The sequence below is a fragment of the Cucumis melo genome, chromosome 7 (genome assembly GCF_025177605.1).
Source record: "Cucumis melo cultivar AY chromosome 7, USDA_Cmelo_AY_1.0, whole genome shotgun sequence".
In the NCBI taxonomy this organism is placed as follows: Eukaryota; Viridiplantae; Streptophyta; class Magnoliopsida; order Cucurbitales; family Cucurbitaceae; genus Cucumis; species Cucumis melo.
In genome coordinates this window covers 5,245,324-5,316,686 of record NC_066863.1, presented here as the reverse complement: position 1 = coordinate 5,316,686, position 71,363 = coordinate 5,245,324, and the positions used below count along the sequence as shown (strand labels likewise).

General features: G+C 31.3%; 4 protein-coding genes across 6 annotated transcripts; 2 read left to right on the top strand and 2 right to left on the bottom strand.

Moving 5' to 3' along the window:
- The first annotated feature begins 14,370 nt into the window (after positions 1-14,370).
- On the top strand, positions 14,371-19,714 carry LOC103502488 (uncharacterized). The gene is made up of 8 exons (XM_008466430.3): positions 14,371-14,537; positions 14,714-14,923; positions 15,363-15,510; positions 16,027-16,218; positions 16,610-16,738; positions 17,278-17,447; positions 18,465-18,595; positions 19,294-19,714. Exons 2-8 carry the CDS (start codon positions 14,716-14,718, stop codon positions 19,366-19,368), a joined length of 1,053 nt encoding a protein of 350 aa, XP_008464652.1. The 5' UTR covers positions 14,371-14,537; positions 14,714-14,715; the 3' UTR covers positions 19,369-19,714.
- Positions 19,715-20,528: 814 nt separating this feature from the next.
- On the bottom strand, positions 20,529-25,316 carry LOC103502487 (pentatricopeptide repeat-containing protein At3g59040). Of its 2 annotated transcripts, XM_008466428.3 has the most exons (7): positions 25,148-25,316; positions 24,216-24,528; positions 23,313-23,603; positions 22,671-22,919; positions 22,035-22,159; positions 21,442-21,540; positions 20,529-21,315 (listed from the first exon to the last, which is right to left on the bottom strand). In XM_008466428.3, exons 1-7 carry the CDS (start codon positions 25,201-25,203, stop codon positions 20,706-20,708), a joined length of 1,743 nt encoding a protein of 580 aa, XP_008464650.2. In that variant the 5' UTR covers positions 25,204-25,316; the 3' UTR covers positions 20,529-20,705. The 2 variants fall into 2 exon arrangements, with proteins under 2 accessions (XP_008464650.2, XP_008464651.2); XM_008466429.3 differs by lacking the exon at positions 24,216-24,528 and having other exon boundaries at positions 25,148-25,298.
- Positions 25,317-32,350: 7,034 nt separating this feature from the next.
- On the top strand, positions 32,351-38,888 carry LOC103502486 (protein NPG1). 2 transcript variants are annotated; one of them, XM_017047748.2, is made up of 7 exons: positions 32,351-32,599; positions 33,243-33,482; positions 34,629-34,881; positions 34,981-36,191; positions 36,812-36,959; positions 38,075-38,393; positions 38,546-38,888. In XM_017047748.2, coding segments are annotated over exons 2-7 (2,127 nt in total). In that variant the 5' UTR covers positions 32,351-32,599; positions 33,243-33,287; the 3' UTR covers positions 38,547-38,888. The 2 variants fall into 2 exon arrangements, with proteins under 2 accessions (XP_016903237.1, XP_008464649.1); XM_008466427.3 differs by lacking the exon at positions 38,546-38,888 and having other exon boundaries at positions 38,075-38,415.
- Positions 38,889-41,471: 2,583 nt separating this feature from the next.
- On the bottom strand, positions 41,472-46,776 carry LOC103502485 (polyamine oxidase 2). Its single transcript, XM_008466426.3, has 10 exons — positions 46,184-46,776; positions 45,409-45,524; positions 44,711-44,799; positions 44,504-44,617; positions 44,258-44,345; positions 44,040-44,125; positions 43,858-43,960; positions 42,717-42,814; positions 42,188-42,617; positions 41,472-42,077 (listed from the first exon to the last, which is right to left on the bottom strand). The coding sequence occupies exons 1-10, from the start codon at positions 46,221-46,223 to the stop codon at positions 41,772-41,774; spliced, it is 1,470 nt and encodes a 489-aa protein (XP_008464648.2). The 5' UTR covers positions 46,224-46,776; the 3' UTR covers positions 41,472-41,771.
- Between the last annotated feature and the right edge of the window lie 24,587 nt (positions 46,777-71,363).

The window sequence follows — 71,363 nt, the reverse complement described above, 5'->3', positions numbered from 1 at the left end:
ATAGTCCCCAATATTGTACTAAACAAGTATTATATCAAGTAAAATTCTTTAATACAACCAATGGGAAAATTAATACATATTCATTATCACACTCAACCCTCGTGTAGATATAATAATTTAACTAATTTAAACTTTTAAACTTTTAGGGACGTTTGGGGAGGGGTTGATTTATAGTAAAGATTAGTATTATGATAATCCTAGTAGTATAATAGTCTCAGTGCATTTGAAGAAGGATTATGATATATAGTGTTATGATATTACGAAGGATTATGGTAGTAGTGCTATAATTTTTTTTTCTTCTAAAATATATATTGTAGATCTAATAAACAAATTTCATAAATTTGTTTTATTAAACAATCTTACTTATGGTATTCATCCAATAAATTTAGCATCCATCGTGATGTTTCATGTTTTTTTCAAGCATATATATTGCACATCGGATTAAAAAAACTTCCTAAATTGAACGTTCATATCAATAATTTAAGTTAAGATCTTGTGTTTGCACTGATCTATTTTTCATGTATATATACTTGTCATTAGATGCAATACTTTTTTTAAAATCATTTTCCTTAATTACGACTTTCATTCCATAAATTTGTTATTAAATCATTACTTTCACCACTTTTTTTTTTTTGTCGTTGCATACACATGTAAAGGAAAATATGTAAACACAAATCGTTATTATTAAAATTACTTACAAACAATTCGTATTCCATCAAATCTTGACATATCGACGTAATGTTTACATCAACACACTAGTTTAAGCATACATCGCTTCTATTCGTAACTTTGATAATAAACAATGCAAAAAACATTTCAAATATGCATTTTCGCTCTTCTTTAATTTGTGGCTAAGATATTTTCCTAAAAATGACTAAAAAGTGTCTAGGTCTAATTGCCTCTGTTTTAGTGGCAAGTATTTTTAACATTTAAAAAAGATTAATGAGTAATAGTGTAACTTAAAAAATATTTTTAAAACAAAATACAATAAGTACTAACTTCTATATAAAAAAAATAATAAAATCCAATATAATTTTCTTAATTTAGTTAGAAAACAAAACATTTATTAGCTACAATTAAAATATTTGGATAAAATTGATAGGAAATAAAAGATTGGTATGTTCGTTTTAGGGGTAAACTGAATTGAATAATTTGATGAACAAAAAAAAGAAGATTATTTAGTTAAACATAATTCAATATGGAATTTTATCAAACGGTTTTTTTCATATCCCATAATCATAGAAGTTGAACTAAAAGAAAAATATTTTTAAACATTATGCATTTTTAATTTATTCCTTTTTGCAAAAAAAAAAAAAAAAAAACTCTCTTATTATAGATTAATTTAATTGAAAAAGAAAAAAAGAGTGCTAAATTAATGGCTTTTTCAAAATTTTACTTTTTATGGAAAAGAGTTTGGAAAATTATTGGAAGGAGTTTGTATGGGTAAACGGGGTGTTAGGGGGATTATGAGTAAATGGAGAGACTCTAACAACTAAACTGATTTACCATAACGTGGACTCAATCAAGGAGCAAGTTACATAACCCACTCCAATCCCCCTTAATACCCACCTCATACAGTCCCTTATCTCTATCTCTACTATATCAAAAGGTTATATGTTGGGAGAATCCTTGCATTCCCTTTTATCCGCTACATTTTCATAATTTCTCATTTTATCCTTGTTGAGTTGTTTTGACCTTTTTACTAAAATCTTAGATGACTTAACACATTTTAATGTCCGATTCTTTCAATATCTAACGTGTAAAATAAAAACAAAATAAATACTTACATTTATATTCGTAAAAAAATAATGAAATAAAAAAATTTTAAAAAGTACCCACACAAGATTGAAAGCAATAAATGAAGCAATTATCACTTCAAATTTAAAAACATTAGAACTATACATTGTAGTAGTGTAATATTAATATATTAATTTAATAATTTAATCAATAGAGTAATGTTTTTCTCTTTAAACTAGATATAAGATTCTTTGTTTTTAAAAGATGATAATATTAAAAACAACAAAATAGAAATTATTACATTATCTAACTTTCATTTTTATTGTTCCGAAATCAATATTGAAAATAAGCTGAATAGAACGGTAAGATTTCCCGTGTTTCTTTTTTCTTTTTTTGGCTAGTTTTTATAAATGATTTGGTATAATCTATAATGTTCTTTAAAAATTGGTAATGCATAACTATCTTATTCTTTATAAGACTATTTCAAACCTAGACGATTTAAATATAAGTATTTTTCAAATATAACAAAATCAAATCAATCAAAATATAGCAAACTTTTAGATTATATCAATGATATGAAACTCTATTGATGTATATTATTGGTATAATCTAAAATTTTGCTACTTTTAAAAAATATTTCCAGTAGTTTTTCCATTTACAATAATTTTTCTTTAAAAACATACTAGTAGATTTTCATTAAATCTAGGAGAATTTTCATCTTCTTGTGTGTATATATACACAATTTTATTTAAATATGTATAATTATCTCATTACTTTTAAGTAATAATAATGCTTTAGAAAAAAAACATTATATCTCAACGGTCATTTGTATGACTTTCCTTTCTAACGAGAGCGAAAGTTCTCCAAATCCATACTAAAAAATAGTATGAAACCTCATTTGTACTAAACCCACCATTTTACCAAAGAAAAAAACTAGCTTGAATGTCTAAAATAAAAGTCAAACATTAGAAGTTTCATTCTTAAATTAAAAGAAAACGCTTATATGTCTTTTGAGTCATGTTCAGTTTGGTACAGACATTGAAACTCAATTGTAGATAGATGGTTGAATTTCGGTGAAGAATATCTTTATTACATGAGATCAACCATATTGATTAGTTTTTTTTTTTTTTTCTTTTTCTAATTCATTAGTAATTTATTTTTGTTTTTAGTACAATAAATATGAGAAGTAAAAATTTGAAAGAAGGGAGGACATGTTAATTATCTGTTCTTATATATATTTGTACCTTGGTTTAATAAACAATTTTCAACCCAGATTTATTGTTAATAAAAATGACATTTCACTCAACTATGATACATATATACATACATATTCTCAATTAATTAATGGTAAACTAATCTCCACCTTCGTATGTATTATTGAATTCACACCCAAAGTAAATGGATACGAAAAAAAACTCAAAATGGTCTTAAACATATTTGGAATAACCGAAAAAAGATCCTTAGATGAAAACAAATTTTCTATAAAAATATCATGTGATCAAAAAGTGGTTTTTAAATATCAATAAATACAAATAATTGAAAAGACCTAATTAATTTTAAAAAAGTTAATATGAGAATATAACAATCTATCTCTTCACCATTATTACTACTTTTTTATTGTTAAAAGCAGCTTTTAAAGTTAGCTTAAACATTTGATTAATAAATTTAGGTTAAAAATCTCATTTTGTTATAGGGTTGTGTCTTTAAATATGTAACAGTTTGCTCCATTTACCTTTAAATTAGTGATTTGATATCCATATCTGTAAAAATTTGGTCCTTGTATCAATGCACATGTACATCTTCTTGCCTTGGTTCAATGAACAATTCAAATAGTAATAATAAAATAAAAAACGAAACTGCAAAATAGGATGAACGAGGATATAAGTTTTGGAGGGTACGTAATTAAAGGGCTTGTTTTTCTTAGGATGACTTTCAAAGTTTTTGAGCTATGTTTTAATGGTTATTTAAAGAATGATTCATAAAAAATTAATAGATGAATAATGTAAAACTTATATTATATTAATATACTTTTTGTTTCTTATTATTAAACACAATTGACCTCTCCCTATTTTTATGTGTTGTCATTCACGAGTAGCTAAATCTATATCTATTAATACAAGTTTGGGGATGACACATGATCACAAACATGTTTTTTTTTTTTTTTTTTTTCTAATTTCATTCATGCTAAGATTAGGTTAGGATTGAAATAAAAAGAACATTAGTAAGAACAAATGTCATTGCTAGAAAAATATAAAGGAATATAGAGAAATCTCCTATAATCTTTTATGCCGACTTGAAATAAATCTACTTTAGAAAATATTAAATTGCAAGAAGAGCAATGAAATAAATAAATTTGAAACCTAAAAGTACAATTTTTAACACGTTATGTGAACTCGCTCAATCTGAACCGAACCAGAAAAATAATGCTTATTAATTTGTACACGTGGAGCCTAGATGACAACCATTTCAAATTCTCATTAAACCTTAACTGTAAGTTAGCGGTAGGACAAAATCGTAACTTAATTTAAAATACAAAGATCAAATGATTTCTTTATTTTAAAATTACATTGACTAAACTGTTACTTTTAAAACGGAGTTATATTTAAATTACCAAATGGTTAATTTTGTCTACAATTATTCCAATACACCGTTGGTTGGCAGTTGGGACTCTGAAAAAACAATTATAATTAGCAGTTTCAAAAGTTTTGTGTATATAATATTAAAAATAAAAAAATAAAACATTTCAATAACTTGGATGTAAAATATGATCTTGATGTTTCTTTTTCTAATATAAATGTATGATTATGTCACCACCCTTTTAATAAATGTCCAAAAAATAGGACAATATATGACACATCACCTTAGTTAAACAATAAATAAGATTACGTTTAATTAAATAAATCTAGTCATTTATTCATGGTGACTAAATATATTTACAAATATTATTCAAGGTTCGATTTTTAATTCCACGTATTGTTTAAAAAATGTTTTGAGTATACAAATGAAGATGTACAATGGTTGAATTTATTTCAATTTTGTATTTTTAAAACTGTATGATTGCAAACTTACAGTATAGAAAAAGCCAATACGAACATAACGCAATGAATAAAAATAATACAGTCATAAGTCCAAATACGTGAATATCATCAAATTAGAAAATGATATTAAGAAAAATATAGAGAAACGAAAATATTTGGATTTTGACCTCAATCAAAATCTATTAAATATGATTATTTAAAAACACATAATTGTTTTAATTATTTTCATTTGTAAAACTCAAGGCATTTTATTTAGGTCAATTGATTTGATTTTTATAGCTTAACCACATGTAAAGCACAAAGTAAAGTATTTGAATTTTGACCTTCTAATAAAAAAAAATGGCTTAATCAATTAGAATTGTACTTAAACACTACTTTAACCTTTCATTACTTTTTAATTAATTTTTTTAAACTATATAATTAAAAATAGTACCCAATAATATACTTGCACATTACATAAATAATATATATAAATCTCCACATACGGATGCACACGCACACATGCAATACTCGTAAAACAAATTATAATTATTTGGGTGCGAACATCTAATTCAGATTACTAACAACGTGCTTAGTTCAGAATTCGAGTTCTGTTAAGTTCACCAAGTTCAGTGAATATGTGTTTGACATAAAACTTAAATTGGTTTTTAAAAGTTGTTTTCGGATGCTGGTATCGTAATGCAAATTATGAAAAAAAAAATTATGTTTTCATTTATATATAAATTAAAATTTAAAATTTATAATACCAAATTATATCAACTATGGATAAAAATATTTAGAAACACGGTATGTCGTGTTATAAATTTAATTCATTATTTTTTAAAATAAAAATATGTATTATATACAAATTACATTAAACTCAAAGTTTAGTTATTACGATGTTTTAAATAAAGTTAAAAGTTAATTTCATATGTAGTCCTTATCACGGGGACTGTTTACTATAAAACTTTTTATCAAACCATTGGAGTAAATTACAATTAGAGATTATAGTATAAAATTTAACTTATTCAAAACAATAGGAACCAAAATTCCGAAATTCCCTACAAATTATATAATATCACAAGACATAAATTATACAACTTTCTTAACAATAATTTGTTATCAACTAATATTAACTACGACTAAGAGAAACTCTGCTAAATGTAACAAAACACCAAACTATTTACGGGTCGTACAAAACCCGTAAAGTTAGTCATTTTTTAAATATTCTAGGTATGTCCTTCTTTTTTTTTTTTTTTTTTTATCGCGATTCGTCTTCTCTTGTTATTTATTTCATCGTCTTCCTCGTGCAATTTCGTTGTCTTCTTTCCTCTCTTTTTTTCTTCTGCAGTTTCTTTCTATTATGTTTCTTATTTTTCAATTCTTTATTTACGTCGTTTAATCTTTCCATCGTTTTTCTTCTTTTTTCTTTTTTTTTTCGCTTTTCCATCGTCTTTCTACTTTTCCTCTTTTTTTTTTTTTTTTTGCTGCGATTTCTTTCCATCGTTTTTATTCTTTCATTTCTATGCGTTGTGTACAAAAAAAATAGCAAAATCTAAAAGATCGTGTGTATAAAGAATCTTGAAAAAAAAATCATTTAGATTGGAGTAGCCAATATAAACGATCGTTTTAAAAAAAGTAAACGATTGTGTAAAAAAAATAAAAGATCGTGTATAAAGAATATTAAAAAAAATCATTTGGACGGAGTAGCTAAATGTAAACGATCGTGTAAAAAAAGTAAATGATCGTGTAAAAAAAGTAAACGATCGTATAAAGAAATCTAAATGATCGTGTACCAAAAGAATTAAAAAAATAGTGTACCAAATTTTGAAAAAAAAAATCATATATAAACGATCGCGTATAAATTGGAATCATGTCTAAACGATCACGTACAAATTGTAGGCATATCCAAACGATCGCGTATAAATTGTAGTCATATCTAAACGATCGCGTATAAATTGTAGTCATATCTAAATGATCGCATATTAAACAATAACCAAATCTAAACGATCGCAAATATATTACGTGTTCGTTGTTGACGGTATGGTTGATGGATCATTTTTGGTATTTTACACGGAGGGCCTTTAGATTTTTTTCGTTTTTTGAATTGTTTTATAAAGTGTAAATATTTTACGGTTTTTTTATATCTTTTAAGTAAATATTTTACGGTTTTTTTATATCTTTTAAAAGACCCCTGCAACTAATTTACAACTCTTTAAAGTATAACCCAATTGATGTGTTGTGTCATTAAACTCTAATTTCAAAACATGAAATAGAACTTTATTTTTATTTAGTTTTTTATTTTCAAATTTATATTTTTAGATTTTATACCAAACATATAAAAGATCTTATATTTGTATGTTTATTGATTATAATTGATTTAATCAATTATATCAATTTAACCTCAAGCATTCAATTCAATAGGATCGTACATTTAAATGAGTAAATTAGATTACTACAAACGTACATGTTAGTATTCTTCTAGAAGAGTTATCGTAAATAATAAAATTATTGAAAATATTTACAAAATATAACAAAATTTCAAATTCTATCAATGATAGACATCGATAATTACAACCGTATTTATCAATATCATCGATAGACATTGATAGAAGTCTATCAATGATAGCTGCAAAATTTGCAATATTTTGTAAATAATTTGATTTACTTTTTCTATATTTTAAAATCTAATTTATGTGTGTTATATAGTTTAATTTCTTTACTTGAATAGTCTAAGTTTTGAACGGAAACCGAACTATCAACATTTAAAATTATGATAATTGATACATTCTTAGATTGAAGTTATGTTGAAATTTGTATTATATTGTTGAGTTTGAGTGCCTACTTTTATATGCTCTACCTTATTCTTTTGATGTGAATTTTTAGTTTAATATTATAGAATTTATCTGTCGGTTAATATTATTTCTGTAAATTCAAACATTCAAACCTCTCCACACTCTCTCTCTATATATAGTTGAACTAAGAAAGATTAAACAATGTTTTAATTGAGTTTGCATGATATACTAAATTGATTAAGTTGCCATTTTTATATGTATTTTTCTGAATGATATATGTTAATATGTGATCAACTCAATTAGTCAAAAATTAAAATATGTGTGTGATTTTATTCGCAAAGGTGCACTATTATCAACTAGATATCTACATGATAGACGATGCACTAATTATTGTTCCAAAATATATCACATGGAAAATTAATCTGCCCTTTTAATTTACATAAATTATGTAGCGCATGGATAATCAATTTTTACAAATCAAACTGCCAACAATGATGTAGTACTAAATGAAACCACATATGCATTTGAAGTTTGTTAATCAGCTCCCACATCAATCTCTATCTTATTTTGATGAAAAATAACCCTCAATGACAATTTTTTTTAACATAATGTAAAAACATATAAAAGGTGAAAAAGTCGAACATTTGTTGTCAATATATATCAATTATACAAGTATTATGTCAATGAAGCCAATTTTGGTAGGCAATAGCACAATGAATACTTAACTAATAAAATAGAGAGTTTTTTAATGCAAAAATATTTATTTGATATAAAACAATTTCAAATAAGAAAAAAAACCACAAGCTATAACGTGAAATAATGAAAACACCTGCGATTAATTGGTCATACACGTGCGCGAAAATGCTTCTAATTTATAGGAGTGTATATATCTATAGTATTTATAAAAGGATGAAAGTGGAAAATTTTTTAACCTTAATTTACCCTTCATCATAGCTTTTTTTTTAGTATTATATTGGCGACAATTTTGTCATTCACACAGATTTAATGTTTGTTGTCCTTTTCACATTCAACGAGATAGAATTAACTTTTCATTTCCTTATTATAATTTTTTTCAAAATTTTAAACATTTTTCTCCAATTAATTATGTCATTTAAATTTATTCAAATTCATTCATATTTCCCCCTCTCTTAATCTTCAATCTCCTAACTATTTACATTCCTTTATCTCATATTTAACTCTTTTGTATGCACCTTTCAAAATCTTCATTTTCAAATCTTTGGGTATGATACCCCATTTTTTTCATTCATGTTCACAAGTCACAACAAAATGCTAAGGGTGAAGAAGAAATCAAATCATGCTTCTCTATTCTCTTCTAATTCTTTTTTTTTTGCCTATTATTTTTGCATATAGAAGTCTGTGTATATATTCTTTCATTTATAAATTTTTTTTTAATACACAACAGGAGTTGGTGGTAGGCGTGTACATATGTCTAATATGTTGTTTATGTTTAAGTCATGTAATATTGAGAATATTTTTTTTAATATAACCAAGGGAATCTTGCTCATGTTTTTTTTTTTCATTTAATTTTTTTTATCAAAACTATTTTATTAATGAAATGGTTGAATGACTTATACTTTGATTTTGTTAAAATAATGTAAATATTGCTGGAATTTATAAAGCATATACATAAAAGTAATAAAGTGTGTAAAACAAGAAATATTAAAGTATTTCCTTTAATTTTTTACCTAAAAAATCATTAAAAAAATGATTTCGCATTTATAATTTCATAATTTCAAAATAAATATGATTTTGGCGGATGTTTTTACCCTTTCACTATAACTTTTTTTTAGTCTTATTTTAGTTGCAATTTTCGCATTTACATAGATTTAATGTTTGTAGTCATTTTCACATTCAACAGGATATAAATTAGACTTCGTTAACTTTTCATCTCCTTATTAAAAAAAAAAAAAAGTTTTGATTCCATAACCGATATTAATTAATGTTTTATGTTATTAGGGTCATAATGTACTTTTCCATCTTCCACAACTGATATTATATAATGATATATGTTATTACACAACCTATCAACCTTTCTATCTTCCACCTTATTTGGATATACATAGATTGAATCGTGGAAACAAATTAAATTCAACATTTGATCACTGAAAAACAAAGAGACATAGAAGAAGATGATGATTTTGGAGAACATTGGAATGACTATTTTAATTTTATAAGGTTAAGTTAAAATTATAATTTTTTTGTATGTGATTTTCACATGCATAGCATTGTTGTTTACTAGTTATTATATATAAAATGATGGAAGGTGGAGAAACATTTTAGCCCAATTTTACCCTTTCATCATTACTTTTTTTAATCTTGCTTTAGTGACAACTTTGTTATTCACATAAATTTAACGTTTATGGTCATTTTCACATTCAACAAGATACAAGTTACACTTGGTTAACTTTTCATCTCCTTATTATAGCTTTTCTTAAAATTTTATCTCAAATTAATTATGTCATTAAATTTATCAAAATTCATTCACATTCATCTCTCTCCCTTAATCTATTTTAATTTATCAAAATCCATTCACATTCATTTCTTTCCCTTAATCTTCTATATCCAAACTATTCACATTTCCTTCTCTCATGTTAATTCTTTTATATATCTTTCAACCTTTTTCAAATTCTTCCTTTTCAAATCTTTTAGTATAAATATCTCATTTTTTTTTCATTTATGTTCACAAGTTACAACAAAATGCTAAGGGTGAAGAAGAAATTAAATCACGTTTTTCTATTATCTTCTAATTTTTTAAAATTTTGTTGTCTATTTTTTTATATAAAGTATGTTTGTGTATATTCCTTCATTTATATATTCATTTTTAGTACACAACAGAAGTTGGAGGAAATTTGAACCATCAATTTCATGGTTGACATGTACATATGTTTATGCCCTTTACGTTTAAATCATGTAATATTGAGAATCTTTTTTAATGTAATAATGGGTATTTTATTGATGTTTTTTTTCTTCATTTAATTTTTTTATTAAAGTTATTTTATTAATGAAATTATAATTTGACTTATACTCTGGTTTTGTTAAAACAATGTAAATATTGTTGGAATTTATTAAGTATACCTAAAGATAATAAAATGTGTAAAGCAAGGGATATTCAAGTCTTTCCTTTAACTTTTTACCTACAAAATCATTAAAAAAAAATTATGATTTCACATATAGTTTAAAAAAAAAAAAATTATTTTGGTGGTTGTTTACCTTTTATTATAGCTTTTTTTAGTCTTGCTTTAGTAACAATTTTGTCATTTACATAGATTTTATGTAAATACTATATAAACGGGGAAAACATAAGAAATCTAAAAAAGGATAACAATTCATGATGAAGATAGAAAATGCGTGAACAAATCAATGTGAAATCTAGGGGCTTTGATGTTTATAAACACGTATATAACATTGTTCTTTTATGACCCATTAATATTATTTATAAAATACTATTGATAGTGTGTAGGGGTGTAAGATTAACCCGACAACCCGAATAACCCGGACTACCCAACCCATATTATGTGAGTTGGGTTGGGTTGGTTTAAATTTTTTCGGGTTGGGTTGGGTCTCGGGTTGGAAGATTGAAAATTCGGTTCAACCCAACCCAACCCGAATTAATATATATATATATATTAATATTATATTTTTTTAATAAAATATAAAGTTAAAAGAGAGTTAGAAACCTTAGACTAAAAAAGAAAACATGTGACGCGCCTCTCTTCCTCGTCTCTCGACCTCTCTGTTCGTCTCTCACCCTACAAATTTAAATGCTTGGGATGTTTATTAATTGGATATTTATAAATTTATATTTAGCTTCTCAACTAATGTTTAAGAACTTCTAATTATTATTAAAGTTGTATTTCATGAACATTTATGGGTATGTTTGGATTTATGTATGTTTAAGAACTTTGAATTTTGGACAAACGTTTAGATTTATGTATGTTTAAGAATTTTGAATTTATGTATGTTTAAGAATTTTGAATTTATGTATGTTTACAACTCTTGAAACTTTGAATTTATGTATGTATGGAACTTTGAATTTATGTATATTTGATATTTGAATGTATAACGATTTTGAATTTTCTTTTTTAAAAAACAATATTAAAACCTTACAAAAATTAAAATTTAGAAATGCAAAAAAAAAAAAAAAAAGACAAACCGACAACCCAACCCAACCCAACCCATATTTTATGGGTTGGGTTGAAAACTAAATTTGGGTTATTTGGGTTGCCAACCCAACCAACTCGAAAACATGGGTTGGGTTGAGAATGTCTCCCAACCCAATTACACCCCTGATAGTGTGTGATTAACACCCAAATAAATAATCACCAAATAAAATATTTGAGAGAAAATAAAAACTTATTGAATGATTTTTTGTGTGTATTCTACTCACACTTGATGATTTAGATTACAACATTTCAATCATATTTATAGGATTATCACAAGTATATAACTCATACCACAATTAAACACAACAATATAAATCCTACATTTAATTAATGTGAAACTATTACAAAATTAACTATAACATTTAACTCACATTATTTTCAACTCTCATCAAATCAATTCACATATAACTTATCTATATTGTATCTATATTGTATATAGAAGTGACTATAGAGAGAAACTTATTTTTCTCCCCTTTTGTCCTTTTAGAAAGTTATTTACTTCGTTACAACTTTAGTTTTATTGTAATTGACCTTTTTATTTTATTTTATTTAATTGTATTTATAATTAATTAGTACAATTTCTCTTTGGTTTTAATAAAAGAAGTAGAAAGGTTAGAAGATATAAATATTATTTAAATTTCTAAAATTAATTAAATAATTAATGATTTTATATTTAATTATATCTAATAACATAATTTCAAGAGTTATGCCCGTTTAAATTAATAAAAATAATATTTTAAACAAGTAGTATATTCACTGAAAATGAAAAAAAGAAGTAGAAAACAAGTTCTTTCATTTCAATTTACAAATATTAATTATTAATTAATCACTTTACATTTAATTATATTTAATGACGAAATTTCAAAAGTTATAACCCTCTACAACCCCAACTGGGCTATCATCTACTATTTTTTAAAAATTTTAATTCATTTTTCTTAATTTGTTTATTGTTTATGTTAATTTGTTTGCTGTGTTTTTTTCCTCTCAATTTATTATCTCAATTTTTTAAAAATTTTAATTTACTTTTCTTAATTTGATTGATTATGTTAATTTGTTGTGTTTTTTTTTCTCAATTCATTATTTCAATTTTTTTAAAATTTTAATTCATTTTTCTTAATTTGCTTGATGTTTATGTTAATTTGTTTGTTGTGTTTTTTTTTTCTCAATTCATTCTCTCAATTTTTTTTCAAAAATGCATAATAATATTTTTGCATCAATAAAAGAAGTATATATCTTTGACGAATGTTGTTAAACTAAGGTATCAATCATTTTGGCTTCCACATATATTTCAAAGGTATTTTATAGAACGGTCCTACACCAATAATATAATGTTTTGTAATCTTTTGAGTCTCCACTATAACATTTTTTAATACAACTTCTAACTATAATAGGTAAAATCAATATTTTTTCTATATAAAAACACTTTTTTTTTTGTAATTTGTTTCTTTTTCTTTCTCAACTCACCCTTTAAAATTTTATTTGTTTGTATGTAGAGTAGTAAATGAGGGTTTAGGGTCAAAGAGTGATCGATTATGACAAATTACGAATAGTTTAGTAGTGCCAAATTTGAAAAAAAATGTCTTACGAGGTTGTAAAAAACGATGAGTCTTGAAGAATTATTAAAATATAAAAAATAAAATTTTAACGTTAATTAAGCTTTGAAATGAGTTTTAATTTTCATATCAAAGTTTCAATTTAGTTGTTCCTGAAAGCTTGTTATGATGAAATTATTTCTCATTAAGATAGTGAAATATATTGCATGATTTTAATTTACACATTTCCAAATTAACCATATTATATTAGTTTAGTTTTTATATATGTTTTTTGAATTATTTAAATAATAGAGTCATCAAATAGTTAGTTATAGAATGTACATGGGAAAAATTTAGTGTCTAATATTATATTGTGTATGCTTGTAAATGTTGAAATAATATGAGATCACACAACTATCTTAATTATACAATACGAGATTCTATTATATTTGAATACAAATTCATATTATGCTATTTATACAAACCTCACTATTTTTATATACTAAAACAAAATGACAAATTTCACGTGCAATGTAGGTGTTACCAACTAGTATAGTCTAAAAGATCGCCTAAATATTAGTACCATTTAAATATTGGTACATGATCGTTCATATTTTGGTAAAGGATCGTTTATATATATCACTTATCTAATTGGGATAAATAGCGAGCTATGTTTGTCTATCTGGGATAAACAACTGATTGTTTAAATTTTGGTATAGAAACATGCAGTAAAAAATTAATAAGAAAAAAAAGGAGACGATAGATGACGAAAAAGGAATAAAGAGAAAATGAAAAAATCGTGAACAAGAACAAGTGAGAACATGAAGAATTTAATACTCGTTCCGATAAATTCAAAATCAACAAGAACAAATATGGAATTTATGAAAAAATAACCGTAGCTTCGTGGGTATTTTTTTTTATACAAATTAAATAACAACTAATATTTTAACTTTTTAAATTTTAAAAAGAAACCATTAAAGATAAAAAAATTGCAAAAAAGGGCCAAGTTTAATGCAAAATTGGGAAAATGCCAACACGAATGTTACAAAAATTCCCCTCAAAATCGGTTTATTATTTATTACTACTCGAACCAAATGTCTGTCCTAAAAAAACTTTAGTCGATGGCTCATTTGCCGCCCGAATCACAGTCTTACAAAATTTTGTCTTCAATCATCAACCAATTTCTTTGGCAAACAAATTCAAGAAGAAAAAAAATTATGAACAGTTTCAATTCTACTTCGAATTTCTGTCTTCTTCTCTTTGTCGCTTCGTGTTCGTCCCCATCCCTTGCTCTCGCTATCTATTTTCTGTAATTTATTGTAAATTTTCTGTATATATGATCATGAAGTTTTGGTGTTTTGGTTGCGAGAGCCAATATTTCTTGTATTTTTTTTTATTTTTAACTTTTGATTCAATTTGTCACTGTTTTGCTCTTGATCGAGGCGCAGAGATGAAGAGGTGCAGAAATGGCGAACTGTGGGATTTTGAGCATGAGATTCTTGGTGGAGATGATATTATACTTGGAATCGATGGCGGTACCACTTCAACTGTTTGTGTTTGTATCGCTCTTTCTGATCCTAGAGTTGTTTCTCCTTCAATATCTTGTCCTATGCTCGCTCGTGTTGTTGGTGGCTGCTCAAATCATAATAGTGTTGGCGGTATGTTACTATCTTTGTCATTTCTCTCGGTTCTAGCTATGTTTTCCGCTTTTGTAGCGTCGGTTTGGTGCATGATTTGACTTTACTGCTTCAAAACGAGTAAACATTTAAGATGTTTGAAGAGTTCATTTGAAATCCCGATCCGGTTTTGTTAGTTAACTGGACATTTGTTTTTCGCCAATTCTTTGCCCCGAGGGCATCTGCTAAAATATTGACGGTTCTCTGCAAGAGTTTGTAATTTTTTTCCCATCAAATTTCAGATTTTATTACTTTCTTTACAGCACCTTCATTGTATTGTATTTCCTCGTTCTTTTGTTGCATGGAAGTAGCAAATTTAGGTGTTTGGTGTCCGTGTTGGACTCTACTGTAAGCATGCCTGATTGCATCCTTGATCATGAATTTGAATGGTAAAAGTATGATAACCCGCTGTCATCTCTAGAAACTGCTGCGAGGGAAACACTGGAGCAAGTTATGGCGGAGGCACTTTCAAAGTCTGGTTCAATTCGATCTTCAGTTCGAGCGGTCTGTCTAGCTGTTTCTGGGGTCAACCACCCAACGGATCAACAAAGAATTTCGGATTGGCTTAGGTACAACTTCTAGTAAATCCGTGGAGTTTTAAAATTCTTTGTGCCGTTGGTTTGTTACTTTCTAATTATACCTCAACAGTAGAAGAGTGAGTGCATATTACTCTTAGTAGCTTCTTCAATGGGATTAGATAACACGTTGGAATGGACATAAGCTCTACAAGACTTACCATGAACTGCAATTGACATCTAAGCTCTACAAGACTTATCATGAACCGCAATTGACATCTTGCTTTCCAAGGAAGCTAATTGACCTCCTGCCATCATAATGCTTCCTTGATGATGGTATCATGACCTGGACGCGTTCAGACCTGGAAAATGGCATTAGATGCTTGCTTAGAATTTTCTTGGTCTGCTAAAGATTTTCTTTTACTAATTAGTGAAACCTTGGTTCAGAATGAATAGTCTGCTCATGATTTGTTTTAGCAGAGAGGGTTTTGAGGTGCACAAGACTATGACTTGCAAATTCCTCGGTTTACCAAGATTGATAATCTATTTGTTCTGATTTATGATGAACAGGGATATCTTTCCCTGCCATGTAAACCTATATGTTCAAAATGATGCTGTGGCGGCTCTTGCAAGTGGCACTATGGGAAAGCTTCATGGATGCGTTTTAATTGCTGGAACTGGAACAATTGCTTATGGATTCACTGAGGATGGCCGTGAAGCTAGAGCTGCTGGTGCAGGACCAATCTTAGGTGATTGGGGAAGGTGGATTTTTCATTTTGTTCTCTAATATTGTCTCTCTCACACACACACAGATTGTTGAAAGTCTGGGTTAGGTTCACGTAAACATCACTTGGGCATAATTGTTGAGTGTGATATAGGAGAACCTGGTGTGTTTTCTAGATTTTCTGACGAGCCTTTGATACGAAGCGTATGAGGAGTTTAAACACACCCCATTGCCTCTTACCCCTTAGTACTAGCATCTTGGCTAAAGGTTGATACTGGGAACAATTTGTTTCTGTTATTTATTATTTTTGTTTTTTATAAAGAAGAGCAGAAGTGGAATGAACAGACCCAATTTATTCTAACTTTTAATTCTTGAACTTTTGCACCTCTGTTTGATTGTTATTTTAAACTACTGTTTATGTTCTTCCAGTGGATATGGGATAGCTGCACAAGCGTTAACTGCAATAATTAGGGCTCATGATGGACGAGGTCCTCATACAAAGCTCACTTATAGCATTTTGAAGACACTCGATCTTTCTTCCCCAGATGAACTAATAGGGTATTTATTTAAAATACTAAGATTGCAATTTGTAGTATAAGTCTCATGCTTATCTGGTCATTGTTTTGTACAGTGAAAAAATAAATGGACTTTGTTACAAATTCCCTTCATGTGCAAATAAGCACGTTTTGTTTCCATACCCATTAGAGGTGGGGACTTTGAATGAGATTCATTCAATAATTATGTTGTATATGCGATCCCCAGAAGGATTTTAATTCAGCAAGGAAACAAGTGTACAATTTTAAATGTATAACATTTTGCATACGGTTCTTCCCTCATTTGCACCCATTTAGCTAGGCATGCAAATGACAAGGAAGTATGCTTCGAGAAAGTGGATTTTTCCTAATATCACGTTTTTCTTAATAAAATAAAAAACATATATATTTTAGGCCGTTAGCTGTGATGTTTTTTTTGAACTCTAACTATAGAGCTTTCTTGTTATAAAATAAGTATTCGAGGATTAGTTAGTTCTTACTTCACGAGTCATATCATTGTAATATGATTTTACACATGCAAATATTTAACAATATTAATATCAGGTGGACATATGCGGATCCATCCTGGGCTCGAATTGCTGCTCTTGTTCCAGTTGTTGTAGCATGTGCTGAGGCAGGTGATGAGGTTGCTAACAACATCCTCCTCGATTCAGTTGAAGAGCTGGCTTTGAGTGTGAAAGCTGTAATTCAAAGACTCGGCCTAGCTGGTGAAGGTATGGAATCAAACAGTCATTCGTTATTATTAAGATCCATTTTCCCTTTCATGCACTGCATTTATATCAGAATTAACTATTTATTACGCTTTATTTTGTGTCCATTTGATCCACTTATTATAGTTTATGTGCATTATAATGTGACTGCATGTATGAGAGGAAGTTACTTTTCGATTCACTTATGATGGGGTTGTATTTGTGATCAACAGACAATAAACCCTGTACTTTTCTACAAGTACTCCAAGCTTCTTCTGGCGAAATGTCATAAAGTCTAAAATTTGATAAAGCCCAACGTGTGACCTTTGTTGATGAACACGTCTTGCTCTAGATTAACTTCCGCGTTCTACCACAATTGTGAAATTCGTCCCTCTATTTCTGAAAAGTGAGCTCCCAGAAAAGCCCCACTAGGCCTCTCTCTTCTAATGAAGCACCTAGGGCTAGTGGTGTGTCTTGTTTCCTAAGCCACTGAAATTTTTAAACCTTTTTAGTCTATCTAGTTTTGTTATTTTTTTTAGGGAATATCATTATCTTATTATTCTACACATGCATTTATTTTTTGTATGTAAAAATTTTAGTACACCTTACCCAAGAAAAAGAAAAAGAAAAAGAAAAAGGAAAAGAAAAAAGCCGTTGGCCTTTCTTTCCCACTCACACTTCAAAGCTCCAGAAGATTACGCTTTGGTGTGTCTTACACGTTTAAAAACACCGTTGATGCTTATTATTTTTGAGCTAGGCCAAACTGTCATAGTATATTGTTGATACTTGATAGGGTCTTCTTATGTTGGATCAATTGTCCAATGCTTGACAAATCCTCAGTCTTTACTCTTTACTGGTCGAGAGTCAAGTTTGTTTCTCATTCAGCATCTTGAATATGGTGAATCAAAATTCTGTGTGGCAGGCATACTAATCCGTACTAATTTTTCCCCTTAAGATCTGTGCCTATCATTGCTTTCAATAATTTAATTACACTTGATTTGCGATCTTCTTCATCTGTTTGAGTTACAATCCCTTGTACAGATGGACAAGAGGCATTTCCTCTCGTTATGGTTGGTGGTGTCCTCGAAGCAAAACGGAGGTGGGATATAGCAAAAAAAGTCATAAATTCCATATCCAAAGAATATCCTGGGATTCTTCCTGTTTGGCCTAAGGTAAGCCTATTTTACACTCTTTACTGCATGTTCTTGCAATTATGGTTTCTGTTTTATTTTACTTTTTTAAGTTATGTGAATTCATTTACTAATTAATAGTGGACTACTAGTAATAACAAATTAAGAAAATGAGAACACTTTTCCAGATACCCTAGTTTTCTTTAACTAACTCACAATGGAAGAGAAGCAACTGGTGCCTAAGAGCCTGTTTATTTTAATTCTTTTAATAAAAACTGTAAAAAAATAAACTTTGAGAGGGTATTGGGGGCGATGAGTGGAGTTGCGAGGTCCATGGAGTTACCAAGTCTAGAAAATTGTGAACTTTTGAGGTTGACAGTTTATGAAATTAATAAAATTTAAAATTGATATTTTTATTAGTGGGACCCACAAACTCCTCGGACCAAACATGGAGTGGAGTTCACTACTCCATTTCCTGCCACCTCCTGCTTCCAAAATCTTTGGGTCAAACATTCTCTGAAAGTGTTTCGAAAACTATTTTGAGTAGTTGTCAAACACTTTCACTTCTTTTCAAAATTAAACATTTGTAAAGTTAAATTAAACATATCCTAAATTCAAGTTAAATTATGAATTATGGAAAATGGTACACTTATCCCTCATCGGTTGTTTAGCATGAGAATCAGAAAGCGAAAGCAATCCCTAGGTTTCTTACAGTTCAAAATTTTCATTTTTCTTAACAGGTGGAACCTGCGCTTGGGGCAGCGTTGCTGGCCTGGAATTTTTTGAGTAAGGATTATCAACAGGAAGGAATATAGAAGGTGTTCATTAGCTTGATGAGAAAGAACTGATGAACATGAACTGTACAGTTTCATTGTCAGACCAAACTTAATTAGCAATGTTGGAAAGATAAGGTAGAAACTTGAAGCAGTCTTAGCTATGTGTTAATGTCTTAAGGTCTTTATTGTTATAGTTTAGCGCCTTCATGTTAAGGTAATATATTCTTTTGGTTTAAAGTCCGAAGGTAGCACACATTGTGCTTTTATAGTGCCATGTACTTCTAGTTGTGGATCCTTGTGATCCAATTAAATGGTTGTGTTGTGAACTTTATATGGAGGCAAAATCTAATTGAATGCAAGCATTTTTGGTCTTTCAAAGTCAAAACATCGGGATAAAGTTGGAATGATTTCTATATGAACTAACTATCATGAATTTACCTAATAGTAAAAAAGTATAGATCATGGATTCAATCAATAGTGGCCATTTATCTAGTAATTAATTTACTACTACAAGTTTTCTTTTGACATCCAAATATTGTAGGATTAAGTGGATCGTTTCGTGAGATTAATCGAGATGCGCGTAAGCTGGTTGACACTCTCAAATGTTAAAAGAGAATATATATATGTGTGTGTGTCTATATATATATATATATATATACACACACACACACACACGTATATATGTATATATGTATAGATATGTATATATGTATGTAGAAATATAGCTATGTATGTATATATGTGAATTGTATTGTTAATTAGATTCTCTCGTGGAATATGTTAAATTACGTAATGGCGAAGGTAAATTTAATATTAGATTAACACTCTAACAAAATTTTATGTTTTTTAAAAATGAAGGGACAAGAGGATTAAACCTTAGATCTCAAGGTTGATAGCGCATTAATATTAGTTGAATTATGTTCATTTTGACTTTAGGTAATATATTCTCTACGTTTACATATGGATACTCTTGTGCATACATGGATACCATTGAATGTCACAACATTATTAAAGAATGTTGATGTGATAGTTGATCGAACTAGTATCATTTCTATCCTATTATTGGAAGATTTTCTAGTACAACCACGTTGGAGTATTTTATTCTTTAATATTTAATATTATAGAGTCAAATAACAACAGTTCTAATAAAATGAGATTTGGACTAACCAAACAAGAACTACTAGAGAGACTCAAGAGTATGAGAAAAATGAATAGATATATTACAACAAAAATGCCCATCAATGTTCCACAGTTGTGTACCAAAATAGATGGTAAGTGCTTTTCTGCAGCTCAAATTTCTCCACCTAAGTGATTTTTGCATTACAATATACCAAAATAGAGAGTAAAGAAACTGAAGACTGAAGTAATATATAACATTAGCAAATCTTAGCACATAACCCCTCCAAATTTTGCTCCAAGTTTCGTTGATGAATGCTATTTAAAATAATTTTCTCATCTCTTTGGTTAGTGTGATGAATTACATCATCTCCATAATCTAATTCATCGTCTTCTTCTTCCTCATCATCCGCAATAGACCTGGAAAACTTACCACCTCTTTGAGGATTGCTACTCTGACTTGAATACCCGACTAGTTGATTCGCTTCTTCGAGCTCTTCTGCTGTTTTTGCCAAAGATAACAGGATATTTTTCGCTTTTTGATCAGGCCGAAGGCCACAAGATTCAATTTCCTTGAACCAAATAACAGCACTATCAAAATCTTTGTTCTTTCCATATGCATCCATGATTGTCGTCAAAATCGTTTGATTCACACGTATACCATTGACCTTCATTTCTTCATATCTTTTAATCATCTTTTCAAGATTATTTATTTTGGCGTATCCTTTGATCAATGTACCATAAGTAACAACATTGGGTCTAAAACCATCTTGTTTCAGTCGTCTAAAAAAAGTTTCAGCTCCCTCCATGTCAGATGCATTAACATAAGCTGATAACATGGTTGTATAAGAGCAAATGTCTGGATTGCATCTGCAACAAAGAAACGATGATGGCAATCCGTTACTGGAAATACATGCAAAAAGAATGAAATGTGCAGCCAAAAAGGAATGGTGAAATAACATCTTTTGTGCAGGAACCTTTGAAGCAGTTTATTACCTGTCTCTTTTCATACTCTTGAATACGGTCTTAGCTTGCTCGACCAGTCCAGAGATTGCAAATGCATCGAGCAAAATATTATAAGCTTTGTGAGTAGGTCTGAAAAATAGCAGGCGTAAAAGTTATCAGTGCATGAGTATTTTGGCTTACTATTCATCACTTCGTTCAGCCATGCTTGGTGTTGTGTAAAGTGAATATGAACCAAAATAGCAACACGAAACTAATATATATACACTCTAACGGAAGATACCAATACAAATACTCATAGGTTGGAGTACACTAAACTTGAATAAAACTTTATACTTTGCTAAATATGATAAAACCATCAACCATCGTGAATTGACCTAGTGGTAAAAAGGGCAATATGTAACTAAAAGGTCATAGGTTTGATCCATAGTGGCTACCTACCTAGGAATTAATTTCCTAGGTGCGCGTGAGCTAGCCCGAACACTCACAGATATAAAAAAAATCTTAGCGTTTTTATTTATATATATATATATATATATATATATATATATATATATATATATATATATATATATTTCCAATCAGATACTGTATGTGCTGAAAGAAAGAAGTGTGAGGGGAAGTACCTGATACCAGCATCAAGCATTTCCTCAAAAACCGCTAGTGCTTCTTCCTCTCTTCTAGCTTTACCATAAGCACTTATGAGTAAAGCATAGCTGACAACATCTGGCTTAAGTCCAGCTCTTTGCATCTACAGTTTTGGAATTTGAATTAAAAAATCCGAGCGTCTCGTTGGCATTGAAAACATCGCAGAAACAAAAACAGTCTCACAAAACTCAAACTACAAAACAGCTGCTAATATGCTTGTGATGCAATGAAAGCGAGCAAATATTTGATATTTCAGATCCTTATAATCTGGACTTTACCAATATTTACTACATCATTTGATCAATTATCAATTCACACAATCCAGAAAATGTCACAGTTATACACTTGCCTACTGAACCACTTGGCTATTGCCTCAAAAGATTAAAAATAAAAAGAAACGACTCCTAATAAGACTTTTGTAGCAATAGCACTAAATTCTCATAAATTAGCAAGAATGCAGCGTATACTCCTAAAGTCAGTGGCTCAGAAAGAATACTGCTCAAACCTACAGGACAACTTTCTCATACAATTTCTTACACCAGAAACTCTTAATACATACACTCACATAAAAATAATATGAGCAAGTAGCACAATGTCCAACCATACTGGCTTACCTGATCATAAATCTTTGAGACCTCTTTGTAGTTAGTTTCAAAAGACATCAAACTATTATAAGTAACTGTAGTCTGTGGAACTCCACGTGCTGCCATTTCCGCAAATACTTTGCGAGCCTTTTCATAATTCCCAGCCTTCTTGAACATGTAAATTATCATGTGGAACATCTTTTGGTCTGGCTTCAACACTGGCTTTTCCTTGTTCAAGAGGGAGTCAAAGAGTTCCTCAGCTTCCTTGAATTTAGATCCCTGCAGTAATGCCTCATCATTTTGTGAACAACAACAAACAAACCAAGAACAGCATACGTTTGAAGATCAAGTAAGCTTGGAAGAAGGAAACCAGTTAGAAAACAACATAATAAAATCTCCAGGTTGGGATCAGTTTTGTTTTGGGTCAATATCTTTATATGTAGAGTTTCTATTTCAAGTTCCATTCCAGTATAATTACTCTGCATTGGAACATAATATCCAAAAGCACATACAGTTACAATTTACAAAAGCCAAAAATTTGGCATCAAAAGTTCACAGTGATTAAGAACATTATTGATTTTCAAGAGGGTAGTCAAACTGAAGGATTAACCTGATAAAAAAAAAGGAATATTTTGGAAAGGCTTTAAATAAGTATATGTTTGAGATTAGTACCTCAACAAAAGTTTTTAGCATTATTTGATAGGTCAGTGCAGAAGGTTCAGGACCACCAGATTGCATCCTTCTAAAGATTGCTTCAGCATTATTATACCTGCCACCTCTTCCATATGCTTCCATGAGAGCAGTATGAGAGACAACATTTGGGGCATAACCCTTCTTATTCATCAAGTTTAGAACTTTTTCTGCACGATTGAAGTCCCCTAGCTTGCCATAAGCTGTAATAAGCATCACGAAATCCATTTCACTAAAGTTCCACCAGCTTTGGGTCCGGAGCCATTCAAGAATCTATAAGACAGTTAAAAAACATGAATTTGAATAATCAGCACATCTGCATATTGGAAATTGTAACACAAAGGACTTAAGAATAGGAAGAGACTTGGGCCATTCACTCACTAAAATAAAGTAATTCAATCGACAAACTGAGGAGCTAGATAATTCTTACCAACACACCTAGAGTTCAATTTCACACAGGCAACTACAAATTACCAATGCATCGCCCTTATGTAGAAGATACTTTTTTGACGTTATGATGGCCATGCAAGACAGAGAAACACGTCCTGTAACTGAAAATATTTGGTATTCTTGTTGAAGTTGTTCGAACACACATTGTGATGAACAATTTTTACATGAACATAGGTGTTTAAGTAGGCTTTCTAATTCCAACAAGAAGACATTAATGATTTAGGGATAGCATTTGAATTGTTTCACAAACATTAAGGCAAAAAATAGATTAAATGCTGAATTGCATTTTCTTAAATTGGACTGCATTTTTATACCCCTTCAAGTCTAATTTCAGGCAACCGACCCTAATAAATTCTTTTATTTTCCTCCTATAAAGAACAAAAATTGCTAGAACACAAGAAAATATCAAATCATGCAAATGTCTATGCTCTGTACCTCACTGACTAGGTTCCATTTTTTTAGTTGTTTAAACCTAACCAAAGTGCCCAGCACCAAGTCCTTCGGAATAGCCTCATTTTTAATCCTTTCGCTTCTAAGTACAGAAACAGCAGACCCTGTCTCCTCTATTTCATTCATCAATCTCCTCCATTTCTTCTGCTCTGCCTCGTCGGCTGCATCCTTAAATACTTCCAACTTCTTCCTTTTCTGTAAGAACTTTCTTGGTGTCAACATACCCATACAGGTAACCACCAATCTTCGACGTACATTAACATTGGAACTAATAGAATGTGTTTGTGCTTGCAATTTACTGAAATAAGAACAACAGAGCACGCCCAATAATCATTACAGTAGATCAAAATTAGTCTAGACATCTGCACAGATGCAAAAACAACAACAAAGAAAAAGAGAACAGTGCATAGTTGTCCTTTTCCCCCCATTTTTGTATTTAGGTGATGAATTAGAACTCTGCACATATACCCAATAGAAATTTCTATATGCTAGCTATGATTGAACCCTAAAGAACCTTGAAAACCAACATTTCCCCAGAAGTACTAAAACCCATCAGAATCAAGCAGAACTTGAACAATCCATAAATACATCACTTCCGAATTCCGTAAGTGAAACAATCTGATAACAACAAAGAGTTCTCCAACGAGATAGAACGAGACAACAGATCATTAAGGAGTCATAAAAACAACAAAAAAGTGCCAGGAATTTTCGAGTTAGCTACTTGAATTATGATAGAAACCCATTAAACATATTGTATAAATGCAGTACAGCAAAGAATGAAAATACAAAAACTCGACATCCAAGCGTTCGAACTCCATAGAATAGCAAGTAATTTCCGACAAAAACAAATGGGAAGAAATACGAAAAGTGAATGGGGATTGAAGGGGTTTAAGGGAATAGGAAAAATTAAGCAAAACCTCCAATTGGGTAAAGGCGCTGAAACAACAGGCTTCAGAATTAGAGTTTGAGGCATCTGAGAAAGCTCTAGTTTGAACAAAAATGGCTGTCCTCGTCCTTTCGGCGTTTGATGATATTTTTGAGTTCATGCAGATAATCGGTTTTGAATCTTATCCATTTATATTATTACTGTTTATCGGTCCTTCGTTTCAACGTATGACGAATGGTCGGTTAAATTATAGAAAGAAAAAAAAAACCCCTTCGAACTATGGTGACATTTGAAGTTGGTAGTTTACTTCAAAATCATTTTAGAGGTTTTTTTAATTATAAATTCACAATCTTTTTTCCTATGTGGACAACTTCTAAACAACCATATGGATGAAAATAATGCCTATGAATCATACACGTTGGCATCTTGTGCACGTCATTCGTAATCGACACTACGTCTGTATCGGTGTGGTGTTGAACCAAGTCTATTATTTGATGTCTAAGTTAGCATAAAATGTGGAGCTATTTATATAATTTGTTATCTAACTCTCACTTAGGATATGTATAAAGTGATGTTAGAGTAAGTGTAATGTCGAGGTTTTAGACTTTCAGCGTCAAGTTGAATTCAATTGTTTCTCTATTAGTGAAATGAATGACCAGATGCTTGAAAATCATTTGACTTTCCCTTTGTGACATTCAAACCCTATGCAAGTTTCAAGACGTTCTTTGGCCCTTGGTTGTGGGTTTTACCTCGTGCAACCCTTGATAGTACATATCATCTTTTTTTTTCTCCTTTCAATCTCATATCACTTGTTATTGGTGATTTTGGGCATAAGAAGAAAACCACAAAAAAAAAAAAAACATATCGACATTGAAGATTAAAATCATAAAAAGTAGTCATAATCTTTCAAAGCTCAAGACACAAGAAATGACTCGAAGAGGCTAAAGTAAGACCATTGAACAAAAAATTTTGGCAAATTAAATCGCGTCACGTCACCACAGCAAAATTGTGGATGATTATAATTTAATTGAATTTGGGTAGTCAAGTTTTCTCATATTCAACCCAGTTTAAGCCCCTGATGAAAAATTAGGTCAAAGAAATAATGAGCCCAAACTCGCCAAACAAGTGGGCCTAAGCTCGAGCCCACCAAGCAAATGGACCCAAACCCAAGCTGCTATGCAAATGGGTCCAAGCCCAAGCCTAACAAGCAAATGGGCCTAAGCCCACCTAAAACCTATGGAAGTTCTCTATAAATAGAGACATTCCCATTCATTTTAGGGATCTTTGGTTGATAGCATACTCCATCAAAACTCAATACGGTGGACCTGCTTAAACTTTCTCTTTGTACTCCAAGTCATATACGAAGAGGATCGACAATCTCAGAATGCCGACTGGATACCAGCCTCCCAAGTTCCAACAGTTTGATGGAAAAGGCAACCCAAAACAACCTGTTGCTCACTTCATCGAAACATGTGAAACTGCTGGTATGCGAGGAGATTTATTGGTCAAACAGTTCGTCCGAACCCTAAAAGGAAACGCCTTCGACTGGTGCACCGATCTTGAACTCGAATCCATTGATAGTTGGGAGCAACTTGAGAGAGACTTTCTCAATCGCTTCTATAGTACTCGGTATATCGTCAGCATGATGAAACTTACAAACACAAGACGATGAAAGGGAGAGCCAGTCATCGACTACAACAACCGATGAAGAGTTCTGATTCTTGACTGTAAGAATTGGCTCACTGAATTGTCTGCAGTGGAGATGTGCACCCAAGACATGCATTGGGAACTTCTTTATATTTTACAGGAAATAAGACTTCGCATGTTTGAAGAGTTGACGACTAATGCCCATGATATGGAACTGAGTATTGGTAACAGGGAAGCAAAAGATTTCTTGGTTTAAAAAATAAGGAGTCACAACAATGAAATTGATGACACTAAAAAGATCACAAATATCATAAACGAGTCTATGGTTGTTCATGCAACTCCTTCGAAATCTTTCTCTAAGAGAAAAGAAACAAAAAATTAAAAGAAAACACGATGACGATGAAAAGCGACGCCCAACTCTTAAAGAAAGGCAGTAAAAAGTTTATCCATTTCCTAACTCTGATGTTGCAGACATGTTAGAGCCGCTGCTAGGAAACAACCTTATTCAGTTGCCAGAATGCTAACGACTAAAACAAGTAGGAAAAGCAGATGATCGTAACTAATGCAAGTATCATCAGGTCATTGGTCACCCTGTTGAAAAGTGTTTTGTGTTGAAGGAGTTGATTCTAAAGTTGGCTCGTGAAAACAATAGATCGAGTTGTATATTAATAAAGTAGCTTAGATAAATTATGTTGTGGTCGAGATGACTTTAAGTGCTCCAGCATCAACACCGTTTTATGATCAAAGGAAAAATCTAGATGAGTTTGAGACTTTTGAACCTATAGTTATCCAATTTCAACAAAGGATCGTGACGATAGACTCCCAAAACATAGAAAAGCATGTTAAAGATGATGGCGAAGGATGGATGCTCGTGACTCGTCGAAAAGGAAACAAACAAATTCTATTCAAACGAAGTCACACTTCCATCAAAATCATGCAAAATAAAGGATCTCCCATAAAAAGAAGGGAAAAAGGAATAAGAAGGTGTGGAAGCCTAAGCCTATCAAAGGAAAAGACGAGGACTTCTTTCGACCTCGGTGGTCGATAACTTTGACAAAATTTCTCTCAAGGAGCTTCCTTGATGATCATCCAGAACAAGTATTAGAAGTCACTGTATATCATGCTGTCAGCATAGTAGAAGTCGACAACCATTATGCATCTTCTGAAGAAGTCGACAATTCAAATGAAATTAAGCAAAGGACTTTTGTCTTTGATCGTATTAAGCCTTCAACTACTCGATCTTCAATCTTTCAAAGATTGAGTATGGTCACGAAAGAAGAAAATCAATGTCCAACATCTACTTCCTTTCGAACTTCAGCTTTTAAAAGGCTAAGTATCTCCACATTGAAGAAAGACCGACCTTTAGCATCTGCTTTTGATTGTCTAAAGATGACAAACGATCAACATCAAAGAGAGATGAAAACTTTGAAGGCAAAACCATTTCATGAAGAAAATGATGACGATAAAATTCACAGTCGTGTCCCATCACGCATGAAGAGGAAGTTTTTTTTTTTGACATAAATACATAAAGTTCTTTGACCGTGAAGCCAAAACTTATTATATTCACCAATTTTACAAACGAACAAGGTGAACAAATTCGTGATGAGAATATGAGTTGATAAATATACAAAGCTTCTTATCGCAAGAGCCTAAACTACATAGTGCTTTTAGCCCACAAGAAATTAAAACGTGAATGGGAAAAAAAAAAAAGTTGAACTACGTTATGACTTGATTCCTATATTATAAAAAAGGTACATAAGCAGCTTAAAATTTACTTTACGTTTAGTCCACGTAAAAAAAATTATGTTTCATTGTGATCTCATAGTAAAAGATATGTAAACAACACAAAATGAAAATCAAGAGCAGTCACACACGAATAATAGCATTTTCATTACTATTCAACAAAAAATTTTCATTTATAATAATACAATGAAAGAAGAAAAAAAGAATGGGGGCAAAGGGGGCAAAGTTAAAGCTTTCCCTTAAGTTCTTAAGTTCTTCACGTGCAACCTCTAGACTCTTATGAATCGTAAGGGCCTCGGTGGCTTCTTTGGTGACAGTAGAGATGTCTAATTGACTACCTTTTTAAGATAGCTAGCTTCGTCTTCCTTAAGAAACTTCGTCGTTGCTTCTTCAAGTTCAAGTTAAATGGCTTTAAATTTCATCGTTGTAGGTGCGACTTTGCCGCCTCTCGAAAATGTTCGATGTGTTGCAGCCGGGAGGATCTTCCTCTTCTTCATCATCTTCTGCTATATGTTGCAGCCAAGAGGATCATAATCATAATCTTCATCTTCAATGTGTTGCAACCAAGAGAACCATCATCATCATCTTCAATGTGTTATAGCCCAGAGGATCACCATCTTTATTTTTAATGCATTGCTGTCGATAGGATCATCATCTTCATCTTGGATGTGTTGCTTCCGATAGGATCTTCATCTTCATCTTCAATGTGTTTTTGTCGAGAGGATCTTTATCTTCTGCCATATGCTCAAGATAAGAGGATTACCATCATCATCTTCAATGCGATTCAGTAGAAACATCGTCATCTTCATCTTTAATGCAGCACAACAAAGGAAATCGTCATCTTGATCTTCAATGCGGTCGCAGCAGAGATTATCATCATCTTCATATTTAATGTGGCCGCATCTTCATCTTAAATGTGGTGCAACAAAGATGATCGTCATCTTCATCTTCAATGCACTGCCGAGACGATTATCATCTTCATCTTTAATGCAGCGCAACCGAGACGGTTATCATCTTCATTGTCAATGCAGTGCAGCCGAGACGATTATCATCTTCATCTTCAATGCAGTGTAGCCGAGACGATTATCATCTTCATCTTCAATGCATCGCAACCGAGACAGTTATCATCTTCATTGTCAATGCAGTGCAGCCGAGACGATTATCATCTTCATCTTCAATGCAGTGCAGCCGAGACGATTATCATCTTCATCTTCAATGCAGTGCAGCCGAGACGATTATCATCTTCATCTTCAATGCAGTGCAGCCGAGACGATTATCATCTTTATCTTCAATGCGGTGCAGCCGAGACGATCATCATCTTCATCTTCAATGCGGCAGTCGAGACGATTATCATCTTCATTGTCAATGCAGTGTAGCCGAGACGATCATCATCTTCATTTTCAATGAGGTGCAGCCGAGACAATTATCATCTTCATCTTCAATGCAGTGCAGCCGAGACGATTATCATCTTCATCTTCAATGTGGCACATTTAATGCAGTTGTCATCTTCATCTTCAATGTGGCATATTTAATGCAGTTGTCATCTTCATCTTCATCTTCAATGCAGTGCAGTCGAGACGATCATCATCTTCATCTTCAATGCGGTGCAGTCGAGATGATCATCATCTTCCTCTTGAATGCGGTGCAGCCGAGACGATCATCATCTTCATCTTCAATGCGGTGCAGCCGAGACGATCATCATCTTCATCTTCAATGCGGTGCAGCCGAGATGATCATCATCTTCATCTTCAATGCAGTGCAGCCGAGACGATCATCATCTTCATCTTCAATGAGGTGCAACTGAATCGATCATTATCTTCATCTTCAATGAGGTGCAGCCGAATCGATCATCATCTTCATCTTCAATGAGGTGCAGCCGAAACGATCATCATCTTCATCTTCAATGAGGTGCAGCCGAAACGATCATCATCTTCATCTTCAATGAGGTGCATCCAAGACGATCATCATCTTCATCTTCAATGCAGTGCAGCCGAGATGATCATCATCTTCATCTTAAATGTAGTGTAGCTGAATTGATCATCATCTTCATCTTCAATGCAGTATAGCCGAGACGATCATCATCTTCATCTTCAATGAGGTGCATCCGAGACGATCATCATCCGAGAAAAGCATAAAAAACCAATAATAATAATAATAATAATAATAATAATAATAATAATAATAATAATAATAATAATAATAATAATAATAATAATAATAATAATAATAATAATAATAAAAAGAATAGTAAGGAAATGAACAACACATGACTGCATGTAACTAAGATATTCCTTCTTATTTAAAAGACTATCCAAATTGTGTGCAAACTCCAAGGTAGAAAAAGGGGTTTTATAGCCATCCATATTTAAGAATTCCTAAAGGTTCATTCATTGTATTTTGTGTAAGAATTAATAATTAAATGGATTATTAGTTATTTACATTTAGAAGATGAACTTCCTTAGCTATAAATTTTTTTTATTAGTTAGAACTTGTGGTTTTCTTGAGCTATTAGAAGTCGGAAAGATTTTTAGTTTTTTTGAGCTATTAGTTATTCATAAGTTACAATTAATTTGCCTAATCAATTCATAAAATCACCTAATTTCTTCTTCAATTAACATAAAAATAGGAAAGGAAAAAGACAACATTGTCATCTACCTTATTCTATAAGTTACTTATAAAGAAAGGTCAAAAATGGAAAAAAAATTCCTCTTCATTCAAACTTTTATATATATTATATATCATAATATAATATAATATATATAATATGAATTATATTATTATTATTATTATTATTATTATATATTTTTTAAAACCCTAAATTCATCATCATCTTCTTCATCTCAGCCACAACCCCCCACTCTCATCTTCTTCTTCTTGGAAATCACACGGCCGTCGTCGCCCCTGCCTCTCTTCTCTCCATCGAGATCTATGGCAAAATCTCCCTCCGTCTGTCGAAGCCGCCACTGTCACCTTAGTTCTCCGTTAAGCTTCTGTTCGTCTTAGCCTAAGCCGCCACACCCCGAGCTGCTCCCATTTTTGTCAACCGTCTCCTCTGCGTTGCGAGGTACAAATCTGAAGTGAGTGGATTGTGTTTGCTCCAACCAGTGTTTTTTCAAGAAGCTTCGACCGCTGTTGTTGCATCTCCACGAACCCTACCACCACCGTCACGATCTCCCATTTGCATGGAGCTTCTTGCACCATCCATCCTTCTCTGTAGCACGCTGCCGCACCAAGGCGTGCTCTCCTCACCGTTGAAGAAGCCTCCGTCCTCGAGCAGTCATGTCCTAAGTGTGGGTGCATAGTTTGTATTAATTATAGGGTATTTGTGGATGTGGGTGCATAGTTTGTATTAATTATAGGATACTTTTGGATTCTGTTATAAATGTATTTAGAAATCACATTTGTTAATTAGATAGAGGCATTTAAGACACTATTCTTTCATTTATTATTTAAAAATTTCTGTTTTGCTATTTTGTCGATTTAAAAATAAAATTATCATTTATCCAAATTAACTCCCTAGTTTTGCTATTCTTTTTTTCGGTCGTTTAACGTCGCACATCCTTTTCCAAACTATGTAAGCATTATAATTGGGCTCAAATTCTGCTAGCCCAATTCTCCAATTGAAATTGGGCCAAATACGTAGGCCCAGTAGATTTCCCAGTCCTTCAACAAAACTCATTTTGAACTTAGTTGGGCCTAATTTCGAAGGCCCATTAAGAAGTCCAATTCACGTACATGGGCCTTGGAATAGGAGAAGACGATGCACGTGTTTTCAACGTTAGATTTAAAATTAAATGCTGTTTTTTTTTCTTTTCTTTTTCGAAAAAGAAAAAGAAAAAATCGTTTCGACGCCAAAAATTAAATTACAAAACAAAATATAGATCTCGTTTGCTCGCTTCGCTCTGTTTCTGAGAGAAATGTTGCGAGCCTCAATTTTTCTCCAAGCTGTTGTAAATTGTAATTGATCCGCCACCGTACTCGTCGGTTTCCGGCCGAATTGTCGGCCTCAAATGCCTAGTTTTCACCTTCTTCTTCGTCGTCAATGATCCCTTTCAAGCAAGCATCCATTGTTGTCACCTCCTCAATTTCTCCGGTAAGATTCGATTATTGTTTGTGTTCGGCTGCTCTTGGAAATTCAATGCAGAAAATGAAAGCTTTGACCTCGAAATTTACCACAAAATAGTAGATGAATGTTTTTTGATCCAGCTGCTATGATCGATCCTGCTGTCGAATCTTTTCCCTTAATTTTCTTGGCATTCAAACGATTGAAGGAATGTGCATTTCCATATATTCTATTTCTTAGTAGTTTTAGATCCGAGTATTTCTGTTTATGTGCCAATGGTATGATGCTAATTTGCATTTGAATGCACTGTTTCATTGCTGAAAATATACCGAAAAGAGAAAGAATCAGAAATCCCGCTATATCCTTTTGTTGATTGGTGTTATTAGGGAATAAATACTTTATTTAGAACCGTATTTTTGTTTATTTTTTCTAGTACAGAAAGTGGGAATCTAAGGTTTAATGGTTTTTATCTTCGGATATGAATTTCTCTTTCCCAGTCAAGCGTGTGCAATAAAGAAAAAGGGTCACGAGTCAACGCTGTTCCAGCGTAAAAGATGATAAACTCAGATTTATTTTTCTTTTAAGAAATTCTTTATTTTCATCTTTTCAAGATTGATTCCAATGCCAAGGTTTATATGGTTTTTGAGATCTTTATCACTAATTTTTATGGCAGTTGGAATAAGTAAATTCATGAAGGGAATTGAAGAAAGTAAAACTTATGGCATCAAGTGTTGATGAAGATGATAGGGAGCCAGCCATGGAGTCTGGCGAAGCTGATGAAGAAATAGTTGTCCGAGAAGTCTGTGCAAATGGAATCAGCATAAAAACAACAGAAGTAGAAGCAAAGCTCGATGAGGGAAATATCCAAGAGGCAGAATCTTCATTACGGGAAGGGTTATCTCTCAATTTTGAGGTCTGTTTATTTACCAGGCATTACTTTGAAATGAACTTGGATTCTTTTCTTACGCTTCAGGATGTTATAAACATTTTATGAAATTGAAGGAAAAATGAAAAAAGAATTGGAGATTTAAACTTTCTTTGAATATCACCACACGTTTGAGCATTAACTGAATTGATCTGACTCTGAACCATAATTGAGCACTTATGGCCTCCATTTTAAAAATTAAGTTCCCAAGTATAATGTTCAGTCAGAAATGCAATGGCCATCTTTATGCTGCCTTTGGGGTAAGGAAGTCTTTGCTGCTCTCTTCTTTTATTTCTGCCTATGATCAAACAAATATCCTCTGGTTTGTGTATATTCTTCTTACTTTAATATCTTCCACCCACAAATTGTTGGAGCTTGTTTTTGTTATGTAATTAAAAACCCAAACTTACATACTATTCTATGATGGTAAAATTCCCTTCTATATGACCCAATTAGAATAAGATTAATAGAAGTACAAAGAAGACCACACATTAGAAAGGGGGCCTACTAACATCCAAAAAGAAACAATGAAGAGAAGAAAAGATTTCAAAGAGGGACACAGATGAAGTAGAAGTTCTTGTGTGATACAATCTTTTATTTCTTAGATGGTAACCATACGAATCTCAAATTTCATTTAAGCTAATCAACGTGAATTATTTTACTAGAAGTCTGCTTGCATTTTATTTATATCCGTAATTATAGAGGCAAAGTGTAAAGCAACTATCATGATGCCACCCAGTATTATTGTCCACTGTGTCTGTTGCTATTGTATTGCCAATTTTCCAATAGTATACTATGCACTTGAATAAGTAGTTGGTAGAAACAGTGGCTTCAATTCCTAAGATGGACTTGCCGTTTTCCTCACTTGAGGCAAATACTTCAGAATGTTTGAAGAAAAATCCAAAACGAAAACTTAAAATACTTCGATTATATGATTGATTACACGAGTGTTCTAATTTTTAACCCCTTTGAATGTGGGAAGTCCACCAATGAATTGACAAAGAAGAGACTGAAATAGTCGTTGGAATGCATCCTACTTCTGTCATATTATTTTTTGGGGGGAGACATTCTATTCAAGATTGCAGCTTATAAACAGTGAATTTGATGTTTTCCTCCCATTAAAAATGATTGCAGGAAGCCAGAGCCCTTCTTGGGAAGTTGGAATATCAGAGAGGTAACGTTGAAGGTGCCCTACGTGTGTTTGATGGTATTGATCTCCAAGCAGCTATTCAACGATTACAGCCTTGCATTGCTGAGAAGACACCACCAAAAAAAGGACGTTTGCGCTCTGAATCTCAACATGCAGTTTCACAGCATGCTGCAAACCTGGTTCTTGAAGCCATATATTTAAAAGTGAAGTCTCTTCAGAAGCTAGGGAGAGTAACTGGTAACTGCAGGGATAGATATGGGGTTATCGATTTATTATTTTTCTTAATCTCTTTAAATGTGCCTCTCAAACTCTAACCAATCATATGGGACTTTTCAGAGGCTGCTGATGAGTGTACTAGTGTACTTGATGCTGTAGAGAAGATATTCCACCAAGGAATTCCTGACGGGCAAGTGGATAGTAGATTGCAAGATACTGTCAGTCAGGCTGTAGAACTCCTCCCTGAGCTATGGAAGCAGGCTGGCTGTTTTCAGGAAGCAATATCTGCCTATAGACGTGCCCTCCTAAGCCAATGGAACCTCAACAATGAAAGCTGTGCTAGGATCCAGAAAGGATTTGCTGTGTTCTTGCTTTACAGTGGAGTAGAGGCTGGTCCTCCTAGTTTAGCTGTTCAACTTGAAGGTTCATATGTACCAAAAAATAATTTGGAAGAAGCCATTCTACTTTTGATGGTTCTTGTGAAGAAATGTTACCTTGGTAAGATAAAATGGGATCCGTCAGTGATGGAGCACCTAATATATGCTCTATCCTTATGCAGCCAGACTTCTGTTTTAGCGAAACAACTTGAAGAGGTCATGCCTGGAGTATATCACCGTGTAGATCGTTGGAAGTCTTTAGCTCTTTGTTATTGTGCAGCAGGACAGAATAAAGTTGCCTTAAATCTTCTGAGAAAATCTCTACACAAACACGAGCAACCAGATGATGTGGCAGCCTTATTATTGGCTGCCAAGATCTGTAGCGAGGATCCTTATCTCGCTGCTGAAGGTGTTGGTTATGCCCAGCGGGCAATGAGCAATTGTATAGAAAATGAAGAGCATTTAAAGGGTGTGGGTCTTCGCTTGTTAGGTCTTTGTTTGGGAAAACAAGCCAAAATGTCTTCCTCAGACTTTGAGAGGTCCCGTCTTCAGTCAGAGGCGTTGAAATCTCTTGAGGCAGCAAGTGGACTGGAGAGCAATAACTTAGATTTGATGCTTGAGTTAGGAGTACAGTATTCAGAATATCGGAATTTGAACGCTGCTCTGCAATATGCAAAGAAGTTTATTGATGAAACTGGTGGCTCCGTCTTAAAAGGCTGGCAGTTGCTTGCTCTTGTTTTGTCTGCCCAGAAGAGATTTTCTGAGGCTGAAGTGGTCACTGATGCTGCAATGGATGAAACCACAAAATGGGAACAAGGACCACTTCTCAGACTTAAGGCGAAGCTGAAGGTCTCCCAATCATTACATATGGATGCCATTGAAACTTACCGTTATCTCCTTGCATTAGTTCAAGCCCAAAAGAAATCATTTGGGCCTCTCCGAATTGTCCCTCAGGTTAGAACTTGCATAGTCTTTGGAAGTAGCACCTTTTATATATGTGTTTTATATATGTATACACACACAGATAAAGCTCTCTAATTCTTTTTTTTTTTCATCAGAAGAAATTTTTTCGCTCAATTACGCTTCTATTCAAAAATAGAAAATTTCACACTTGTTTTTAACTGTCGACTATGAGTCTATGAGTTGCTAGCTTTTTAACTTCTGGAATTTCTAAATTGTTCTGATTGAACTTAAAAAGTTGTCCTACCTTACCATTCACATGAAGACTTGTTTTTGGGCTCCGTGATTTGGACATGTAGCTGGAGCCTCTATGACTCTATACACCTTAATGATGGATGTTGGAAACTATGACTGGTCAAATTCTACCGAATCTTACTTATAGAAGTCTTATATATAATATATTCATTCAAAAGAAAAAAATAATACAAGTTGCATAATAGAATTAAAAAATCTGTAACATCAAAGTTGGTATTGGGACTTCCTATTCACCAAACTTAATATTTTTGGTACCTCTTTCTCGATGTTTCCATTTACCTCAGTTTAATTAGAATATAACTTACTGATGCAATATATTTTGTATGCATGTGCGATCCACTTTCTGCCTTGATAAATAGGTTGAAGATGATAAAGTGAATGAGTTTGAAGTGTGGAATGGTCTAGCCAATTTGTACTCCAGCCTTTCACATTGGAAAGATGCGGAGATATGCCTAGGAAAAGCAAGAGAGCTGAAAGAGTTCTCCCCAGAAGTACTACATACTGAAGGCAAGATCTCAATATTTTACTTTCTACGTGAATAATGGCATATATTTATTTTCTTAACTTTTCTAAATTGAATTGGTACACCTTACACCGCTTGCCTGCTACTGAAAGATCAGTTCCGACTTAGTGTTATGTTCTATGTATATGAGTAATTTATCTACAAGAATTATCACAATTGGAAAAAGGAAGATATAACATGTCTCTAATGTGTTGTGTCCTACTTTTCTAGAATTGGGTGTATTGCCGTGTTGTGTCGTGTGTCAGTGTGCATGCTTCCTCGCCACTTACATCTTAAATTATTATAAAAAAACGGAAATTCATATGGGAGGGATCTCTTTCACCAACTGTCTTTATCCTTCAAGTTTATCCATAAACCATTCCTTTTGGATCTTGATATGGAAAATAGTTAATTACTTCAAGTTCTCTGAAATAGTTGCTGGAGGTCCTTTTCAAACTTGGTTTAACTTCATGTTACCAATGTGTGTTCAACTGCTACTCGTACCCTCCGTTTATCCTACAATGGGACAAACCTTATTGGTATAGTAGGAAGTAATCTTTTTCCATTGACAGTCTGTCACAATGATTTGTTGTCGCTCTGCATAATTCATTTTCTTCTTCGGTCTTCTTTGGCACTTCAAAGTAATGAGTCATGACTTTGTGCATTACCTTGTAACACTCGCTAGGATTTACATATATGGTAGATTTAGGTGGCTTCACAGGGAAGTACGGAATTCTTCAATTTGCTGATATACAATGTCACTGATAACTAAATTGTTTTATTCGTATTTTCACCATTGTTGAGGAATATTTCAAGGAGACAAAATAACTCATGGTATAGAAAGTGTTAGTGACAGAAAAACAGAAGTGAGGGAAGAATGGTTTACAAACAAACACTTGGGGCTCCCAATTGAGCAAAAAATAATTAATTTCTGATAATTGTTACTCGGATGCAAGTATTTATGTCCAGGATTCGATGATTCCATCTGTTTACCGTTTACCCATTAAAATATTGGTATTTGAGGTGGTGTACAGATACGTTGACGTCCTATCTCTTTGCATGTTTTGACATAAATAACTTTTTCGTAGCTGAATGTTGATCACATCTGTTATTTCATCAGGTCTAATGTGCGAAGGACGTGAGAAAATACAAGAAGCTCTAGCTGCTTATATTAACGCTCTCCTACTCGAACCAACTTATGTTCCTTGCAAGGTTTTGATTGGTGCTCTTTGGTCGAAAGCTGGCCCGGATGCATTGCCTATAGCAAGAAGCTTACTTTCAGACGCATTGAGATTGGATCCTACCAACCGTAAGGCTTGGTTTTACTTGGGGGTCATTCATCGGGACGAAGGACGAATGGCTGATGCTATAGACTGTTTCCAGGCAGCCGCCATGCTTGAAGAATCGGATCCCATTGAAAGCTTCAGCAGTGTTCTCTAGTCAGTCATTAATTTATTGAAGGTTTCAGTTTTCATTATTTTTTTCTTTCTTAGATTAAGTCATTTTAGATTACGTCAATCATATTCAAGTTCTATACCTTACTATTTCTACATATCGTGAAACATTCTTTTTTCATTTTTCGTCAATACAGGTCGATCACTTCAAACTGGCTATGCATATATTTCACTTTCTACGGGGCCAAAAAGAATGGCGACTGGCGAAATGTGAAGAACTATGCTGTAAGTTGTAACCGGAGAAACTTAATCTATAAGTTTAATAAGATAAAGAATATGTTTCAAAACTATATAAATTTGAATGAAGTTAGAAAGGATGAGTTGTAGAGAGATGAGTTGGTGGATATTTTTCAAAAATTGATTGTTTGTTCTTACCCATTCTTGCTCAGCAATGTATATTTATTCTTGTAACTGAGCAATATTAGAGAAATTATACTTTTTTATTAAAAAAAAAAAGTTTATTTGTTGTGTTGTATGAAATTCTCTTCCAATCCAACCTCTCTAGCACTCTCTGCCTTTCTATATTTTTCTTAATCCTGCAATGACCAATGGAATTTTGTCATTTACTTCTTTTCTTTCCTTTTAATTTATAAACTCTAATGCCTATATATTTCCTTCTTTTTTTAGTACAATAAAAGAAAAGTAAGATATGAAGATTTGAATTCATGTTTGGCCTAGATTCATCCATATTTTATGTGTGACATTGGTTAAATGAATAAAATAAATGCACTATTTTAACTTTATTTTAGTTGATGGTGGAAAGTATAGGGATAAGCATATTGGAGTATAATACTAAAATTGATAAAAGTATGACAGTAGTTGTATTACAACATTCCCTAAATTTTAAACTCAAGTTTACAATAGCAGAAAAATTGAATTCACATATGATAAAAATTGAATTTTATCATATAATGTATACAATTAGATAAGTTTGAGGATCCAATTTTAAATTTTAGATAAATTTGAAGGTACAATTTTTAATTTTGAAACTAGTATAATTACAATTATGGTCATGCTTTAAAATTTGTTTTTGCAATTTGCTCAACAGAAAAATATAAAAACTCGAAATATATTTGCAAGTACAGCTGAATGTTGAGTTAAGGGTAATTTTCTCCACCCCTTCAGCCTCGTGAAAATGCTACTTAATAGTGAATTTAGGAAAATTATTGTATTATTGCAATACAAAATATATGTATTCAAACATTTGTAAATAACTCACGTAAGTACGTACAACTAAATTGCTGTCTAAAAGAAAGTACAAACTCTATTGAAGTCGAAGTCGTATTTTCTAGAACAAGAAAGCTATATAATCAAATCTCATATATGTATTTGTTGTTGAACTAAAACAACAATAATAAGTTTACGAATTACTCAATATGGTATTTGTCAGAAGCTAGAGATTTAATAACAACTTGAGATTAATCATGTTGGAACGTAATTGAATCTATTTTGGATTTGATGAATGTATTGTTTGTGAAAAATGTGCTTTGTGTATATTATGGATCTCCCCTATTGCTAGTTGGAGTTGAAATCAAATATCCAAGAGAAATGATTGCTTAATAATACTATTGTCCTTTCTCTTACAAGAATAATGATATTGCTCTTGTTGTAATTGAGTTGAGTAATGAACAAAAGTGTGAAGTAGAAATAACTTGCTCAAAACAATTTTCTATCGAAGACGACCACCTTCTAAGTTCGAAAACTTAGAAACTATCTACTTTAATGTAAATGCAACCTTAGTAATGAGTTCAACGACTATAATGTTTCTCAACTTACAAAACTAGTAGTTACCGATATTCATTCAATATTATCGTTGATTATTAATCATCGTTCCTCTCACTAAAAGTACATGCCTTCGTGCCCATCAATCTTACTCTATTACTCAATTCCAAATCTATATGGTAGATTATGACAATTCAATATTTTTTTAAGAAATGAACAATGTATATAGTTAACCTGTTTAGAAAACATTCTTATCTACATCTATTGACATTATGGAAATTTACTATTGCATCAAGAAAACGAAGAAACTTACTAATGAGATATTCATTAGTTTTATACGAAAAGAAAGGCAGAAGAATAGTTATCTCTAGTAAAGTAATAATCAACTTCCATGCATCCTCTTAAGATCACAAAAATAAATAAGTAAAATATTTTTCAAATGTGATTAGACACTTAGTGGAATATCAAAATTCACCCAATGAATATTCTTAAAGTGATACATTACAAATAAACAAATAAATATAGATTCATCATATCTTTCGTACACCTTTCTATACCAAGTTCTTTACAAAAATCGGATATTATTTAATTTTGTAAATAAATTTAATTATAAACCAAAATTGAATATCATATATCCTTTTTTAGCTTATTTTTCTGTTTGCCTCGTAGCTTCCACTTGCAATAAGTCACAAATGAGGATGTAACTTTGAAACTTTATCAGTTAGGATAACAAAGTCCGATGGAAGGACAAAGCTCAACTTATAAACACATATCTTCGATAAAATGTCAAAAGTTCAAATTTTTAAAACCCATACCGAAGAAGAAAACATATCCTCACTAGTTGATCGAAAAAAGGGACAATTAATATCCATTTGGGAAAAAACAGAGAAAAATATTCAACATCGAACACATTTCATCACCCATATTTTTATTATCAAACAATAATGTAAATTAAAAGACATATATCTTTTGTGCTAAAAAGACAGAGCAAAAAAAGATCTGACCTTTCAACAACACATTGGGTCAAAGAATGGTGTTTAATCAAGCAGGCTATATTGGCAACATCCAACATGGGAAGCAAATAATAGTGACAGCTTCCACATGATAAATCACTATTTTCACAAGTTGTGGAAGAATCAAGAGAATCTTGATCCACACAGCCTTCCAACTTTTACTTTCACATGTTGGAGGAAGCAACATTGCAAAGATATTCCATATTACATGCTGATGCTCCTAAAAAAAAAAGATTCTTTTTCTCCCCCAATCCCATATTAGACTTTTCATCAATAATTTAATCACCTCATAGAACCATAGAAAAGAAAGAGAAAAAAAAAATGTAGATGTCCAACAAAGGCTAAAGACAAACTTTATCGAGTAAAAATATTAGCGGTTGAAATGTTTTCTTTTTCTTTTTCTTTTTTTTTTCCACATCAAGGAGACAAGGCTAAACTAAAAGCACATCCATATCCCTAACCACCACTGCCCAAGTATTAGGCAGTTGAAGTGAACTTCTAAGAAAACCACAACAAATATTTGACCAAAATATTGATTGATTGATTGATCCATGCAAAAAGCAGTGATTTTCTATACCAATGGCACAGCCAAACCCATCAATATTGATTATTGAAGGAATGATTCGACTTACAGGCGGGAGATCAGTAGCGGTACCGATACTGGCTCCTCAGCTAGGACTGGCTGGAATATATTTAATTCCCCGTAACGCTCAAGGACACGCATTCTGCAGTCCTCGGCAGCCATTACACCAGTTGCGAATGCACCGTGCACAGACCCTGGGAAACTTGTGCTTGTTGCCTCACCTGCAAAGAATATGTTATCAATGGGGATTCTCAACTTCTCATACAAATCATGGGGCTTCCCAACTATGTCATAACTGTACGATCCGAGTGTGTCAACATCTGTACCCCATCGGGAAACAAGGAAATTGATCTGCAAATTTGAAAATTGTGATGAGTTTTTCCAGTTTCAATTAGTTTTTCTGTGTGCACGATTTAAGTTTGATTGTGATTCATTTGAACATTTTAAAGAAGAAATCTAACCGGGTCAGATGCATCTGGAAGAATTTTCTTGAGTTGTGTAAAAGCAAAATTAGCAGCTGCTTCATCGGACAATTTCTCTATGTCTTCGGCCAGCTGCCCGGCAGGCATGTAAACGAGAACAGCATGACCAGTGGCCTTGTGCAGATTGAGAAAGTAGCTGCATTCATATGTTGTTTCCGCAACCACTCCTAGAAACTCCACATTCGGCCAAAAGACTTGTTCGAAATGCAGTATTATTTTATTCTCTACCCCCACTCCAAGGTCAGATATGGCGGATTCCTTCCAGTCTGGGAGCTTAGGTTCAAACTTTATGGTATTAGCTTTAAGCACCCCAAGAGGGACAGCGACAATAGCAGCATCAGCAACAAATGTTGTCCCATCTTCAACCGTGACCTTAATTTCGTTGTATCTTCTAACTACTTTGGAAACCCTGAGAACCAAGGAAGGAATATTCTAAATCATAAGCTGAGGTCGTGGTCGAAAAAACAAAAATCAAAAGAAAAAAAAAATAGTAGAGGAGAAACTTTACCTGTGACCCAAACGGATGTCTAGACCCTTTGCAAGAGTGTTGATAACAGGAAGGTATCCCCTTACCATTAGCCCATGACCTCCAGGCAAAAGCTCTTCCTGGAATAATCAGAATTACATGTTTAAAAAACCCGGAAAGGATTAAAGAAAATAGTGCACGAAAAGAGCAAACATTCTAAAGAGAACTAATCCCCAAGTGTTTAGGTTGGAATTAATATTATCTTCTACATTGTCCTCCTCTGAAGTTTGAGCTTCTTACCCATATTATTCACAAGTCATTTTTTATTGAGAGAAAGGTGTATGTGCAACATAAAAAATACAGTTGTATGCTTGATCCATCTAAATTTTAAGATACTCAAAAATTAGTATCAAATCAGTTAAATTGTCCACAAGTAAACATCAAGTCCCCAGTTGCTAAGCCGATAATAGAATATTGCCAAACAAATAGAAACAGCAACAAAGTGAACAAAAGGATGAAGCAACTTGCCAAAGGAGCAAGTAGTCGACAAGAAAAAACCAAAGACTAATGTTCAAGTAGTCAAAAGCTAATAAAACTGGCATGTGCTAGAATGGAACCTGTCATTGTCAATCTAGTATACCATTTAATGATTTTTCAACTGCCCAACTCTCTAAACAAAGACAAATATTTACTTTGAAACAACAAATAAGGGATTCCAAGTAATGATTGCACCTCTACGTCCATCTGTCCATAGCAAGGAGAATAATGACTACAGAAACGGAAAATCAGACACAGCAGACACAAAAACTATCTTTTTATAAATATTTTTATGAGGTAGAACTATCAAATTGTATAGTTTCGATAGCTTAAATATCACACCGTAGGTAATATCACTGCCAGAACAGAACTAGAAAGATCATCAACTTTGTTCACTACATTTTTATTAATTGCTATCATTTTACTAAGAAACTAGAGATCGATTGACATTGCAACAACACTGCTATAGTCAATACAATATCATTCAAATATGCAAGCATCACAAAGTGAACTTTCAGCTTCAATAAGTTAATGACAATAGATTGCAGAAGCAAATATTCGTTGCTATTAAGTGCTCATTACATGGTCCTCCAACATAGAAATATAGAGAAATCATTGGATAATAAATACTCTAATCATGGAGTACCTGATCCCAACATTTTAAAGAGATAGTATTGGCATCTGCAGCAAACCATCCTTCCATCCTACAGAGATACCATTGAAGAACCTTGTGGGCAAGCCCATCCATCCTGTGTTCAAGGACAATTATCAGTTAATGTTGAAAATGAAAGAAGATAAAGACGTTAAAATAACCACATCGTCTCTTACTTCAGTTCTGGTCTTCTTTCAAAAACAATAGAGAATGCACGAGTGATGGTCATGTCCTCGGTATATTCATCCCTTATTTTATCAGCCTGTACAAAGCATAGGAGATCAACTCAGAGAGAAGTAGCCGCACAACCAAAAGGAACAAGTAATAGAACTAAATAAAATCATGTAAATCAAGAACTTTCAAACTTCAAAGTTGATTTCTAAAGACAACCTACCTCTTCTAGGACTGCCTCAAATACTTGCCCAACTTTTGTCACTAGCTCTTGAGGAACTTGTTTCCCTTCCATATCAAAGAGTGCATAACTGAAAAACACATAAGATTTATAATGATTCACATATACAACAAAAACAGTAATAAATTCTAATAATGTAACATATTCCCCCCATATCTGCTAAGGGCACAAAAACGAAAACAAGTAAGACCCACCAGAACTATATTCACGACCAGATAGCTCATTTACCTTTCTAAGTCGTGGTCATATAATACAGAGTTGTCCTCACTGGTACGGTACAGGGGTAATCCCAATTTTCCAATTAAGGGGGCCAATGGATTTTCTTTGCATACTCCATGTAGCCTGAAAATCAACAGAAAAGTAATATTATAATACAAATGTGGGTGATGAATGTTAGTTTCTCTAGAAAAAGGCCATGAAAATAACAAAGCTTACCATGAAGCACCAAGGTCAACAGGAAAGCCAAATGAATAATTTGTGTATATGCGACCACCAAGTCTCTCCCGTGCTTCTAACAATATAACCTGTTCGATGGAAGTTAAAAGTGTATCCCCTTGAACGTAAAAACTTGAAAGAAAACACCAAGACAAAGGCAAGTAATCAAATTTCCCAAATTTTCTTTAACCAGTCAAGGATTTGGTTTCCTATCATGTTCCCTTCACCAAACACCATCGAAGGATGTAGCAGACCTTTGATGTCAAGATTCTGCCAGCAGTTAACTATTTATAGTTTCCAAAGATTTTGATGCAAAAAAAAAATCGAATATCTCCAAACTCCTTTTTCCTGATTAGAGGGAGATACATTTAGGAGAGAGAGGAGAGCTCTCCCAAATGACATCATGGTTCTAGCTATGTCACTTCAATGACATACCATTCCAGAAAACATACCTTCCACGGAATCAAAGGGTGACAAAAACTGAAAAGTTTCCTAGGATAATCATAAGAAACGGTAAAAAGGTATGGGGGCTTTAATTTTTAGTTTCTTTGGGTCCCCACGTGATGTCGTAAATGTATTTCACGAAACAGCATACAGTAGAAACAAAATATATAATTTGGGAACGCAACATTAGGCTGTCTGAATTTTACCATATCTTGACTGACTATTGTTTTTCTTTTATTCTTTATAGTACATACCTGAAAGGAAGCATCATGAAGAGCACGAGCAGCAGCTACTCCAGCAATGCCACCACCGATGACAATCACAGAAGGTGATCTCACCTGTCCTTTCTCAGGACTTGAATGGCAGAAAGCTGCATCAACCAAATTCTAACATGAGCATATACCCTTAAGGTTGTTATATAAGTTATTTGCAGACAACTTAACAGAATTACAAGCAAAAATCCTCATTCTGTAATTACGCACAAAAATAGAATATTGGTAAAAACAAACATATTAAGAAGTCAAATTAGAATCACAAGTTGTTCCAACAGGTAGGGTCAGTCTATACCAGAATGCATTTTAATATTTGGCATCCCATTTCACCTTATTTTGATAAAATTTAGTTTACATATCCTGAAGTTTTGTTTCGAAGCTAGTGCAAAATGATTAACACTATTTTCCTTCATTGAAAAACATTAAGTTCTGAGATCCCGAGAATTGCACAGACATCAATAATGTACGAGTAAAATCACTAATATTTAGTAAATCGAAAACAACAAACATAACAAGCAAACAGTTATGATATACCCCTAAAAAACGATCAATCCTACACATAATTTCCCTATTTTTCAAGTCGATCTATTTATTTCATTCTGATAGCCCAGAAACTAAATTAATCCGCATTTGGCGTTTTCAGCTGATCATGCATTCTCGGAAGTTGTGCGAAAAGAATACTCAAGCAAACATAAACAAGAGTTAAAAATTAACGTTAATAGAAACACGAAGAGAGGAGAAAAGGAGTAAGCCAAACCTTTACGAAGTTGGGAATTACTCCTGGAACCAGACTCCATTGTTGAAGGATGAACAGCAATCAACTTAAGTCGTCGGTTTATTATTAAGAAAACGATTGGAATCAAGATTCAAAAGCAGTAATAACAAGTGATCAATGGATTTATAGTCGAAATTAAACAAAGAAGGAGTCAATTGAGGCGAATAATGGAGGAGAAAAAGCAAAAGACACGTAATGAAGTGATTAGAATTAGAACTCAAGTTTAAACCCAGCTTTCCCAAACAGTTCATGCGCCTCGGTTTTCAAAATTCTCAAACAACCAAACTCTTCCTCGTCCTTCAACCCACTCCAATCGATCAAACCCGAAGAAATCCACGATTACAAATTAAAAAAAAAAAAAAAAAAACTTCCACTTAAAATTTTGGCAGAAAAGCGATCGCGATCTCACACCTCCAACTCCCGATAGAATAAAAAAAATCTCCGATCCGTCGAAGCAAAACAGAGAAACTCTTCGGATCGAAACAAAAATCAGAGAGAGAAATGAAAACGCAATCGAAGTCTCGTGAAAGCAAAAACACTTTTCGTGCCACTGACAGGACGCTACGTACCCAAAATATTACGAGCCTTCGAATGAATTTATAGACAGAAAATTTTGGTTTTCTATTTTGAAAAAACATATAATTATAAATTTTGCGCGCGTGATCTCACGTATACCACGTGTCATCTAGTGAGTGGTATGATTAGGTCGGCGGACGAAAGTATTTGTAAACCGTAAAATTGTGGCGCGTGGGAATAGAGAAGAAAAGGCTTTGGCTTCTTTCTAGGAAGGCGGAGCTGTAAATTGGTGTAATTATGGAATTACATTTTTTTAATATATATATATTATTTTTGAAAAGCTGTAATTGTGGAATATTGTAAGAACAAATATATGTTTTACTAAAAAAAAAAAAAAACAAATAAATGCTATTTTAATTTATGTTTTTATTTTTAAATAATGGTAAATTTATGTATTTAGTTAAATTATACCAAATTTATTCTTAAACTTGATATTAGACGAGGTTTAATGATTTGACTTTTGACAAATATACACACTTAAATTATTCTTCTGTTAAACTCAATTTAATGATGACAATATAGTTTATAGATTTTGAGAAATTTTGTTTTTCTTTTTTTTTTTTAAACAATATTATTTAGTCAAGAATCAAACATCTAATATTAAGATCAATAGTAAAGTTCTATATAAGAGTTGAACTGCCATGTTTTTCATGAATGATTTTAATCATATTCTTGTATATTAATTTTTTTTTTAATTTTGAACTTTAAAATATTAGTTAAAGAAATATATAGTTTTTTTTTAAGAATGATAAACAAATATAAACTATTTATACTCGCAAAATTTTATTAAAGGACAAAAATTTATTACATTTGATTTTTCATAAAATGCAAATAGTTTGTCAATTTTACCTTTTTTTTTTTACGATTCCTAAATATATATGTAGGTATTTTTCTTTAGAATATAAAATTAACATTAAACTTTAGAAATAATGTACGGAAGTTAAAAAGCATAAGACCGTAGAAGATTACGATGATTGTTATAGGGGCATTTTTAAATATAGCGCAATGAATCAAAATATTTACAAAATATAACAATTTTTCATCTTTTATCAATGATAGACATCGATAAACTACTTCTATTAATGCATTTAATAGACATTGATAGACTTACTTCAATTTCTATCGTTCATAAAATATGATATTTTGCTATATTTTATAAATATTTTCAACAATTTTAGTATTTTTAATAATTTTTTTGTTATTAATTATTTTATTTAAATCCTTACAACTAAGGCAAATACAGTTTTTTTAGAATAGATTTTTAGAATTAAATATATAATTTATTTTCTTTTGAAATATTTTTTATAAGTCTCTCGGTGATACTTTAATATAAAAAATTGTCGTATTGAATTTTTTTACCAAATATAATAAAATTTCAGATTATGTCAATGATAGACAAACTTGTATTATTCTATTAATGTCAATGTTAGAACTTTGTAAATATTTTGATTCATTGAAATACATTTTGAAATGTTAGATTGCCCTAAATTTATGCATCTTTGAAAAAAATGGTTTTTCAAAAATATAAAAAATGGATAAATTATTTAGAATCCACATCACAAAACGAGTGAGAGACAAAATTCATTATCATCGAATTTTAAGTGGGGTATAAATATTTTATCAAATATTCTATTATTACCATTCGGAGGGAAAAAAAATTATATATATTTTGTAAAATTTTTCATTTGATAGAATATATATTTTAAAACGGGATGTCATGGGTAGAGTCGATTAGATATGACGTATGCAAAGGAAAAAGGAGAGAACAAAATTTGACTCGCAAACACTAATTTAATTGAGTCTTCTTTTCATCCTTTGAAGTTTGAATTCATGAATGTTTGTTGGTTGTATTTCCATACTTTTTCATATTCTTTTAGATGCTTCAAGTTTTCATATTACTCTTTACGATATTAATTATATTTCTTTAACCATTTAAGTTGTACTAAAAGAACAATTTTTTTTTTTTAAATCCTTGGAATAGTCATATTTGAAAACAATAAATTCTTTTTTTCTTCGTTTTTTAAATTTTATTTAAAGAAATTATTAACGTTACTTCACATTATAACATTTTTAAATTCATAATCAAACACAAATTTTAAATTTTGAATTCAAATTTCAAAATTTTAAATTGGAATTAAAAGTGTTTTACATACATTGAAAAATAAGAATCGTTTTTGTTTTCTAAAACAATTTTCAGATCTCAAACTAGATGAGACCAATTTTTAGTCTTGAAAATTTAATTTTATTTTAATTTGGTGTCTTAACTTAATGTTTATTTTAATGATGAAAAATTTGTAAGCTTATTCAATTGTGGTCTCCACCTATTACCGTATCTATTTAGTCTATAACATTTCTATATGACTATTTTATAATTTACTTTTATTTCAAATAAGAAAGTTTTAAGATAAAAAATTAGAGTGTGTTTGGAATAAATTTTATAATGTTTAATTTAAAAAATAAGTATTTAAAAAAAAAATCCAAAGTATTTAGCAACTATCCAAAGTAGCTTTTAAAGTATATTTTAAAGAGTTTTTATGTAATGACATTAAATAAAAATGAGTATTTTAAAATCTTTTTATAAGGATACTTAGACTTATGTAGAAAGACCAAAGAAAAATTTAAAACCTATTTTCAAAGTCTATTCCCAATAAAATAAAAGATTGATAGCAAGACTCTAATTAATTAATCAAAGAAAAAACAAAGAAAGAAATGATTAGCTATGAGCAAAAAGGGAACATCTTCCCAAAACTATGATTTGAAGCAACTCTAAGATTTGGGGATTGAGAAACCTTCTTTTTGTTTGTTAATCACTATCCAATGATGTTTAAAAGTTGGTTCCAATATTAGAAAGAGAGTGTAGCAATTATTGATAGATTTGAAAAGCTTTCCTATACCTTTTGTGTTGAAAGATAGAACATGTCTGTATTAATCATGAGATGGATAATTCAAACCATCAATTTCTATTCTATAAAAATAATTTTTGTTAATAAAAAACTCTGAAAGAGAAAAAAAATAAGGAAGAAGTTGTACCATCTCCCACCCTTGGAATAATTGAACTAAAAAGAGTAGAAGACATCAAATACAACTTTTATACACTTTCATATGTATGGCACAACCCGAGTAAATGCCATATTCATAGAAAAAATCTTGTTATAAGTGATTTTGGACCAAAGAGTATAATTGACATTTGGAAATGACAAGGTTAATAAGAAGCTTGATAAGAACCAAAATAGACAACTAGAAATCGAAGTGGGCTGTAATGACCAAATTTTTCAGAGTTGATGTCATTACTTTACTATCAAGACACTTCATCAAAATAGAAAGATTTCATTGAAATTAGTAAACATCCAAAAATAAAGAAACTGTCTTCGGGCCCTATTTCAAACAATTTTAAGAGTTCAGGACATAGTCTATGAAATCATCAAAAAAAAAAAAAAAAAGATGTCCTAATCATAACTCATTTTAAAATCCTTAAAATAGAAATAACAAAGACATTAAGCGGAAGCATTAAAAATAGACGTTCCCATATGGCGTTCACGAATCTTTCTTGCCCCTCGCCAGTCTACCTCTCGCGTTACCTTTGCCTGAAAAAGTTAAACATAAAAGGGCGAGCATAAGATATACCCAGTAAGAGACCCACTACTGGTCCTGTTAGGGGTAAGAACGATTAGCTTCCACTGTTAGGGAGTACCCTGCATATAACAGTCTAGTGATCCCGTAGGACGCACACATCAGTCTAGTGATCCCGTGGGATACACACATCAATCTAGTGATCCCATAGGATACACACATCAGTCTAGTGATCCCGTTGGATACACATATCAGTCTAGTGATCTCGTAGGATACCGTGCCTGCAAGGTATACTACCCCATAGATAAAACTAATAGTTACCCCTTAGTCCATCCTAAATAGTCCAAGACTCACATCAAAACATATTTCAAATTAACAGTTCAGTCTCTAAGCATAACCAATCAAACAACCTAAGTTCAATCAACAATACCTTTCCACAATATATATATTTAAACTATACATCACAGTCATACCATCTAATTCCAAACCATAGTACGAACCATCAATTTGTAACTACCCCTGACAGTCAAAGCATCTACATTTAGTCAACAACACAACCCATCAATAAGTCTAAACTACATATAACAGTCAAGTCGTCTATACTCTGTCAATAGCATAATCCATCAATATATCTAATTTACAAATAATAATCCAATCGTCTATACTCTGTTAAAAGTGTAAACTAGTAATATTTTCTATCTACACATAGCAGTCAAACCAGCGTAGTCATTACGTTATAACTTTCGTATCAGTCAATATGTTCCAATTATAAATTGAGTCTAGATATAGGAATCCTTACCTTACGCTTAGCTAAGATCCTTGACAAAAAGAAGTCCAAAGAACCACCTATCACAAAGGATTTCAACATAAAATCAAATATTTTCCTAAACCAATCCTTTCACTTAAAACACTTCAAAGCAACGTTCACAAGCTTAGCCAAGTAAATGGAGAATCAAACTCCAAATCAAGCTTGTTGAAAACTCAAAAACTCAGTTCCAACACCTTCAAGAATTTAACAATTTAAACCAGCCATTTAATCTAACACTTACATTTAACAATGGCCATGAAAACAACCACAAAACCCATAAAATCAACCTTACCACAAGACATATACTAAGACAGAAGTGGCTTTGAGGTTCAACGGACAGAGGGCACAAACGAAAATGGAGATACACCGCGGCGGGGACGACGACAAGCGACTGGGCCTCAAGGATGAAAAAATGCATCGGTGGTCGAAGCTTTGTAGACAAGGATCGGTTGGAGCGGAGGCAGTCCGCTTGCTTCAGATCTGGACGTCGCGACGAAGAGGAGACGTATCGAACAACAGTGGGCTTCAACACTACAGACGACTATGAGTGGAGATGCAATGGAGGTCAGATGGCGGTTGGCGGAAATGTGATGGCTTGCGTGTTGGAATTTATGTCCTAAAACTTCTAGTTGGATAAATGTTTTTTGAATTTAACCATGAGAGAGAATAATACATATGAGTACAATAAACATACGAATATAATAAACTAGGGCACATGCCCAAAAACTCATAGTTTGTAATCATATTCTATTCAATAAAGTCGTTATTGAGAAATTGAATACTATAATCTTAAAATCCAATAAACTAAGATCCCAAGGCTATTTTGAGTAAACTTGAACTTTATGTAGAGACATAAACATAGATTAAGTTCGAGTAAATAGCCCAAATAGTCTATAGTATATGAATAAAGGTTGAATGCCTTATTCAGAGACACTATGGATGCGACCTACTTTGTAGTTAGTACAAACGAGGTAATCCTAAATCGTTCATGTAGAGACATGAAAGTGGGGGGACATCCTACGTAAAGGGTTTACATAAGACAGAACCATGAAATAGTCACTTTTACGTTATAACGCCGTTTACTGTTCAAAATTGACTATCTCGATTATTGATGACCTAGGTAACTTAATCTTAATCCTAAGCTAACTGTGAACTCATGTTCACACGATATTATCCTTAAATCTGCATAGGTGAGGGTAACTCATTAGCGTTGGCTTAATAAGCCTCCCATTGGTCTGAGAGGGATTCAGTTTATAGGTTAGACCTTAAACCAATTGTTCAATAGTGGATCAGTGGGACTTAAGGAGAAAGATGTAGTCTTGGGGGTTCTAGTCAAGCTTACGAATAACCTGTGAAGGATTAACTTGCTGATCATTGTTATATCAAATGGACACAAATATATCTATAGTGAGGGGAGTGCAACTATACGCCCATTAGTTAACAAATGTTTATTAGCTCGGTATAAAAGAATTTAGTCTGTTAATCTCAGATCCTTGGAGCCCATAATCTATAGGTCCATTAGGTTCCCTTTCTAGCTCATATGGAATAAACTTAGAACAATATGATGGAATGAGTCGAATTATTCAATTTTGGAGACGAGAGAGAAATCAACAAGTATATGTAATATAACCGTCAGTTTTTAGATTACTAATAAAGCTTTATGCTTAAATGAGATTTAACTATTAAAGATATGAATGTGGATTCATATCGGAAACTCGAAAAAGATGGACATAGTCAAAGTTATAAAAAGTCAAAATATTGACTTTTGACTTTGAAAAGTCAAACTTTGACCGATAATATATTTAAATGTAAGTTGAATCTTGAGAAAATAAATATGTATTCATGCTCTGAAGGTCAAAATTAGTTAAGATGGACAAAATTGTAAAAAGTCAAAATGTTGACTTTTTGGTTTAAAAAGTCAAAGTTTGACTTTGACCAAATGACAATTTTACCCTTTGACCAAAATTAGTAGGAAAATCCAACATTTTGTGGGATAAACCCACTAACTATAGTGGGCTAGGTGTTAGCAAAATATGAAGACATTAAGCCCATTAATGGTTAGTGGGTTATATGTTGTTGGCCCATGTGTTTGCATGCACATGCAACCTTGCATGTGAATTGTCTATAAATTGGGTTCTTGGGGCCTTAAGGAAAAGGCTTGATAAATTTTCTAAAACAACATTGGGCTGTTATATTTTCTATTTGTTTTTCTAAAATCAAATATTAAAACCCAACCCTTTTCCATATATTTTCCATCTTTTTTCTCTCTTCTAGTTTCTTCATCCAATGTGTCCCACAACCCGATTATGAGTTTGGAGGATAGTAGGTCAACCCTAGTGGTGGTTCAAGTATCAATTGGAGCTTCGAACGTAAGTTTTTCTTAAAAAACTCTATATTTAGCCTTTTTTTCGGTTTAAGGTTTATTGTTAATTAATTGCAATTAGGGTAGAATTTCAGTCTTTCTTCCGCCCTGCTCGTTTAATCTCTATCATTGCGAGGTTGAACGGAGGAGAAGAGGGAGATGGAGGTGACGGGCGGAGCTGAAGAAGAAGAAGAAGATTGAGAGGGACATGGGAAAGGGCATGTGTGAGGGCTGCCTAATTTTAAAAAAAATAGATAATATATATATATATATATATATATAATATAATATAATATAATATAATATAATATAATATAATATAATATAATTATATTATATTATTATTAATATTATCTTTTCATTTTTCTTTCCTCTTTCTCACCAAAAGCAAATAATCTAACACCCAACAAAAAAATATCTTAACAACTTAGGATAACTTTAAGAAATTACCTCAAATTTTGGAACGTTACATGGGCCTTGGGCTTACCAATGGTTGAGGTTGAGACTCGAGACCGACCCTTTCCAAATGTTCAACGCATGGCCCTACCTAAAAATGATCACACTTGAAGCCTGAAATATAGCCTGAGGAAGACGCTTGACCAAGGCCAACCTTAGACAAATACAAAATTGAGCACACTACTTGCCCTGTTAGGTGATCTTCTTTTCCTAGTGTAACTTGGAAACCCTAAGGAACAACTTTGGCCAACTTTCTCTATAAAGACATCATTATGACCTTTGAGATATCTAAAAACTTTTGACTTATTCTCTATTCTCTAATTCTCTTACTGATTTAGACATCGGAGTCTTTTAGGGCATTTCTTTTCCTAAATGACAAATTCACTATTGTTGATCCGTGAAGATCAGATGTGTTTTTCCCGGGCCAAAATTTTGAAAAGAAGAAACGGGAGACAAAAAGTCATACCATCTCTCATGCATCATTGGAATAGTTGAACTAAAAAGAGTAAACACATCAAATATAACTTTTCAAAAAGGCATATTCATTGAGAAAAATCTTAACACCGATAATAATATCACATGTCTATAGCTCAATTTTTTCACCCTTTTTAAAAAAGAAAAGTTTGAAGAATACATTCTTTGTCTAATTTTTCTTTACCAAATGAAAATGTGAATTTTAATAGTTCAATATGTTCGTGAGTCATCTTAGATCGTAGATATAATCGGTATAAATTAAAGATAGAAGCAACAAAGTTAAGAAAATAACAAACTTTGGAGATATAACTTTATTTTTCAAAATTTTGGGAAGAGAGAAGTTTACTTCGTGTCAAAATCCTAAGAAAGATTTATAGAAAAGACTTAGTTTGATTAGGATATTTCACAAATATCCTAAAATAATTTTTTTTCTTGATTAGGATTTCCTATATTTTAGAACAATTTTAACTTTATTATTAACATTAATTATATACGTATTTCAAAATTAAATAATATATATTTTCTTATTTATATTATATTGATTATTATTATCTAATTTATAACTTCCTTAATTGTTATATTAATTAATGTAAAATGTTAATTATTAAGGAAAAAACGTTACCTTATATAATTTATTTTCATTTATCATCAAATAATATATCTTTTAATATGGAAATAACTTTCAAAATAGATCTTAATTAATTTCGATACTAAATATTTCATCTAAATTGTTCATCCGTCCCCTAAATCCTCTAAATTGGTCATTTGCTGTCGGTAACTTCTTCAATTTCCTCACTGATAATTTCTATAGTCATCCAGTTGCGTTCTTCACCAATTCCGGTACATCTAGTTTCGTTCTTCACTGATTTCTATTTCGTCCATCACCAATTTCGATTTCGTTCTTCACCGATTCTCAAATTATTTTGTCCTTTCGTTCTCCTCACTTCCGGTTAGTTGTCTTCCTCAATTCCTCATATTTTTTGGTACTCCATTACATCGTAGTTTTCCTAGAATGTTTAACCTTATATTCTAAAATATTTGTTTTAGATGTATACCATTTCATATATATAATAATGTATATATTTTTACATACAATCGTCAAAGAATATGATATGTTTGTTCTGTGATTTTAGTGTGTATATACCCCTTCATATATACAATAATACATATAAATTGACATATAGTAACCGACAAATATGTTATGTGTGTTATGTGATTTAGTATATATATACTCTTTCTTATTTACCATAATACATATATATTGACATCCAGTAACCAAAGAATATTATATGCTTGTTTTGTGATTTATTATATATATATATATCTCCTTAATTACAACATAAATTATTAGTGACATATATTTCTAATATTTTTTGGCATGATGGCCAAAATTGCAGTCTACTTCGATGGTTTTTTTCAATGAATCAAACAATTACGTTAGTTTTAGTGTTCTGAAATAACAGTTAATGAACATATGTGCTATAAAGAATTGTACACTAGCCTTAGATACAAGTTAGACAGTTTTATTGATATGAACAATATTGATATATATCTTTACCTAGGTCCTATAGAATGTGTTAATAAGAATTTGTTATTTATTGTGTTTTTTACTTTCAATTCTAATGTTTAATATCTATTATATACATAATATTATTACATATACATGATAATTTTCTGTTATACTTTCAAATTTCCTGAATATTCCATATCTACCAATGATGTTTACATTATTTTTCTTAGTTTTATAGTTGAAAATTTGCATTGCACTATTATATACGTAATATTATTGCAAATATACTTAACATAAACACTTTATCACATTTTCCGTTTTAATATATATCCAATTCTAATGTATAATATCCATCATATACATAATATTATTACTTATATACGATATTAAATCCAATGTAATGTATTCATCCCAGTCAACGAAAAAGTGGTTGAATAGGGAGGATATGTTAAATAGATTTATGAATAGTATATATGAAATAATACATTGTATATTTTATGAATGAAAGGTTATGTTTTCAATTTGTTAAATTGGTTTATTTATTTTATTTCAAAAATTCATATTATATGTAAAAAACAATAAGTTATGTTTGAAACAATGGTGATTATGTATGAAGGGTAGTATATTTAATATTGTTGGGGTTGATGCCCTAAATCTCATGGTCTTGTAGTTTGTAATTGTATATACAAACTTTTTTATTTATCTAATAAAATAAAGTGTTTTGTTTTATTTGACATTTAGTTGCATTAACTCACAAACCAATAAACTAACATCCAAGGTTATCTTCTGTAACCTAAACATGTATGTGGGAACATACAAGTGGATCATGTTTGTAGTAAATGGATAAGGCTGGATACCTTATCTTGGTGACACTACGAATACGACCTGCTTTGTAGTTGTTACAATTGTTCTAAAGTGCTACAAATGATTTGATCCTAATCATTCATGTCGAGACATTAGAGCGGGGGTATTGTATACAAAGACTTTGTACCGAACCATGAAATGAATAGTCTCTTTTATTAACACCGTTACTAGTTGAGACTACATTTCACCAGGATGACTATAGGTGACTTGACCTGAATCCTGAGTGAGTTATGAACTCCTGCCTATGAAGGCAATCCTTTGATTTGTATGAGTGAGAGTGGCCTATGTAGCCGACTCAATATGCCTACCATTTTGGGGATTCGTCTGATTGGGGAGCTGGGAACACAGCTACACAAAAAGGAATTCACTCCTTCTCTATAGATAGAGTAAGTAGAGAAATTGCTCTCTTAAGGGTTGGTTTCGGGCTTAAACAATGTGGCGCCACACCCTCTCTATTGGCCTGAGAGGAGTTCAGTTATAGTAGGACTATAATTATAATTATTGTTCATTAGAGGAATCAATGGTACTTAAGGAGTTAGATGTAACTACAGGGGCAAAACGGTAATTTTTGGCCTAGCTGTACTTACGAGCAATTTGTGAAGGGTCATTGCACTGTTGATTGGTTATATCTAATGGACACAAAAATATATCTACAGTAAGAAGAGTGCAACTATTAGTCTTTAGTGGAATGACTAATAGTTAATGAATAGAGATTAATTTAATTAAAGAGTTTAATTAAGTAATCTCCTTTCATTGGAGCTTCAATCTATAGGTCCATAAGGTCCCCTTGTTAGCTCAATAAGGATAAATGAGAATCAAATTTATTTTGGTTTAATTTGAATTGTTCAAATTGATTAAAGGGAATAAATTGTGTATGATACAATTAGATACAATTAATATAATGTATTTGATACATTATAATGTAAAGTTTTTATGAGAGAAGTTAATATTTGAATATGATTCAAATAATAATAATAATATGAATAAGATTCATAAATAAACTATAGGTTAAAATTGAATTCGATTCATATTAGAACTATAGATTATATGAGAGATCTAAACCATTGGTTATATTATATATGATATAATATAAAGTTTATATTATATGAGATATAATATATATTAATTAAATTTATATTGATTTTATTTAAATAACTCCCTTGGAAGTTATTCTACGTGGGAAAGAAGGGGAAGTTATTTTGATAACTTCGCCCTCCATGGTTAAGATTTGTTTTAAAAAGAAAAAAAAAAGAAAAAGAAAAATCAATCTAATAATCTCTCTGTATTCCAAAGGAAACAAAATTCTCCCAAAAATTTCTTCATTCACCAAAATTAGAGAAACCCATAACTCTATGTGATTCTTTACTTGGAGAATAACAAGGAAGATTTTGTGATGTCTTGAAAGCTTGGAAGAAGAATTGGTTCTACAAAGGTTAGTTTATTTTCACCTTTTCCTCAATGAGAAGCATGCTTATTTTGTTTATTGTTTTTCTTTGAATTTATTGGTTTTACAAATTGAATTTCACTTGCACGACGTTCATACGCTTCCGCTTTAGGAATTCCATTCCTTCAAATATAATAAATTGAAGAACTTTGATTAGTACACTGAAAATTTATGAAAAAATATGGATATAAAATAATTGAACTAAAAATTGGAATATGAATATTTCAAATAAAATTCTAAAACAACATATTAAAAGTCTAATAATAAGAAGGAAAAACTAATTCAATAAGGAAAACTTGCATTTATTTCGGTTATGACCATCATGTCCACAACGGCCACATTTAACGAGTTTCTTGAACTTCATTTTAGAAGAAATTCTAATCTTCTTTGGTTGACCAACTGAACGTTTTACATTGAGTGGGAGGATGACAACTTCAATTTCTGTATTATTAAAAATATGCAGTAGTATATTTGTAACAAATCACAGAACATAAACATATTATGCAATAGTATATATGTAAGAAATAAAAAAAAAAATACTAATCGAATCGAGAAAAAAAATAAAGAAAACGATACGAAACATGAAGGAAAAAAAACTGAACCATATGTGTCACTAAATATCTGTTATTGTATATATATACAGATGTATATACTGATAACATCATCTATGTATACAGTGATATATAATGAAATTCAACTACAATTTATATATTATTGAATATATGTAACAAATCAGAAAATATAAATATGAATAAGATGTATGTATCTGAAAAATCATATAATAAATTAGATTAAACAATGGTATATAAATGTATATATTGTTCACGAAAACTTACTAAACAAAAATATGAATAAGATGATCAGAACATGCCGTAATTATTGAATATATGCAGTAGTATATAAATTAAGTAAGAAAAAGTTACAGAATATGAGAAAAAAATCTGTGTACGTATTATTGAATATATGCAGTAGTATATATGTAACAAATCACAAAACATAAATGTATTATTAAGTAGCATATGTGTAAAATTCAAAATAGGAGGAATATTACCGGAATATATGCTACAAAACGGAAGAAGAAAGAACAAAATTTTGAAGAAAAAAAATATGCTACAAAACGGAACAATAAATAATATACACAAAAAAAAAAAATACTAACCGTATCACAAGAAGCAAATCGGAAGGGAAGGAGAAAGAATAATTTTTTTTTATAATAGAAATTGGAGAAGAATGCTAGCGCCGAAATTGATGATCATGAGAAAATAACTTTTGGTTCGACATGAAATTGAAAATATTTATTTTTTAGGATAATTAAAAATATTAATACCATATAAGATAATAATTTATACCATATTTAAATCATTCAAAAGGTAATAAATATTATAGTTTTTTTTTAAAATAATATATTTTTTAAAAGTAATGTTAAAAATAGGGTAGAAAGCAAACTATTGATAAAAATAGGGTAATTTGAGCGAAGTCGTGTACCCCGTACACGAATTTGCTTGGAAGTCGTGGACCCCACAATTTCTTATTTATATATATATATAGGGAAACTTTCCTAAATATAACAAACTACTGAAATATTTACGACTCGTGTAACAAAGCCCATAAATTTAGTCATTTTTTAAATATTCTAGATTTGCCATTCCATCATTTTCTCCTCTCTGAGATTTTTTATCATCTTCTTCTTTTGTACTCATGCATTTCTTCCATCTTTCTTTTTTTTAGATTTGTGTAACCAAATCTATTTATTTTTATTCCTGTTTTTTTTTTTCATTCTATCGTCTTTCTTTTTTTTTTTTTTAAACATATGGTGTATAAAGAATCTTGAAAAAATTGGTTAGCATTTAAATTAGAGTAACAAAAAACTAAAAGATTGTGTATAAAGAATATTGAAAAAAATCGTTTTTTTCTTTTCTTTTTTACGCAGATCGTGTATAAAGAATCTTGAAAAAATTGGTTAGAGATTTAAATTAGAGTAACCAAAATTAAAATATCGTATATAAAGAATATTGAAAAAAATCGTTTATACCAAATTTTGAATTTTTTTTTTTAGATTTGGAACCCCAAATCTGATGGAAAAAAAAACACCAAGAGACATGCTGCAGTAGAAATAAAGGATCAAGCTTTACTCTATATGCATCTAAACGATTTAGAAGTTGACATGCATGTGCTATGCAATGGACCTAAATGAAGAGTCTAAAAGGTAAACGATGAACTTACCTTTTATTGTTTTGAACTTCTTCTTTGATCCTTTTTTCTTCCCTGCCTGAATATCACGAGCAAGGACAACTACTAAGTTGACCTACTAAGCTCAGGACCAAGAACGGAGTTGTGAGACTCGGTTTTGTGAAGTAAAACTTAGAGAGAAAGAAGGAGGTAGTATATCGTTTAGGTGGTTTTTCAGAAAAACATCATCCTCTCTCATTCTACAATGAGAAATGTTTTATATGAAATTTACATGTTGTAGTTACCTAATTTTATTCTATATTTTTTTATTATTCTTTAAAATATTAATTGCAGCAATGCTTAAGATATTTTATTCATTTATTTTGTTAAAAAAAGAAAAAGGTAAAATCTTTTTGTAATAATATGAAATCTTATGTTTTTTAATCTTTTTATTAAAATGGAAAATAAAGTCATTAATGAGAATATCTATTATTTTAAAAAAATTCAAATATTTTTTTTTTGACTTATCGCTTTAGGAAAAAAAAACAAATTAATTTATTTATACAAAATCTCTTTTGATTTATCATATTAGGAAAAGCAAGATAATTTATTTTATACAAAAAAATTTAATACCATATTTGACTTATCTTTATCAGTTTAGGAAAAAAGCAAAAAATTTATTTTGGACAAAATCTTTCAATATCATATTTTTACTATTTTAGAAAAAAGAAAATTAATAAAATTAATAAAATTACATAATATCTAATTTGATTTTATACTTATTAAATTTTTCTAATTTGTGGCACACCCCGGGTCTATAAATAGGATCCTTTGTCATTTGGAAAAGGGGAGAAGAAATTGTTTTAGAGAAATTCTTAATGAAAAAAATTGTTTTAGAGAGAATCTCTACGGAAAAAAAAGTGTTTAGAGAAAATTTGAAGAAACGTATTCCTTTGCAAAAAGGTGGGTCATTAGCTTTTTCGCTTTATTGTTTTTATTTTCATATCGTCTTTTTTTTTACCCTAATTCTAATCCCATAGGGAAGAAAAAACTTAGTTGGAGGTTGCATTAGGTAGAGTTTACTCCCAATGATCCGCACCTCATACAACAAGTAATTTTCTTTGGGATTGAATCCTTATTTTTGTTATTCTCTTTTTAAATGTAGAGAGAAAGAAAAAAAAAATGTATAAGGAAAATTTCTCTTTTTTTCATTTTTACTACCTTTTTACCATCATGCTAAAAGAAAAGGTCTTTTAAAATTTTTCTTCTCTCTAAACAATAGAGAAAAAGAAAAAGTTATATAAAAAAAAATTTCTATTATTATCATTATTATTATTATTACTATTATTATTATTATTATTATTATTATTATATATAATTTTTTTCTTTTAGGGTGGCGGCAAACCTTGCCGTCACCCCTCTGTTTTTTTTTTAAATTTATTTATTTACTTATTTAAATTTAATTTTATTTGTAATTTTATTAATATTATTTTATTATTATTATTATTATTATTATTATTATTATTATTATATATATATATTTAACCTTCTGTTTGTTTTTTTTTTATTTTTTATATATAACTTTATTTATTTAGTTTTTTTTATATTTATGATTTTTTAAAAACTTTTTGCTATTTTTATTCTTATACCATTATCATTGTTTCCTTTCATACTTTTTTTTATCTCTTTTAACTTACTATCTTCCCTATGTCCTCTTTTCTTCACTTATTTATTTAATTTCTTTTTTACATATTCATTTGTTTATTATTTCATTTAGTTCTTTTTTTTCATTTTTTTTCTTATTTTCTTTATCGTTATTATGTATCTTTTCTTTTCCTTTTCTTTTAATTTATTTTTTATTATTATTGTTATATTTAGTATATGCATACATTGATATCCTAGATTATTTTTCTAATTTATTGTGTGGTATATTTGTTGTTTCTATTTGACTTTCATTAAAAATTTCTTGAAAATTTTAAAATACTTTTAATCATAATTGTATTTAATTTTGAAATCTTTTTTTAAAATTTTTTCTCTTTAAACCATTTAGAATTTTTTTTTTTGCTTTAAAATTATTTATCTTAAAACTCAAAATTAAATAGATATTTCATAAGGTTTCCTAATCTACAATTTTTTATAATAACCACGCCGATTTCGATAAAAAAATCCTACGATGGAATCTAGAAATTTCTGGCAGTCCGTTATTTCTAGATTTTTGAGGTGAGGGATCAATATCTTAGGGAGTCCGAGATTTGATCCCAAGAGAAGATATATTTAATAAATTTTTTTTTTTAAAAAAATTCTATTCGAAGACTAGCCTATGATAGAATTTGAGAAATTGTAACAATTTCTCATTCTCTTAAGGTGAGGAATTTTCCCCAATATAGTTTAATTAATGGATGTATCCCACTTATTTTATGGGATCATTGCTCCGAATATTGGAGTAGTGAGCAATGAAATAAGACATAGTTCTTTTAAAAAAATAAATTTTATTCAAGACATTAAATTTGGCCACCGTTTTCTAAAACGGGTGTTATGGGGTGCTAACACCTTTCCCGTACACAAATGACTCCCGAACTCATCTCTAATTTTTTTTGTAGACCAGTTTTTATTTTATTTAAAATGATTCACTTTATTTCGGTGTCCAATCACACCGTAAAAAAGATTGGTGGCGACTCCTCTTTTTTTGTTTTTAAAATTAAACCATTCTTAAGGACGTCGGCCGCTCCGCGTCGTCTCGAGTACGTGGCGACACATGCAAATTGTGTGCAAATTATTTCATACATTTTCAACACCTAATTAATGTTAATGGAATTAGCAGCTTCAAATTCACAATAATTTGCCACATTTTTCATTAACTGTTAATTAATAAAATAATTAGTCAAAGGCATTTTGGTCATTTGACCTAACTAAGTCAAAGTCAAACTTTGACTTTTCATAGTCAAAAGTCAACTTTTTGACTTTTTACTATTTTTCCGTCTTGACTAATTCTAACCTCCCGAGTATGAATCCGCATTCATTTTTCTAAAATTCAAATCATATTTGAATATAAACCTGGTCAAAGTTTTGTTTCTTAAAGTTAAAAGTCAACAAGTTGACTTTTACAACTTTGACCGTTTCAAAATATTTCAAGCTTTTAAATATGAATCTATATTCATATTTATTTAAATCATATTTAAACACAAAGCTTAGAGTTTATTTCTACCGACTTATATCTTATATATTTGTCGGTTTCTCTCTTTTTTCTTAATTCGAACAATTCGAGTTACTTCAACATTTTGTTCTTAGTTGAAACCTATGAGCTAGTAGGGGAACCTAATGGACCTATAGATCATGGGCTCAAACGATTCGAGATTAACTGGCTAAACTCTTTTAGATCAAGCTTAATCAACATTCGTTAACTAAAGAGTCATTCCACTAAAGACTCTTAGTTGCACTCCCCTCACTATAGATATATTTCTGTCCACCTGATATAACCATGATGAGTAAGTTGATCCTTCACAGGTTGTTCGTAACCTTGGCTGGGTCAAAATACCGTTTTACCCTCGAGATTACATCTTGCTCCTTAAAACCACTGATCCACTATTGAACAATTGGTTTAAAGTCCAACCTATAAACCTGAATTCTTCTCGGGCCAATGAGAAGGTGGGGTCCCTTGTTTAAGACTTGGATTCAGTCCTTAAGGGAACAACCTATCTACTATCCCAGAAATGGGTAGAAGTGAATTTCGTCTTGCACCCTGTGTCCCTAGCTATCCACTCGGTCTTATCCTTGAAATGAGAGGCTTATTGGGTCAGCGATGATGAGCTGCCCTCACCTATGCAGATCTAAGGATACTATCGAATGAACAGAAGTTCATAGTTAGCTCAGGATTAAGATTAAGTTACCTAGGTCATCATAAATGAAATAGTCAGTTCATAGCCAATTCATAGTTTACGGTGTTATAACAAAAAGTGACTTATTTCGTGGTTCCAGTCTTATGTAAACTATTTACATAGGACGCCCCCACTCCCATGTCTCTACATGAACGATTTAGGATTACATTGGTTGTACTAACTATGGAGCGGGCCGCATCCATAATGTTTTTCCAGAATAAGACACTCAACCTTATTCATATATTATAGACTATTTGGGCTATTAACTCGAACTTAATCCATGTTTATGTCTCTATATAAAGTTCAAGTGTATTTGACAAACTCAGTAAAATAGCCTCGTGACTTAAATTTATTGGTTTTAAGATTATAGCATTCAATAATAAACTTTATTGAATTAAATAACAAAGTACGAGTTTTAGGACACAAATTCCAACAAAATCTAAACCATCGTGTGACCAAATCTAAACGATTGTGTAGCCAAATCTAAACGATCGTATACCAAAATTTGAATTTTTTTTAAATATTTGGAACCCTAAATCTAAACGATCGTGTAGCCAAATGTAAACGATCATATAGCCAAATCTAAACGATCGTAAACCAAATTTAAATTTTTTTTTTTAGATTTGGAACCCAAAATGTAAACGATCGTGTAGCCAAATCTAAACGATCGTATACTAAATTTTGAAAAAAAAATGGTTTAGATTTGAGGTGGCCAAATCTAAATGATCGTGTAGAAAAATCTAAACGATCGTGTATCAATCGCGTTACCAAATATATTACGCACATTGTTGAAGGGGTATTTTTGGTATTTTACACGGTGGGCCTCTGAGTTTTTTTCATTTTCGGAATGTTTTATATAATGTAAATACTTTACCGCTTTTTTATATTTTTGAAAAGACCCATATATATATATATTTGTTAAATTCAATTAATTTTTTTTACCATATATTTGTTAAATCACTATTGAATTTATGAAGAGCTTGTTAAATAACCACTAAACTAAAAAATTAGAGAGGATAATTTTTTGATAAATTTCACCATGTAAATAAGTAAAAGTTATATTCTTTTTGGCTATTGATTCTTTTGCAATTCAAAAGGTAGCCAAGTTTGATTATGGTAAGAAAGAAAATTCCTATTGTTTAGTATTTGGTGCAAAAGTATTATTCCAAATAAGAACTTTTTGGTTCCAATTAATTGCCAAAAAGATAAAAAAAAAAAGAAGAAAAAGAAAACTACACATTATAAATATTCTCCATATGATTTGAATGTTATTTTGATTTTATTCATACGTGGTTTTAGAAATATTGATCTTTACAGTAGGAAATTTGAGAGTGTTTTTTAAAGGATTCATTAAGATTTTAAATTTAGGTTAAATTTAACATATGTACGGTTTACTTAAACTTCGATGAGAGGATTTAAATTAATGTATACTGTATTTTAACTTAAAAGAAATCATGTTTTACTCAATCTTAAATCCTAATATAATTAACGATCTAGTTAGCAAAATAATAATCAATGATCTCAGTATAATTGAGCATAGTCCAACTAATACTTAGTATATATACATTCCATTGACGAAAACTCAAACCAATGTTGAATCTAGAAATTCTTGTGAGGGGCACAATTTCATATAAGATTGTAAAATTAGCTCATGAACATTAAATTTGGCTACAATCAATAAATATGGTCCATGATCTCTTAAAAAAAAATGCATATAATAGTTCCCTAAATTCTTCATTGTGGTAGTAGATTTCTTGGATTTCAAATTCACATCCCATAAATTTATATAAAAGTGTCGATACAATAGATTACTAATCATTTATCACTGATAGTTGTTGCTGTTTATTAGTGTCTATATTACTAATAGACCATACAACTTTAATATTATATTTACAAACATCTTCAATAATTTCATAATTTAAGTCAATTTCTCGTGTAATATGGATGTTAATATCACAGGAAACACAAATTAAGTATGTTAAATTAAAAGATTAATGGATGTTTCCGAAACCATTAGTTATAATTTCAACATTTTTGAATAAAAATTTAGATTGGTTTGTGGTCACTGCTAAGTTGCGTGTCCAACCGTTATTTCCATTTCCTAATAAAATATTTTCATCCATTGCCAAAACTGGAAACTAACATTTACAATTTCTCGTCTTATTAAATGAAATTTCACATTTGAAAATTTTGTATTATAGTTGTTAATTTTCATAAATATAACACATAACCAAAATATTTACGGTAAAACCCATGAAGCTTACTGTTATTTTTTAAATATTCCAAGTTTGTCTTTATCATCTTTCCTCTTTTTCTCTCTTCGATTCTTTTTTTGCTTTCCATCGTCTTTTTCTCTTCTTCCGCAATTTTTTTTAAATATTTCTGTTTGCCTTTCTTTCCATCTTCCGCAATTAGTTTGACTATGTTGCAGTAGAATTTGATTTTTAGTCAAATTTTTAAAAACAAAATTACATCAGAAAAATTACATAAAAACACATTGCCCCGAAAAATTTATTGTATGAGAACAATTTCTTTTTAGGTAAATTGTTCAAAACAAATTACATAAAAAGGAAAAAAAACTGCTATATCTCCTAATTATTGCCGTAGACGCCAAATTCAATGAATTCTAAACCTACAATGACATAAAAGTAAATTTAGATATATATCACCGATGAGAAGTTAAACAAATTAAAAGTTAAAAAAGTACATACCCCAAGCATTCACGGTCCTCTCTATGCCCTACTCATTTCCTCAAATCATCTTCCTCATTTCTTCCATTTGTCAAGCATTTTCTTTCATTTGTCGGACATGCAACTCCGACGGTTCTTCTTTGTACTTCAATTAATCGGTTAGCGTTTTCAATGCTAGCTCTTAGTTGGCTAACCTCTTTGGAGTGCATCTCTTGCTTATATGAAGAGGAAGAACTGCTAGCAGTATTCTTTTGGGACTTGGGCTTGGGGGCCCAACCAAGACTTTTAAGTAGCTCAGTCGCTTACTTTGCATATCTCGTCCCCAGAGAGTGGTTGATAACCTTTTGGTGTGGGTTGGGATTGGAGTTCCAACATTTAATTTTATAGTTTTTCATTACTATCCTAATAATAATTATTATATGACCTTAAATACTACGATATCTTTCATTGAATTTATTTTGACAATACTACGATATATATTGTTTCGCATTATTCAATTAAATTGATATTTTTTTATTTACATTATTATTCTCTTTACTTTTTATCCTTAAAAACTTCGACGACGAAATTAGAAATATTTGGGAGTTCGTTATTTCTTAATTCATGAGGTGAGGGGACCGCTTATTTGGGAGTTCGAGATCGATCCCAAATATTTTTTTAAAATGAAATCTTATGTTATTGCACCTAATTTGTTGGGTGGTATATTTGATTTGGTTTATGGTGCATTATTCCTATTTGATCTTCATTGAAATTTTTTTGAAGTTTTAATTTTCTAACCTTAATTACAAGAAATTTTGAAATCTTTCTTAAATTTTCCTTTTTAAATCATCAAATTTTTTTGCTTTAAAATTATATATATATTTTTTTATGTTTTTTTAAACTCAAAATCAAATCTATATTTCATAAGGTTTTCAGTCAACTTTCTTAATAACCCACATCGATTTCGCTAAAAAAATCCTACGATGGAATCTGAAAATTTCTGGAAGTCCGTTATTTCTAGATTTTTGAGGTGAGAGATCAATATATTTGGGAGTCCGAGATTTTGGTCCCAAGAAAAAATGAATTTAATCAATGTTTTTTTTAAACATCTTTATTCAAAGACTAGCCTACGATAGAATTTGAGAAATTGTAATAATTTCTCATTTTCTTAAGGTGCAGAATCTTTTCTCAATATAGTTTAAATAATGGAATATATTCTATTTATTTTATAGGATCATTGATTCAAATATTAGAGTAATGAGCAAAAGACCTATAACAACAAAATTCATTGTTTTTCTAAATGAATTTTATTCAAGACATTAAATTTGGCAACAGTTTTTCTAAACGGGTGTTATGGGTGCTAACACCTTTCTCATACACAAATGACTCTCGAAGGCAACTTTATTTTCTTTCGCAGATCATTTTTTATTTTAATTAAAATTATTTACTTTATTTTGGTGTCCAATCACACCATAAAAAAGATTGGTGGTGATATTTTTTTGTTTTTAAAATTAACCTTTTTTAACGACGTCGGCCGCTTCGTGTCGTCTCAAGTACATGACAACAACTTATCAACTCCATTGGAGATATGAGGTTCTACCTCGAGAGTTTGACCTTTTCTTTTGTCTTGACTTTTTATATTTATTTTTCTTTTGTTTTATTGTTTTATTTTATTTTCTTAGTGTGTTGTTTATTATTATTGTTTCACACACAATCACAAACCTCATGCTCAGGCTCTACCTTATAGGATTAGAAATGAGGATGGAGTAGTGTTGACCTTCGAGGAGGTTATGCTTCCGTGCAGGCACACAAAAAGTTCTCACTCAATTTGGTCATGCAATCGCGTGCGATTGTTGTGATCAAATTGAGGGTCTTTTATCTTTTAGGACTTATATTTAGCTTCACTCATTATGATTCACATATCATGTTAACTCATAAGTTTTAGAATGTTAGTTCTTCTGGCTTATTATATTATGCTCACACACTAGCACAAGCCCTCTACCCAGATTATACCTCTAGGATTAGATTCGAGAATGTAGTAGTGTTTGACCTTCGAGGAGTTGTTGCTTTCGTGTAGGCACACAAAAAATTCTCACTCAATTTGGTTGTGTGATCAAGTGTGACTATACACCATTTTGAGAGCCTGTGTTAGATAGGATACCAGCATTAACTTCACTAAGTTTGTTTGAACCTTACATTATTTGATTGTTTTCTTTATCGCATGTGGCATTTACATCTAGACTCATCCTAATTGAATCATTATTCTCTTTTTTAAAAGATAAAAAGCCAAAACTTGCAAAATAGCTCAAGGTTCACCTCCTCAACATCTACATTGGATAAGAAGAAAGAATCGAATAATGGATGAGCAAATCAATTATCAGGTTCAAGCAGTTCATCAAGACGTTGAAGGATTGAAAGATCAATTGGTAAAGATATGGAACTACTCAATACTGGAAGAGGAAAGAGTGTTGCGGGAACTTTATCACAAGTGGAAGTTGATCTGAACCAGGTACTAAAGGACATGCCTGCATACCCTCCGGGTTTTACTCCTCAAAGGTCGTCTAGTCCACACATGGTGGATAGGTCATATCCTACATCCTTTCCCCTGTAAAATCCTAACCTAACCACACAACAGGAAATCCATGTGAGTGATCCTATATCTAACTCCAATTGCGGAAAGTGGTAAGAAATTTTCAGAAGAGTAGGGTAGTAGAAGAAGACTGGAACTTTTGGAAGAAAGATTGCGCGCGATTGAAGGTGCAGACATGTACAGGAGTATCGATGCAGCGCAACTATGTTTGATATCAGATGTGGTGATCCCTCACAAATTCAAGACTCCAAATTTTGAGAAGTACAATGGAACCATGTGTCCAAAAAGTCATATAGTTATGTACTGTTGGAAAATGTCAGCTTACGCTCATGATGATAAATTGTTGATTCATTGCTTCCAAGACAACTTAGTTGGCCCGACTTCTTGTTGATACATGTAATTGAATGGTTCATAAGTGCATAGATAGAAGGATCTTGCTGATTTATTCTTAAAACAATATAAGTACAACATTGATATAGCACCCGATCGTCTGGATCTTCAGAGGATGGAAAAAAAGAATGTTGAAACTTTTAAGGACTATGCACAACGATGGAGAGAGTTAGCTACACAAGTGCAACCTCCAATGACTGATAAAGAATTGACAGCCATGTTCATAAACACTCTTTGGGCCTCATACTATGATAGAATGGTTAGAGGTGCTTCGACTAATTTCTCGGATGTCATAACAATTAGGGAGAGGATTGAATTTGGAATGAAGAATGAAAGGATCACTGATTTTGATTCAAAGACAAGAAGGATGATGACCCCAAAGAAAAAAGAGGAAGAAATACATGAGTTGAGCTCGACTCAAAGAGTAGCAGCAGATGTATCCTCACCAATTATGGGACAGACAAATTACTCTCATAGTTATCAGAATGGAGGTCAAAGCCCATTCGGTCAGGCAACTTTTAGAAACACAAGGAACAATTGGAAGCAAACCCATTTTGATCCTATACTTATGTCGTACACAAAGCTTACTTTTAAAGAGTCATCAAGTGGCTATTGTACCACAAGAGCCTCTGCAACTACCATATCCTAAGTGGTATGACCCCAACGCAAAATACGAATATCATGTTGGGGCAGTTAGGCATTCTACGGAGAATTGTTTTCCTTTGAAAGCTAAAGTGAAAAGTCTAGTCAAGGGTGGATGATTAAAATTCAAGAAGACAAGAGAAGAGCTTGATGTCAACCAGAACCCTTTACCAAATCATGAGGGTCCCGCCATAAATGTTGTTGACACATTCACGGAAAGATACAAGAATAAGGTGTATGATGTGGCTACTTCAATGAATACGCTTTTCCAAATTTTTCGTGGAGCTGGTTATTTGTCACAAAGGTTTAACAATGATGATGGGGAGAAGTTTGGATGTGCCAACATGAAGCAGTGTTTATTCCACCCTGAGATAGATGACCATTCCATTGAGGATTGTTGCGAGTTAAAGAATAAGGTACAAAAGTTGATGGATGCAAAAATTCTCTTGGTAGGACAGATGAGCATGCAAGAAATCGAGTCGATATGATTATTGATGCTTCATCTAATAAAAAAACTTCAAATGATACCTTAATTACGGTTATGTTCGAAATACTATTCTGCCTCATCCATTGGTTTATCAGTGTCCACCAGAATTTGAGTTAAACAATTGGGAGATCAAGAAGACGCTAAAAGTCTCTAAGGGATCACGAAAGTAATAATGTTTTATACACCCTCTGACTATTTCTAAGGTCACAGGGTTTCTTTTTTCTTTTTCTTTAATAAGGGCATCCTTCCTTGTTTTTACAAAGTTGCATTTTAATA

Excerpts from the sequence above, each read along its gene's own strand:
- LOC103502486 (XM_017047748.2), top strand. The coding sequence starts at position 33,288 with ATGGCATCAAGTGTTGATGAAGATGATAGGGAGCCAGCCATGGAGTCT. Across the intron at positions 34,882-34,980 it reads GAAGCTAGGGAGAGTAACTG|AGGCTGCTGATGAGTGTACT; the intron begins GTAACTGCAGGG and ends GGGACTTTTCAG. Across the intron at positions 36,960-38,074 it reads AGAAGTACTACATACTGAAG|GTCTAATGTGCGAAGGACGT; the intron begins GCAAGATCTCAA and ends TTATTTCATCAG.
- LOC103502487 (XM_008466428.3), bottom strand. The coding sequence starts at position 25,203 with ATGCCTCAAACTCTAATTCTGAAGCCTGTTGTTTCAGCGCCTTTACCC. Across the intron at positions 23,604-24,215 it reads AATGGAACCTAGTCAGTGAG|ATTCTTGAATGGCTCCGGAC; the intron begins GTACAGAGCATA and ends ACTGTCTTATAG. Across the intron at positions 21,541-22,034 it reads ATGCTTGATGCTGGTATCAG|ACCTACTCACAAAGCTTATA; the intron begins GTACTTCCCCTC and ends GCTATTTTTCAG.
- LOC103502488 (XM_008466430.3), top strand. The coding sequence starts at position 14,716 with ATGAAGAGGTGCAGAAATGGCGAACTGTGGGATTTTGAGCATGAGATT. Across the intron at positions 15,511-16,026 it reads AGAATTTCGGATTGGCTTAG|GGATATCTTTCCCTGCCATG; the intron begins GTACAACTTCTA and ends TATGATGAACAG. Across the intron at positions 16,739-17,277 it reads TCCCCAGATGAACTAATAGG|GTGGACATATGCGGATCCAT; the intron begins GTATTTATTTAA and ends TATTAATATCAG.
- LOC103502485 (XM_008466426.3), bottom strand. The coding sequence starts at position 46,223 with ATGGAGTCTGGTTCCAGGAGTAATTCCCAACTTCGTAAAG. Across the intron at positions 44,800-45,408 it reads TTCATGATGCTTCCTTTCAG|GTTATATTGTTAGAAGCACG; the intron begins GTATGTACTATA and ends TCCATCGAACAG. Across the intron at positions 42,618-42,716 it reads GACATCCGTTTGGGTCACAG|GGTTTCCAAAGTAGTTAGAA; the intron begins GTAAAGTTTCTC and ends CTTGGTTCTCAG.